This window comes from Diadema antillarum, unplaced genomic scaffold (genome assembly GCF_040938485.1).
Source record: "Diadema antillarum isolate AM-2024a unplaced genomic scaffold, OU_Dant_1.0 seq00000130_RagTag, whole genome shotgun sequence".
Classification (NCBI taxonomy): domain Eukaryota; kingdom Metazoa; phylum Echinodermata; class Echinoidea; order Diadematoida; family Diadematidae; genus Diadema; species Diadema antillarum.
In genome coordinates, this window is record NW_027271208.1 from 284,396 (window position 1) to 354,119 (window position 69,724).

The 69,724-nt window shown below is 38.5% G+C and overlaps 1 protein-coding gene and 1 long non-coding RNA gene across 2 annotated transcripts; both read left to right on the top strand.

Annotated features, from left to right (window-relative positions):
• The first annotated feature begins 9,539 nt into the window (after window positions 1–9,539).
• On the top strand, window positions 9,540–14,691 carry LOC139727409 (uncharacterized). Its single transcript, XR_011710748.1, has 4 exons — window positions 9,540–9,759; window positions 12,250–12,318; window positions 13,388–13,472; window positions 14,327–14,691. It is a non-coding gene; the product is annotated as an uncharacterized lncRNA (long non-coding RNA).
• Window positions 14,692–49,533: 34,842 nt separating this feature from the next.
• On the top strand, window positions 49,534–57,806 carry LOC139727393 (monomeric sarcosine oxidase-like). Its single transcript, XM_071638349.1, has 5 exons — window positions 49,534–49,659; window positions 50,531–50,672; window positions 55,060–55,641; window positions 56,814–56,957; window positions 57,447–57,806. Exons 1-5 carry the CDS (start codon window positions 49,534–49,536, stop codon window positions 57,686–57,688), a joined length of 1,236 nt encoding a protein of 411 aa, XP_071494450.1. The 3' UTR covers window positions 57,689–57,806.
• Window positions 57,807–69,724: the final 11,918 nt, after the last annotated feature.

Below are 69,724 nucleotides of genomic sequence, written 5' to 3' on the forward strand. Positions count from 1 at the left end.
CATGACGAGTGTTTGAAAGCAGTACACAGGGTGGTTTACAATTCTCTGCCTAATTGTTACATTTATTTTTGGGCCTTCCTGAGTTGGCGGTCACTAATTTTGTATTGTGATTGTGGACAAGGTGTTGTATAAAACGAATAATTTATGATTTTGTTCGTGCATTGGGGCACGTAATACCGCACTCGGCGCGAGATTCGCCACTGGTCTATTCAACGCGGCGCTACGCGCCTTGTTGAATAGACCAGTGGCTCATCTCGCGCCTCGTGCGATATTCGTGCCCTATGCACTCACAACTCATAAATTATTCGTATATTATTGAACGGTTTGCTTTGATTTTCGTCCAATTGTAAATTGGTTAGCTTTATCTTTTAAATCCATCTGTAAACAAACGCATGCTTGTAACAAAGAATAAAATGAAATGATCACGATCAAATGTTGAATTTCTTCTGATAGAATTGTAGTCCTAAATAAATTGGGAGAGAAACGAATACTTTGCAGTGATTTGTGTGCTTTTGTGTTAGTTGTATAAAACTGAAATTATTTTTACATTTTACACTAAGTTAAAATCGTTATTCTAATCCCAGGAAAACTGATGTACTTATCTATTCATAATCATTATCTACAATTACAAGTCATATCTAGAATCATAACATCTTTTGACACACGCCCACTTTCTCCAAAATCTGCATAAGCAGGAGGGAATCATTGCAGAGCTGATTCTTATATTTTGGTATTGATCACTACAAAGCATACAAATTACGCCAGTGATCGATGATTCTTCAAGACTGCTTGCTAGACTCTAAATGTACGCTTTCGTTTTCTTTTCTTTCTTTTCAATGATCATGGAATGCCGTATCATGTTGATATGTACTTTACATTTTGCTCTGGGTAGAAAAAACAAATAAGCTTCATGTAAATCTGTTTATCAAATTTGATGTGAAAATTTGACATTTGTGAAAATAATTCGTCATTTTTGGCTTCCCATAAAAGGTCGGATTAATGACCCCGCAAGTCATGCGGGGTTATTTTTTAAATGACCCCGCAATCATGCGGGGTCATCCAGAAATGACCCCGCGACGGGGTTGAATTCTAACCCCGCCGGGGTTAGATTTTAACCCCGCTGCCGGGTCATTTTGGGTGACCCCGCAATGCGGGGTTATTTGTGACCCCGCACGGGGTTAGTGCATAGTTGACCAAGTATGCGGGGTCATTTTCAACCCCGTTCGGGGTCACTTTTAACCCCGCATTTTTTAGAGTGTAGGAATAATCTCATTGCTTAACTGACGTTGACATGGGGCACTGTTTACGCATGCATTGCAGAGCCCAGCATGTCGCAACTGAACAGACGTATCCCCTCATTGAGGTAAAATGTGCTGGTAGGGAATCCTGTTTCCTTAATCTCAGTGGTATACAGTCTATCTTTGTAATAATGTATCGATTTTGATAAGTGTATTTATTTTTTGTGATAGGTAGCTATTTCGAGTATTGGTAATGTAATGACATTTGAAGCAGGCAAGAGTTTCGCATTGTAGCGAAGTATGCAGTTGTGCTCTGTATAGGTAATTTAGGAGCCTAAAATGCTGTGAAGCAATCAAGTTTGTAAGAGCGCTATAAAAATGTAATTCTTGTATTATTGTACACTAAACAACCCCCTAAGCAGACGGTTTGTTCATATCATAATTTCATACGGTATAAACAATATTAAACAGTTATAGACGATCTGTGGGTGATAAACATCTGAAAGTCTACGGTAATGTTTGTATGTGAGTGTGTGTGTGTTGGGTGTGTGTGTGTGTGTGTGTGTGTGTGTGTGTGCCTGTGTCAGTGTGTATGTGTTATAAAGATATGAATTGTGAAACCTATCTTTACAGCCGACATACATACTGTTGGAGCTATAACGTTGTGGGGATTCCCAACATGCATTGTACGTGAAGTCCCTCTGATCGAACATTGTCATTATCATAATTACCCACGCCGATGAAAATCGGCAGGGGGTTATGTAAAGGGTTCCGTATGTTTGTTTGTTTGTTTGTTTGTTTGTTTGTTTGTTTTTTGTTTGTTTGTTTGTTTGTTTGTTTGTTTGTGTACAAGATAACAAGAGAAAGGGTAAACGGATTTGCACGAAATGTTATGGGGATGTTTGGATAATGGCAGGAAAGAATCGATTAGATTTTGGTGATAATCGGTTGACCCTTGCAAATTCTGTGTGACCTTGAAGTTTTGACCCCATGGTATAGTGACCACTCCGAAAATTTCCCGTTTCTCACTTTGCGATTTTCCGCTACCATACGAAAACATAAACTCCCAAACGATCCGACTTCGCTGCTCAAATGTTCGTAAGAATTCCGAAATTTACGTTTAGGCCTATTTGAGGGACTATGTCCTTCTAGATTTATGAAAGTTCGTTCTCCGTCATCACAAACTGGCCCGTATTTTGATGATTTTTCAAATTAACATTGATTGTTTTTTTCGTTGGAAGAGCATTTGCTCGGTCGCAGTCACACTGCACGATATGCGTGCTCAATGTCAATGCGTGTGCAAGGTCGCTGAAAATGCATCGCGCTCTACACTGTTGGTGCAAAATTGCATCGGTGACGTTGCGGCGCTCGTTGGTGGCCGAATACTGGTGCAGTAGACATTTGCATTCAACCCTTGCATGGAATAATTCCCGTAGACACTAATCATAGGGGTAATTGCCTAGGGGGTACGTAAATTTTGTTTTTCTTTTGCGCTTTTGTGGATACCATCAAAGATCGTACACTCATACGACCTTTGATATCATCACACTCTCGGCTTGCTATAATCAAAATATCCCGCAAGAAAACGGCGTATTTCTCGATTTTTAGCGCTTTTTCCGCGACCCGTCGCGTAGACAATACTCTTAAAACTGGACTTAATTCGCGCGCGCTTGGAAAAGTTCCGATTCTGCACTTTTGACTGTGGAATTTGGGATTTTCGATGGATTTTTGGAGGAGACTTAAGGACTTTCCTGTACGTGAATGAGTGTTAATACTGTATGTGTAATGATGTGATTTGCGTGTGATGTGACTGTAGAACCAAAGATCGTACACCTCAGTGTACGATCTTTGGTAGAACTCACTGGCTGGTGATAAAGCACACTGGCAATTAAGTGGCCGAATTCTGGTAGATGACCGAATGCACATTATGTTTACCCCCGACTTTGTACTTAGGCGTGGGTCTGCCGCCTTTGACGGCCCCTCTCTAGTTATGTTATAAGGTTATTTGTTTACTTTTAGGGTGGCACGAAAAAATCAAGACAATGAAAAAGCAATGAATAAAGCACTATAATAAGAATGGTTAATAGACTCAGAAAGATCGTGATACGGGAGGGGGGGGGGTGAGATTATGACGAAGAAGACAAAGAATTGAAACAAAAACAAAGAGCATCCCTATAAAGTTTGTGTATAAGGCGTTTGTATATGAGGGAAGCAATGTAATTTCTCATTTTTCTCAACGTAGTCAGGCGGTTGGGTAGTTAAAAAATCGACTCTTGCAGGCATGTTTTATCTGCCAAAATTGCGAATATACCTAATGGGAGTTACATGACACACACACTTGCACACATGAACACACAGAGACGATATATCTACGTATGTCTTTAAAGGGGTGGTATAGGTTTGGTTGAGACCTGGCCTCAGGTGTCTAACTTTTTTCGGGTGAGATAATGAGAAACCTCATATGAAATTTGAAAGAGCATGTAATTCCAAGAAGAATTCTACGTTTATTTCATGAAAATTGGTTATGAAATGGCAGATATATATAAAAAAAAAACCGATCCTAATAAAAAGGTGGGATCCACCGTTACTGCACGCTTGTTTCACTTTGTTTTCTCTGAATAACTCAGCCATTTTAAAACCGATTTTCATCTAATAAACTTTGAATTCCTCTGAAAATGGTATGGTCTGTAACATGTCATAAGTGGTTTCTTGATTATCTCACAAAAAGCTGAAAGCTAAATCCTCATCTTCACCAATACTATGAAGAGCTAACTTGCCCTCTGTGTGATACGGGTGTTTCCGTCTTTGGGTATTGATATGCCTCGCACGACATCAGCAAAACCTTGTGTAAGCCATTTGATATCAAGAAATAGCGAAAAAATACAATATTTAGACATTTTTAGGAAATTTTGATTCCCTAAGCCTTCTCTGAGAGTCAGCTGCATGAGTGTTTTTTTTTCCCAGGTTTTTAAAAAAGATTAATTTGAAAATCCCTTTACTAATATGTTATGATACTTGAAAGCACGAATGTTTGTAGAGTAAATGCATTAGGAGAGGATGGCAGAATATAGGACCTATGCAAAATGTAAATACAGTTTGACTTCTGTTGATTCATTAACAGTCAACATAATTTCGGTAGCGAAATGAATATACGTTCCATGTAACGTTACCACAGTAAGTGCCTACGATTTTTTTTTTTTCAGATCGGTATGCTGGATACGCCTACAAAATCACCTTCCAAACCAAGACTCTATACCTTTGACGTCATCTGTCAATCAGCGCTGTGGAGGGGTGCTGATTTATGCGACTAACAAAAGACGTTGGAATGACATTCCCCTTGACTGAGCATGACTTGCATGTTTCCGAGACACTTTTTATAACTACACTGAACTAACAAAATACATTGCAGGGAAACATGCACCTAAATATTTTCAAGATGTTAAAAGGAAAGAAGTTGCTTTTGTATATAACTTTTTCTTTGTTTGTATGTCTGGTTTTAGTCTTAATCGTTACAACAACGTGTCATATTCCATGTTTTGAAATAAGCCTTTAACATAGTAAGAAAACCAATGAGTTATTGTTGAATGCAAGAATTAAAGATGGCATTGAATTTAAAAAAAAAAAACTTTTATATTTTTCATTCTTAAAGTGGTTACGTAACTCACCAAAGTTTAATGTCATGGCCATTCATCGCAATGGAAACTGGTTCTGATAAGCAACCTCGCCTGGCCTGATGTTAACCATGCTCTCACATGGTTCCAACTTAAGATTATGAGCGAAGACTGTGAAATCACCACTTCGGTACTCTACTTTGTTCACTCTTTACTCCATTATCTTTCCTTTTGATCAACAAAGTCACGTAACGTGATGTCTTTACATTGAGTGAAATATGATGCCCTACATACTAAATGAAAATCTCTGTGTTTGGTGAAGTAAATGTATATGTTGTCATTATGCATGGACAAAAGCCAATCTCACTTTATTTATTATGTTTTAGGAGAAAAAAATATTTTGACGAATATTTTAGTATGTAGAGTAGTTATAAAATATTTCCCGTAAAATATTTTTACATTATAAACATTCTGAATGTCAACAATACAGATCATCTCACTGAACCATAAAAGAAGAAATACATTTCTCTTTTTCCACGGACACCATGTGTAACGTTTGTAAGCTATGAGTTTGGAGCTGTTTTCAACTGGCTTCATTTGTGACCGTGCACCTCAAAACGAACATAAAGTCGCACACACTGATTTTGCGTGAGGACTGAAAATAAGTGAAATGGGTCAACCTACCCGAACTTGACTTTTTCATATTTTCTGAAAGAGCGGGTCTTCTTTTACAATATGCTAAAATTTGGTATCATAAAACGGGCAGAAAAGTGTGTTTTTTAGCAGTTTATCTCGAACATTTTTGGTAGAATAGTGTGATTAGGTGTGTCTTTAGAATCCCTTTTTCATTTCTGAAAAACCTTGTCCACACTCTTCACTTTCAACTCTAATAACTTTTGAAAGGATAGTGCTACTGCTTTGAAAGTGGGTATTAATTATGGACAGAATGTGTTAGTGAGGCATGCTTAAGTTCACTTTAATTTGATAATCCCGTCATTGTTGTTACTCTGGTGGTTTACTTCCTGTTTTTTGTCCCATTCATCACACAGCCAGCACAGTTTGGTAAAGATTAAGCGCTTGAATAGACACTGTACTTCAGAGCCTCTTTTCTCAGTTCACACTTCTCCTGAGTTTGTGATTTCTTTCCAATATTTAGATAGGTTAGGAGAGTCCATTTGATTTGAGTTATACATCATTTTAAAGCTTAAAGTCTCCTCTTTCAGAATATGGTATCAACTAAAAATTCATGTCTGGCGACTTTTTGTTTGTTTTGAGGTGCAGGGTCACATTTATACATAACTACTCAACTAATCATGGTTTTGTCTTTGCCCATCATTATACAGAATCTAATTTTGTCAAAGTCCGATAATGTTACTGTTTATAAATCATTGTCAGAATATCCTTAGGTCGTCATGTTGATCGCCAGGGGTCGTAAGCCAATGTTTAATGACACAAAAGTAAATTGTTTAAAAGTATATGTTGGGGAAATGATTTTGAGAATACCGAAGAAAATCATATTACTAAGTGTCACTCGACATGATTGATGTCCTACTGGATTATTTGCTTTAACTTGTATTTTTCATGCATTATCAAGTATGAATTTGAAGTGAGACCCCCCTCTAAGAATATGGAAATCCTGCACGAAGCACCTGAATGTGCTCTATCTCATATCATTATTCAAGATATTCATATAAGCAACATCAGATGCTCTCTTTTCACACATGGAATTCTGATACTAACCTTTGTTATTCTCAATCTAATAGTGGCCCTGGATAACTATGCTGCACAGCGGTTGGATATTCCTTTTGTCATTATTGTTACTAGGGCATTGTACTTTCTTTAAATCATTACAAATTAAAAAAATTGTCATTATTTCTGACGGACATACTTGAAGTGGATTTTGCATCGTATTGTGGTTACCCAAATGGTTTTATAAAGACGGTAAATAATATGGCTTTTATATAGTTACATGTCAAACACTTTTCATGCCACTAAGTACAAATGAAAACGAACAAAATACTCTATTTCTTGGACTTGCTTATATTGCTTGAATGTATTTTTTCAAGCAATATTGTACGTAAATTTGTATGTTATACACTATAATCGTGTTTATATCATGCGACAGTTGAAGTATCTCATAATCTTCCCGGCAGGCAGACGGTTGTTTAATGTCAGCAACACACGATTACCACTGCAGACACCGTGAGTGATAAACATAGGATTGATTGTTTAGAGAAATGTGTGATGGTGTGTGTGTGTGTGTGCAAGGGCGGATACAGAAACTCCGTAAAGGGGGCGCCTTCACAAAATTAAAGAGGGGGTGGGGGGGGGGAGACGGACGCCCCCACCATTTTTTTCTTTTCATTTCTTTTGTTTTAACCAAAACAAGAACAAAAACAAGGGGGGCGTCCCCGCCTGGATCCGCCACCGGAGTGTGTGTGTGTGTGTGTGTGTGTGTGTGTGTGTATGTGTATGTGTATGTGTGTGTGTGTGTGTGTGTGTGTGTGTGTGTGTTTGTGAGTGTAGAGGCGTGTATTGTGAAATTTATTTTTTCAGACATCCCATACAAAACAATAAAAAAACAGTGGGATTCCCCGTAAATGTCTGAGACAGCAGTCTTCCTGACATCTGTATTATGATAATTTTGATCAAGGCCAGCAAGGAGCCGTGTGCAAAGACAAAATATCATCTTGTGGGGAATTTCCACTCTCCCTCCACAGTATAATAATAGGGAATTGAAAATAGACATGGCAAACGCATATTTCATGTTATCAACTTTATCAATGTGCTCAATGAAGACTCTCAGAAATCAAAAGGATCAAACAATCATGTAGAGACTGTATTGGGATTCCTTAATTTTCTTTGTTTTTTGAAATTTTGCATGTTTCACGTTCATAAACACATAATTCACAGTTACATGATACTTGTGAATTAAACCCTGGAAAGAGTAATTCTAGCAACACGATAGCTACAAGATAGGAAGGTATGATTACGAAAGTTAAGTTGATCATGGCTGTCGTATTAATAAGCATGTAATCATTATCCATAAATGCAGTATATAGCCTGTATGTTTTCGTTGAACATTGTTGAAACTAACGCTATTTTGATTTAGAGAACATGTCCTTTTTTTTTCTTGTGTCTATAGATTATATTATGAGGCTGTTTGTTTACTTTGGGGGCAGGTTCAAACACGGAAAAGAAAGACATAGCAATGAATAGAACGATATTTTAGGGAGAAAGATGAGAGGGCTGAAATTACTCGGCCACCAATCCTAATGCTACATGTTGCCAATGTGCCCATAATATCTATACCTGATCGATTTATGCTTATGTATAGCGATGTCCGTGACGTGGTTTGGATAGAGCCTATCAACCTACAGTTCGTCCTTCAGACATGCATGCTGTAGGCGTATGAAAATGCTTATCATCTCTCCTTGTATCAAAGAAGAGCCGTCATAAAAGAGGCATTTTTTAATCTCTGCAGTTGCAGCATAATAGTCTTTCCAACAAGATGGTTTGTCATGACTTTTATACTTCATACTATTTCAGAGAAATACAGAGAGCTGAATGTCTGGAGATATCATATGTCATTTACGTTCATACACTTATTATGTGTATGTAGGTGCATGTGTGTGTGTGTGTGTGTGTGTGTGTGTGACTGCCTGTGCGTGCGTGAGTGCAGCCCTGTGTTTGTTTGTCTGTGAAGGGCGTATTGTGAAATGTATTTTCTATAGATATCTAATACAATAAAGTAAACAAATATTGGGATTCCCCGTATTGCCACTTGGTAAGGCCAACACGGGCCGTGTGCAAAGGCAATTTCCACCCTCCTCCCACAGTAGAGTTTGTGAAAATAAAACGAACGTATGTATAATTCAAGTTATCAACTTCATGTGTTCAATAAGGACTTTAAGAAATGGAAGGGACCAAAATCATGTTGAGAGTGAATTCAATGTCTTCATCTTTTGTTTTAAGTATGAAAAATGATATACTTGTAACATTTATGCCTAAGTAATGATTCACAATAACACGACACGTATTAACTGATCATAAAAGCAGTTAAGAACATATCAAACATTGACAAATAAAGAATAATTCAAGCAACATGGATTCAATAGGGAATGGAATGAATTATCGTTGTGTATGGCGTGCTCTCAGATGTTTTACAGATGGATAGCATGTTAAAAATGATAGGAATTGATTATAATGATAACAAAAATAATAATAGTAATGAAGTAAAAAAAAAATGAGGAAAGTGAGAAGACCATGTTGTGAATTTCGGTTTATATTGGGGGGGAAAAAAGAGCACCGTAAATATGATACAAACATTGGATAAAACATCTATGCAATAAAAATGACCGGACTATGATAGGTTCATTTAGGATTAGGAAACAACCCGCCCCCCCCCCCCCACAATTATATTACAATATAGTTTGGAGACATATCACATCGTTTCGCTCAACCGCGTCTTAACTTTAACTTTTACTCTTATGATGCTATGATTATGATAGAGTGGGTATAGACTTTAAGTCGTGCCCCTTTTGTGACAATTTTTTGCCGCGCCCATGCAGACTATTTTGCAATCGTCTGCTTTGCACACGAGCCCAATGAAAATAACGTCGTCATGTCTTCGCAGGTAGTGGTGAGCCGTGTGCAATTCTCAAAACACTATAAATACAGCAGCCCAACAACCAGCTTACAGTAATCAACATTAACTCTGAGTCAGGTACAAGTCAGGCAAAGGCAGCCTTATAGTTTGCGAAGACAACGAAGCTACGAAGAAGAAGAAATAAGAAGACGACGAAATAAGAAGACGATGAAGCTGTAACAAACGAAAAACTATCTACAAATCGACCACTGAAGTGAAACGCCAAAATTCTTCAAAATGCCTGACTCAGAGTGCTACAAGGGTAAGTTTCTGTTTCTGTGGCAAAATCATTTATTCATTCCAGTGCCCAGGAATCAAATCATTTTCTCTGCATGTTTCTTGCATCTTCTATTATACAGATTTAATTTGATTTGATTTGATTTGATTTGATTTATTTTATTTCTGCATTTTCACAAAGTATATAGTATAACGTAACAAACACAAAATGAATAGGGCCTACATATCATATACAATGTTCCAATAATAAAATATTGTACACGTGAGTTATAATCACACACAAACAGTTGGAAAATTATTGATTATTCAATCGAATTATTATATACGAAATGCAGGAGACCGTCACATTAAGCTGAAGCTTGAATTTATGACGGCCTCTGAAAATGCACATGGCTTATATTTTATTACAAATCATTTAATGCATTATTGTATAACATAGTGGGGTACGTAAAAATGCATCAGTGCAAAGGTGAGTTATAGGGAGAAAGTGTGGACGTGCAGTTTTGTTGAATTGTTAATCATGTTTAGAAAAAAAAATATGTGTAGATTAGTGTGCATATATGAAAAATTAATATATATGATGTTTATGTGTACATAATGTATGAACGCCAGTCATGCAATATAACATTGTGGTTAAAAGAAAGATAATGAACTTTCGAGACATTGATATACTTTGCCTCAATTACATGCTATTTACCACCCAAGAAGCATTCTCCGAGCAAGAAACAGAGATACCAAGGAACAATAATAAATCATTAACAATTCCCCGAATAATGTAAATCTATAATTATGTCTGTTTTGTATACCGAACAAAATTAAATGAAATTTTATTTGGTTCATCACTACCTATACATAATATCAGGCGCTGCTATGGACGTTTGTATTAAGCGGCCTATATGCTAAATTGTCATGAAATTATTGTTATGCCACATCAAGTCAACCAATTTATTATGGTGCCACATCAGCTGACAAGCAAAAATTTAAAAAAAAGAAGGTCCTAACATTTCTTTTTGCTACAAATTATGGTGCCCGATCGGCAGACAAGCAAAAAAAGAAAACAAAACAAAACAAAAGAAAAAAACACAATAGAAATACAATTAAATTGTGGTGCCCAATCGCATCATGGTGCCCGTTCGCATTGTGGTGCCCAATCGTCCTCCCGTTTTTTGTTTTTTTTTTGTTGTTTGTTGTTGTTGTTGGTTTTTTTTTTGCTACAATTTGTAGTGCCCGATAAGCTGACAAGGCCTCGTTTTTTACGAATTATGGTGCCGAATCAGCTGACAAGCAGAAAAAACAGAACAGAACAAAAACAAAAACAAAACATATCTTCACAACTTTTTAGTGTTAATTTCGTCCAAAAATCGGCACACAAACTAACAAACCAATCAAAAAAAGTACCACAGTACAAAAACCACCCGGAGATTTCCTTTCTGTATACAGTTTGGATATATGCTAAAAAAGCCAAATTATGTCCAGCATAATGCCAGATGATGAAACGTCTAAAATTATGCCTCAAAGCATAATTATGCCAACTCTTACTCTGCCAGCGTCGAATGGCCACCTGTTGTGCTATGTGGAAGTCACATGTTTGGGCAGTGTTTGGTCCGTCTGTATCAATTTGTCTTGTATATCGAATTAGATTAAATGAAATTGTACGTGGACCGATTGTAAAATGCATTGTTGCAAATCAATAATTTCAGTTGCTACGCTTTATGTATTGCTGCGACCGAATTCACACACTTGTGGATTGCTGTCTGCAACGGCCGGGCAGCGTTACGTTGCTTACGATTATCTCTCTATGAAAACCAAACGTGTTCAGTACATGACTGTATGCCTACACACGCTGACACGTACGCCTACTCATACCAACGTACATTGTACGTAAGTACCAGAAAGAGAGCGATTTGGGTGGTATAAGGACCGTTTGGCACTTAGGTACTATTGTAAGGGAGGGGGGCAACTGTTAAATTTTTGCAAGCGATTTTAGTCAATCAGAATCGAAGATTAGAATGCACAAACATAATGATAAATAGGCATTCTTCTTTTAATTTCGAGTCTGCCATGACTCTATAGTGATCCAATAGATGCGCGTGGACCACTCATACATGGCTTTTTCTCAGATTCGTATACCCGCAGGAAGGCAATTCAAGGTTAAGGGGAACATGCACAGTTATGATATCAACAGAGATCATCATTATTATTATTTTGGCCGCAAGAACCCGTTTGGTTTATAAAGAGAACGGCATGGATTGAAATAAGCGTGGTAGGTGCCTAAAATATATTTTCATATTGCAACCATGGACGACACTGAATGGTTATCAAATCAATCACTCTTTGAACTGTCCTCGTAGTCGGACCATGGGGGAATAAAAATTATGACATGGGAAAATGACATCACACCATCAATAACATCAAACTGTGTAGTTACGAAATTGTATCGTGTTTGAAACTTACGCGCAATTTTAGTGATTGTTTTTAATATTTTGCTTGTACTTTTTTTTTTTAAAACAAACAGATGGGAAGGAGTGCTGCGAGGGTGGAGGGTGCTGTACCAGTGGCAAGTGTTCGGGCGGAGCATGCTCGAGTAAGTTCGCACAAACTCCTCCACTTGGCCAACAATGTGAATTATAATATAAACTATATATATTTTTTTTTATTACTTGAGTACGTAATGTGTATACCTACAAACTATGCAGCTCACCTCGTACTGATCGATATAGCTAACTTTTCATGCTTGATCTGTTGTAGTTGTTACAGATGCACACTGTTTGTAAGACATGTTCGTATAAGATTTTTATAAATTCAAATATTGGAACAATACATAAGACATTTTGTTGTTGTTTATTAGGACCTACAGAGAATCCTACTGCGACTTTATGTGGGTTTTCTGCTGGATGGTTAAGTAGAATTTTGTATCATTTTCCACCGTCTCACAACTGTACTAAACTGCACTAATGTACTCTTTAAAAAGGTCGAGTGAAAATATTCACTCTTAAAGGAGTGAATACAGATAAACAGTGCATTTAGATTGAAATTAGAGAGAATTTAGAGTGAAAATGTTCATTTTCACTCGTTTTAGAGTGACCTCAGGGATCACTCCAAAGTCTTCTAGTGATCCTTGAGGTCACTCCAAAATGAGTGAAAATGAACATTTTCACTCTAAATTCACTCTTTTTTTGTATTCACTCCTTTAAGAGTGAATATTTACACTCGATTTTTTTAGAAAGTATAGTTTCATTTATGAGTCTACATAGCAGTCTCTTTGTTACCCGATCACTGGGAGCGCATTTATGTGGAAATAAACGTAATGTAGACCAAAGAAACGGCTGCTCTTGAATTTTTTCTGCTCAATTTTAATTGTTATGAATCTTGTTATTGATTTGGACACTGACATAATGTGGAGGTGCGGATTTCCTTTCCGAATCACCAGGTTAGACTTTACATAGAAGTGAAGACAGAATTTAGCAAAATCACATTTAAGACTTTGGTGAGTATGTGGAGTGAATATTAGCCTTGTCTGTAATTGAGTATGAAAGTTTAGAAAGTGTTCAGGCTAAGAAGAAGAAAAAACTCTGTGCTGATGTGGGCAATGATGAATTCTAACATGTAAAGACAGTGACACTGTCTCCCCCCCCCCCCCCTCCCTCCCCCAGACTCTGCCGACTTCAACTGCACTGATGGAGGCTGCAACGGTTAGATCCTACCGTCAGTAACATGGCGGAGGAGGACGGACCGCAGGTATGAGACTGTCGAAAATGAATTAATCAGAGAATGAAACCATTTCTTTCTATTATTTGTGTCATTTTCAAAATTTTTATCGTCTGCTTAGAATGATGATTTATTTATTTATTTATTTATTTTATTATCTATTTACTGTTTATTTATTTATAACCTATTTATTATTTATTCATTTGTTTTTATTTATTTATTCATTTTATTATCTGTTTATTTATTTATAACCTATTCATTATTTATTTATTTATTTATTCATTTATTTATTTATCTATTTATTTTTGTAGGATTGGGCGAAGGGTAAGGGGCAAAGAATTTGCGCTTCCCCTGATTTGTCTATGGTACTAGCCATCTATATCCACAAAGATTGGTTATAGAAGTACGTGTGCTTGGTTAGGACCCTGGTTTCTCTTTACAGTGGGATAAACTTAATCACTCATTATTTAAGCATAAATGAATTCAAAATTCAAAGTTTGTTACCTTAACATTTGACAACCCACGAGTGGATGTGAATATTTGAAATACTTTGTGTTTGTACGATCACGTTGTGGTTATGATTGTGTACATTTTTTTCGGGGGGGGGGGGTAGGAGGTAAATTAAAGGAAATGAAAATCTATAGAGCTTCCATAAGCTGGTCAAACACAATGATCACTCTGCTGACTAATGTATTGTTTGTTCAACAATGTTACGTCACAAAGAATTAAAAAGATACTTACATTCAATCAGCATCCTTTCCTGTTATGCAGTTGAAACTGATACTTGTTAATAGTGCATATCATATAGCTTTGACAAAAAAGAAAATGCACTGATGTCCAATTTCTAAATAATGATGCATTTCTTTATGATTAATTTTGTGCAGATATCCATCAACGGACCTCCTGAGCAGTCTGGTCAAGTTCATCTTCAATGAAAATGGCTGCCGACATTGGAGATAACCTGACCGCCAGTTATCTAAGACTTGTATAGGATTTCTCTTACGTAATCATAGTCTATGTAGTGTAGAACATTGTAGAATTTTTTTTTCTCTAAATTTATCGCAAGAGTCTGAATAGAAAAAAAAACAAAAAACATAAGTAAAAGACTAAAAAGCACTTTAATGTTTGGGATTTTAGAGATTACAAGACAAATGGCATGGAAAATTCTTCAGAGCTAAGTAAACTACTCTTTATAAGAAAAGTGAAAACCAAAATGTGATTGGAAATTATACACACACACACACACACACACACACACAAAAACGTTCACTTTTCGAGGTTTCGAGACAACTATACATCCAAACTGTATTTGTCGGGAAAAAAAATCACGGAGCAAGCGGTACACTGTGCTGCTAAGGGATTCTCGTGGGATCATTGCATATAAGGATAAAGCACACTCACTTTTTGTAATAAATTTGTTCTCCATTCTTGGTAATGATTTCTGCAAACTATTGTGAATATTTAAAAGAAATAAATTAAGCAAGAAAGTGCAAAAAATCGTCTGAATAGTTGGTATTTTTCGCATTTGCGTCCTTAAGGGTTTTGCTTGATATAACTGTAATGAAACAATACTAGTTGCATTTTTGTGTGTGTGTGTGCATGTGTGTGTGTGCGTGTGTGTGTGTGTGTGTGTGTGTGGTTGTGTGTGTATCTACTTGTGTATGTCTGTCTATGAATCAGTAAAAGACAGAGAAAGAAAGCAGAAATAACATGGTGAGGTGAAAGCAGGTGAGGATATGATTATACATAAGCAATGATGTCGGTTTATCAACAAGATACAAGTCCTTGTCAAGGGATTTTACTCGACCGTCCGTGAGGGTTCGAGTTCGTGTTGGTGCGTGTGTGTGTGTGTGTGTGTGTGTACACGTTCGACATGTGTGTATACCCCTTTAGTCTTATTATCAATACAAGTGTATGTGTACATCTTGTGGCCTTTGTAGCTGCAAGCATACGTGTACATATCAATGCAGCGTCCCTGTTTTCACTGCATTTTGATAATGCAATGTTTTCAAACCATCTAACACTCCCGCCGATCAACTCTTCTTCTCACGGAACACAACAAAGGACACGTGACACGTATATGTATTTTGGTATAAATATAATGTACATGGCTCAGTGTGCTCGTTTTATTCATTGTTTCTCTGAACTAGAAAACGGTTGGTAACATATCGATCGCGGTTAGCCGAAAACAAGCAGATATCGGAATCATTGTGTACAAAAGTTAGAATCAATTCACACAACGCAAAGAGATCATCACCGTATACGAGTAGTTTATCCCAGTTTAATATTGGTGACACATTTGCTCCTGCGACAATTGCGCTGGTCTTATTTTTCCATGGACTCAGGGTTAGGGTTAGGGTGATGATAGGGTTTTAGGTTTAGTTTGATGTGAGGATTAGGATTATGGTTTAATAGGGTTATGCTTGCGGGTACAATGTTTGAATTGGCGTGCAAAAAAAAAAAAAAATAATCATTTCATCGGAGCAATTGTCGCAGGAGCAATAATGTCAAGGAACCCATTAATTTCCAGTATAGCTTCTTGGAGCTGCGATAGATATTACCTCATCAAGTATCAAGTATCAAATCTGCCATGAAAAGGCTGATTACGTCAATGCACACTTTTTGATTGCACTTTACGCTTGTGAATAATGCCATCAATCCACCATTTTCATTAATTCGTATAGTATTAAGATCTCATTTTTGTGCATTAGCTGTGTTTATGAGGCCTCCATCAAGACCTAGCAATAGATGAAGAAGGTTTCTTGTAGTTTTATCAACTCCTGTAGTTTCTTTTCCTCCAGATTCTGAATTTAACGTGTTTAACAAATTAATTGATCTTTACTGTGGGATTATCATACCTTGTAACATCCATTTTCCATTATGAGCCAAAATTGTTTTCATGTTTGTTCGTATGAAAACAAAATAACGCAGGTATATTATTCAAAAACAAAGAATTGATTCAAATCAATGGTTTTGTGGTGAGGATCCCATAGTAAAGATTTCGGCACTGCACGTCTCGTTTCCTGTGAAAAGGGAGAAAATATCTTTACAACATGTTTATGAGCAAAGCGTATATTTGGAATGGAGAAAAAATATACAGTAAAAAAAAAACAGATAAAACTTCAGGATAAAGTTTGGAAGATGATGAATGGCGACTGCAAAAATGACTGGGAGGACGAAGATGAGAAACAAGAAATAAACAGGTTGCAATGAATTTGAAATCTTTTGTTGCATTCAAAATTTCCAGGTAATTTTAACGCTGTCTGATCTTCATCTCTTCTTATATATCCATATAGACAGTCAACAAGATAGAATGCATTCGAAAAAAGGGGGTTCAACGTAGATTTTGCGGCCAGGTTTGTAAGTTTCTGGCAGTTTTAGTCGGTGCGAATCATGTAAGTCAAGGAGATAGATATTACTGTTTGAGAAGCAAATTAAAAGGAAAGTTGCGTTTATTGTTCCCCAAAATAATCGTGTCCGTTGTTTAAAAGTGTGCAAATGTGCATGGGTTACCAGTCAATGAACACAGTGAGAGAATGAAATGAGAGAAACATTTCAGAGAACAATGTTCGAGCATTCAAAGCTCCTCACCAACACCACCCCCCCCCCCCCCCCCCCCACCCTATCCCAACCAACCCTATTCCCTTCGTCGTGTGTTAGTGGCATGCAAACGTGTTAATAAAGAACGTATTTACAAGAATAAAAGTAAGGAAAGATACCACCTGTGAGGTGAGATTCTCACTCGGGACAGGCGCAGTCCTGAGAGACCCAGTAGCGGAGAGTCTCCGGGCCGCCAGCCCGCTGTCTGAATCTCATCTGATGGACCACGTGGTGCTCCTGGAAGAAGTTACCATTCTCGTCCTTCAGGGAAAGAATATTGTATTCCATTAGTACATGAAACATTTTAGATGGCACGCTCAGTGAATTCCCGTGTTATCCTTTCATTCATTTTGATCACTGTGAAATATTTCTCGGAACCATGGACAAGATTGAAGTTAAAGAACCCAAACATAATGCATTTCGACAAAACGAAAAAAAAAAAAGTTAGAATGTCTGTAATTTACGTGAGTAAGTGAAAAATGTGAAATGACGAGTGAATTTACTCACGACGACACAAAGAGTGCCCTCTGGTGTCCACCACACCCAACCCTTTGGCTTCTTGCGTTCCTTCTTCTCCTTGCGGCGACGAAGAAATTTGCGAACGCTTTTCACTGTGATGGGAGTTAACCAAAGAGAAATTGAAATTCATCAGCATAATGTTGTACGTAGGAAAACGGAGATTATTTTATGTTAAAAACAAAAGTATAGGAAAGCCATTAAATGAACTAAAGATGGTTTAGTGCTAACTGCTAAGTGCTAACTCAATCTATTGTTCAGTTTGATGGCAAGTTTGTTTGGTTGGGTTTTATTTTTAGTTTTTAAATGGTAGCAATATGTCGAGATATCTCACCCAAAGATGGACGTTTCTTCTTTTGCTTAGAAGTAACTGCTGCTGTCTTCTCTGCCTCGATCTCCTTTTCAACGGCCGTCTCGACTTCGTCAGCCTTGTCGGTCGTCTCCGTTGGGGTGTTGACACGGTCCTCGATATCGAGTCGGCTGTGAAAGGAGTCCGCCCAAGACAATGAGATCATGTCCTCATCGAAGTCGCTTACAGCGATGGACGCGTCGTCAAAGTCATCGGAATCAAGTTCTGCAAAATAATTTATTGTCGACAGAAATCGCTGATGATCTGCTCTCACGAACAAGCGAGATGCTTTTGTGTACTAAAGGACATTACCTAGGTCATTTTTTTATTTATTTTATCCGACATTGCTATTAATCTTGCAGTTAATCAGAAGTGTCACTGTGGGTATTAAAACATTACTGCATATCTAGGGCTGTATTGTTACTTATAGGTATAATGGCTGGAAAGAGAAATAGGTAAAGAGACTATAAAAAGTAAGGATATTGAATTCAAGAGTAAGAAAGAGAGAGGAGGGGTGAGAAAAAGAGGACATCAACTTATAGCACAAGTCAAAAAATTTGAGAAGTTGAAGGCCATGGATATCAGCATGTGTTAATTATATTGCTTTATTCGGGGTTCATGTTCACATTAATGAATAATATTCAAATATAAACACAGAGACCTGATCTGGAGATTCTCCCGCCTGAAACCCCTAGCAAACGGGAGACTCCAAGTTGATGTGTGTGAAGCGCGAAGTTCCTAGGGTTCTAATTTAGATGCTCTCTGGTGCTATCTAAGGCTTATTTTTTTTCAACATACAATACCAATAAGTAAGAAATCCTTTCCAACGGGAGACACAGAGCCAGGGCGGGAGAAATTAAATCTCAAACGGGAGAACGGGAGAGTTTGCAAAAATGGGTTTTCGGCGGGAGATCTCCCGTCAAAAACGGGAGAGTTGGAGTCTCTGTAAACATGTGTTCATTATATTATTCTAGTCGAAATTCACGTACGTCGAAGCAGCTTTGGATCCATCTTTGGAGAGGTTGACTGTATTTTCTATCATGAATGAGGACGGCATTGATTTTAGCTTATACCTGATTCAATGGTTGAAGCACACTGGTTGACCGAAGTCATGGATTTGATGACGTCATCGACTGGAGGCATGGAGAACAGCGTCGGGCTGGTTGTCATGGTGACACTCTTCTGGGTGTGGTCTTCTTCGTCGTCGAGAAAGTCTTCTTCCATGGAAGCTATCGGAGCAAGTTGAGGGCTGGCGACTTCATCCACTTTGAGATAATGAGAACGCAATGCGGAGTAAGATTCAGATATTATTATTGTGTGGTCACAGATTTCAATTGTTACATCATTTTTTTTTTATCATTGACATTTCTTTGAAAATGGAACCTGATTATACTCAGAACTGAAATAAATGTCCACATGTATTGGACAGTTGGCGTCTGGCAACCATGCACTTTTATCAGCTGTTCATAAACATTTGTAGTGGTTCTTCTTATCATACATTTTGTGGAAAGTTGACATATTATGATTTTTCAAATACATCTAGGACGGAATTATGAATAGGCCTGAAGACAGTGTGATGTACCATTTTGGACACAGCCATGACGAGCGATTGCGAAACTGACATTGATTCCATAATGATATCAGTTGTAGCCATAGTGTGTGATCCTTTTTTATATCCGTAGTTTTCTTACAATAATGTTTCCATGGAATAAGTACATTTCGTATGGCAAAATGTGGTACGTATCATGCAAAATGTATATGTAATGTGTATACCATGGATATTGTCACCGCTACCACGAATGTGAATGCTGGACACCGACTGGGAGTCGGGAGGGATGCACTCTGGTGTTGGTGAGCGCTTGGTAGGATGAGTGAGTGGGCACTAGGGGATAGAGATTTTGATTTTCGTGAGGAAAGTAAAGTTTAACTTTATCAACATTTGATAGCAATATTCGATTTTTCTTTGTATCGCTATATTTGATTAATGTTGACTGGGCGATCGATTCCATTGTGTGAAACTAAAAGTCCCATGGTCATTTTCCCAATAGTGTACTTTTATGTGGGTCCTGTTTCATCATAGGAATGGATATTCGTCTCCCTTTAATTTTTTATCTGTTTTCCAGAAAAAAGAAAAAATATTGGCATGAATGTGACTAATTTATGTTGCACAAGACGTTATAATGATTGATTTACCGTCTCATTTTCTTATATGCATTCATTCGTGAATTTGGGTGCGTATGGTGCTGGTATATTGCTTTGGTTGAAGTATAGAACATTCAGCGCATACTTATAATACAGTGTACAGTATCATGCGTGCAATACATAGCTCAAGGTCATCTGAAGGTGACTGACATCTGCCCCCTCGTCGGGACTTTGGTCGCAGATTTTCGGAGACTTACCTCATCTTTAGCATTCGACAGACGTTTGTATCGTCCCTGGAACTTGCTCTGTGCGGTACCCATAGTGATTGTGATCGAAAAAGCAACAAAATTCGCCAAGAATGACTGAAAATTCTCAGAGAGATAGAGAAGAACTACGTTATCTGACAAGTCAGAAAATATAGTGTTGAGAAATCGCGTTGACAACATGGACCCTAGTTACGCGCGATGGAAGTATCGCGCATCAGGCGTAAAAACTTATGTTTACGCGCGCATTGGCGTTAGGCGCAGCAAGGTATTATTAACGAACAAAGGGAAGTGCGTCAGAAAATATAGTGTTGAGGAATCGCGTTGACAACATGGACCTTAGTTACGCGCGATGGAAGTATCGCGCATCAGGCGTAAAAACTTATGTTTACGCGCGCATTGGCGTTAGGCGCAGCAAGGTATTATTAACGAACAAAGGGAAGTGCGTACGTCATGCAGATTTATAGACGGCACTGGCAGATAGCAGTAAAGGATGCCCCACATAATTTTCAGTCTACAAGAGAGGTTTTACGGGGAAATTCAGGAACAAACAAACAAACAAATAAACAGGATAATTCACGTAGACCATGTAATATACCAGAAACAAAGGTAACTTGAAATGTGCTTGGCTACACGGTACTCACCAGTAACCAAGATAGATTGCCTGGAGAAAAAAAAAAGAATATTTTCAAGAATCTGTTATTATCATTCAGTTCATTCTTTTTCCCCCGTATACCTATACGTAACTCTGTTCAAAAATACAATCCGACACGAAGTCTACGTTCATCATCAGATGCATTGTTACTCCAAACACTCAGAGTAAAACATGGATGGGGTGATAGTGATTTCTCCGTTATGGGACCAAAATTGTGGAATCAGTTATACCTATACAGTTAAGGCAACTGTCATAATTATACAGACATTCAAATGCAAACCTAAAACGTATCTATTCCTCTCACATTGAAGACTATAATTGCTGTCATTAATGTTCGGAACAATTGTACTCTTAATTTGGTACATGTTTGTTTGTTGTTTGCCATTTTCTTCTTTGTTGTAATGTTTGAACATGTACAAATTGTATATGCATGTATAATATTATATTATCTATCTTTTCATTTTGAGGCGCCACGAGCACTGAAAAGCGGACCTCTGCGCTATTCAAGTAGCCACTTTTATTGTTTTCATTCTTCTTCTTCTCCTTCTTCTTATAATTATTGTTGTTATTATTATTATCATTATTATTGTTATTATTTTTATTATCATTATTATTATTATCATCATCATCATCATCATCATCAATATCGGCAATTGAAGGAGTTTGCTATAACTCACCAATATTCGAGTAGCTCGGGATCGAAGGTAAAGCAGTACGCCGAAGGAAAACGTGAAATCTTGAATTGTACCAATGATAATGATAATGAATAACATTTATATAGCGCTTAATACTGATGTTTCTAAGCGCATCAAATCGGGGGAAAATGATATATATAACGTAAAAACAAAATACAGCATTATGTACATATTATGATAACGACAGCAACAACAACAACAGCAAAATACCAATGAGTCTCCTTTCTCGAATCTGACAGAGACTTTTTATTCTTGAAATAAAAAAGCCTATCAGACTTTTGATTATAAGTCCATAAATTATCATGAAAGTGTTAAAAAAATACAAATTGACATGCAGTGGAATTTATAAGGATAGCATAAATTGAAAACGGATTCAAATCTCCTGAGCTCTGCGTGTCAGGTCTTACCATTTGAAAGGGCTGTAATATACTACTCTTTGATGTTTCGTATCATAAACCTGTAATTGGAATTTGTAATTTGGTTGAGATGATGTCGGAGAAGAATGAAGGTGGAGATGAAATAAAAAAAAGAAACTCTGTGATGGAGAACTCTCTAAAAAAAATCGAGTGAAAATTTTCACTCTAAAAAGAGTGAATACAAAAAAGAGTGAATTTCGAGTGAAATTGGAGTGAAATTGGAGTGAATTTTGAGTGAAAATGCTCATTTTCACTCATTTTGGAGTGACGTCAGGGATCACTCGAAGATTTTGGAGTGATCCCTGACGTCACTCCAAAATGAGTGAAAATGGACATTTTCACTCAAAATTCACTCCAATTTCACTCGAAATTCACTCTTTTTTGTATTTACTCTTCTAAGGGTGAATATTTTCACTCGATTTTTTTTAGAGAGAAAGTGGTTACTACGTCTAAAAGCTGAAATCGAAGGGGGGAGCATTAGGTTACTTACATATTTTTCAAGCTCTGTGAGATTTAGTCTGAAGAAAAATGATAGTACGTTCTCTTACTGTACACCATTCTAGGTATATTACTTTGGTGACAAGGATTATGTACATACATGATTTGATACTTTCTCTCTTAGAATGTATAAATCTAGATCTTACAAGCCCCCACCCCATGGTCTCGATTTGTGACACAACGAACATCATTTCAGGTTGCAAGGGTTTCTGACTGAATAGGTGTCTTTGTGAACAATACGTCACGATTAGTTTGGAAAGTTTGGTTTGGAGAGTTATAAGGTATACTTATTATCAATATCGTTTTGGTAAAAAAAGACAACTATCGTCGGATTTCATTATTATCATCGTTGTCCAAAAATTTAGCGAAACTCATTTATAAGAGAACTATTAATTTTTTGAAGTTGCACAATATTTTGACCAATTCTCAATTTGGTTTTCGAGAGAAGCATAGTACAACTCATGCGCTTCTATATTTTATTGATAAAGTAGCTCACGCAATTGATAGTCACTCATTTAATTCTTGGACTTCTCCAAGGCCTTCGACACAGTCGATCATGATATTCTACTCCACAAGTTATCACATTACGGAATACGTGGGAAGGCCTTGGAGTGGTTCAAGAGTTATTTAGGAAATAGAAGACAATTTGTTGCAATTAAAGACAATTGTTCGGTAATAAGAGAAGTGAATTTGGCGTTCGACAAGGAAGTTTATTAGGGCCACTATCATTTATTGTTTGTATTAATGATTTTTGTCAGGCATCCGAAGTACTGTCCATTATCCATTTTGCTGACGATACCAGTGGTTTTTTTTTTGCCCACAATGATGTTAATTTTCTTGTTCAAAAAGTCAATACTGAATTACAAAAAGTGAATAATTGGGTAAGAGCCAATAAAATTAATTATCGTTGAATGCCCCAAAAACGAGATATATGATTTTTAGTAACACTGTAAACACTTTGAGTACAGCTATAGTTTTGTATGATTTTCATTTAGAAAGAGTTTCACATTTTATATTCCTTGGAATTTAATATATTGTTGACGACAAACTTTCCTGGAAGTTACATATATATCCAACACAATCTCTCGTAATATAGGTGTTATAAATAGAATGAAATTGTATATCCCACAAAAATCATTACTTATGTTATATTCGTCATTGATATTGCCTTATCTTTATTATGGTGTTTTAGTTTGGGGCAACACTCACCAGAACCTACTGGATAGAGTGTTCTTTCTACAAAAGAAAGCTCTCCGTGTCATCTGCTATTATTTCATACCCTCCCACTCAAATTTGTTATTTGCCGCTAATAAGCTGCTAAAAATTAAATATTTGTATTTATTCAATTTGGGGCAATTTATGTATACGTACAGCAACAACTCAATTCCGTCCGTTTTCGATTCTATGTTTCAAAGAAATCAATCATTCCGTGACTATCCCACTCGACGTTCCAATGAATTTCATTTACCTCTTTTACGAACAATTCTTGCTAAGAACACACTTATTTATACTGGCCTAACGTATTGGAATTTTCTGAATAATGACATAAAAAATGCACCCTGTATGTGTTCATTTAAAAGGAGATTAAAGTCTTTTTTATCGCAATTTTAGGTTCCAACAGAATTGATGAATCAGCCTGTTGGCTCATTTTAATTTCTTTTCGAAGAATTTTAATTATAAATAATATACTGTCTCGTATTTTCTCGTCCCTGTTGTCCTGAGACACTTACATAGTAGATTCGATTTTATTTGTATTACTTCCGCATCTATTTCTCTCTATTTTTCCATACTCCCGTATCCTTTTCACGCATCCCATTATTTTTTCGATATAATTCTGTCGAGGATCACTGGATCTGTTTTGCCTTTCTGTCCTTTGTATTGCCTTCCTATTATGTCAGTCTTGTCTCGTTCTGTCTTGTATTTTAGTCCTCCTATATAAGTTTTGTCGTCGCAGTCTCGTTTAATGTTCATTCGCCTGTGTATGTGTGTCTGTCTGTTACTCTGTCTTCTTAGTGGGCTTCCAGACTTTTTTTCCTGACTTTATTCCCAACCTTTTTGCATCAGTTCATTTTCTATTGACATTCTGTACCTGAAGGGCCCACATTCTACAAGCATTGCATTTTTATTAGGTTCCCTTCATTTTTCGATATTTTGTGTAATGTTATGATATCGTCTATATCACTTCAGTCAATCAATTTTCATTACAACATATTTGTTACCCCAAGGTTCCACAATTATGTTTTCTCTATCTACTTTGTTTTTATTATATGTAACCTTATTCTCTGTTTCCAAAGAAAGTGAAATGTTTATGTTCTTTTCGAAAAATGAAATAAAGTTTGAATTGAATTGAATTGAAAGTCAAATTAATAATTTGATAAATGGTTCAGTTCCTCCGCTCAGAAAGAGGGGTCTAAAATTTGCCCACTTGAATATTCGTAGTTTAATTTCTAAAATTGATGAACTTTGATTACTTCTTAGACATACGTCATTTGATGTTATTGGTTTGAATGAGACATATTTTGATTCCATGATTGATGACTCTGAATTGCATATCGATGATTATGTTTTATTACGTAGAAACCGTACAAGACATGGTGGTGCTTTGGCTGTATATATTTCCAAAAGATTCAACCATAAAATAAGAGATGATATGAATTCATCTACTTCAGAATGCCTTTGGTTTGAATTGCATTATCCAAATAAGCCTTCCATCCTTGTTGGGGAATTTTACAGACCTCCAATTTCTCACGTTGATTTCTTTGACGAATTAGACAAGAATTTGGACTCTGCTCTCATGAGTTGCATTGTATTAGGTGATTTATATGTCACACCGACATGATGTGAATGCCGAAAAGTTATGTTTTATAAAAATATTGTGTACGGACTAAGTCAGATAATTGATACAAGAGTTATAGTTATACAAATACTGCTTCTACTTTAATTGACTTGATATTTGTATCAGACAAAGAACTTTACAGTGAATGGGGAATATTTGAGACTAGCATTAGTGATCATTATTTGGTATATGCTATTCGAGACTTCAGTGCAAAGATCCATCAAAAATCTGAAAATGCAGAATTTCGCTCATTCAAAAATCTTAATGAGGAGGAATTTCACAGTGATTTGAGAAGTGCTCCGTGGCAGGTCATAAAAGATATAGACGACGTTGATGATAAAAGATTAGAAATAAATAAATAAATAAATGCGTGAGATATGTGGTTGACTCTTTTCAATAATGTTATCGACAAGCACATACCTTTGCGCAAAAAGCGGAGAAGAAAACATACATGTCCATGGATATCTGATGAGGTTGTTAAGCTCATGACGGAACGTGATAAAGTTCTCAAAGCTGTTAAAGCTCACAATAGTGATGATCTTTGGAATACCTATGAATATCTAATGAATAAAGTTACTCATCTCATGAGAATAAGAAAAAAAAACAGTATAGTGTATAACACTGACCAAATTTCACAAAATCGTATAACAACAGTAAGAAAATGTGGAAGAGCTTGAGAAAACTTACGCCTAAATCATCACCCATTTCTCCCAATACCATAAAGGTTTATGATACAGAAGTATGAGACAACGCAAATATTGCAGAAGCATTCAAAAATTTTTTCATATCTAATGCTACTAAAATTACAAAAGATCTGCAGAGGAATAATTCTTAAAAATGATATTAGATGAGGACAAAGGTTTTGTTCCATCTCATTCTCAAGTTAACCTAAGTATATGATAACGAGAGATTTTGTATTGAGACAGATCGAACTCCTTGGCATAGATAAAGCAACCGGAGAAGATCACATCAGCTGCAAACTTTTAAAGATGACAAAGAATGTAATTGCAGAATCTCTGGCGATATCATTAACAAATCCCTGTCTACGGGAGTTGTTCCACGTGAATGTAAAAAGGCTCGGGTAGTACCATTATTTAAAGCAGGAGATATTTCTTCGTTGAATAACTACCGCCCCACCTCAATCTTACCAATCGTGAGTAAAATTGTCGAAAGGGCCGTACATCAACAACTGAGCGAATTCATGAATGCGAATGATTTACAACACCCTAATCAATCTGGTTTTAGACCATTTCATTCCACATCAACTGCTCTTGCAAAACTTGTGAATCAGTGGTCATTGAATATAGATAATAATCAAATTTCTGGAGTTGCCTTCATAGATCTTTGGAAGGCATTTGACACTGTAGATCATGACCTACTTTTACATAAATTAAAGTGTATAGGGTGTAGCAAGACGACTGTAGATTGGTTCAAATCCTATTTGAGTGACAGACAGCAAGTGACGCAATTCAAAGGAGCCAAGTCCCACCCTTCAACTATTAAATTAGATGTACCTCAAGGGTCAATTGTTGGTCTCCTTTTATTTTCAATTTATGTCAACAGTCTACTCGAGTGTACTTCAGAAGGTGTTATAGATATGTACCCTGATGATACGACCCTCACTGTCAGTGCTAATGACGCAGCAGTTTTAGAAGAAAAGATAACTGTTGCACTAAACAAAGTAATGGGGTGGATTAAGGAAAATCGTCTCGTCCTTGACACTGACAAAACTTCTGTCGTGATTATCGGTTCACGTGCTAATCTCGGGAAAATTGAAAAATTCAGTATTTCATTAGATGGTAGTCTGATTAAAAGAGTTCAGTTCACCAAATGTTTTGGTGTTTTAAGAGATGAAGAATTAAAATGGTCTAAACAAATCGAAAATGTATGTAAACGTACCCAGAAAAGTGTCTGCATGATAAAGAGAGCGAAGGCCTTTTTGCCCCAACAATCCTTAAAATTACTTTAAAACAGTCTAGTGTTACCACAATTTGATTACTTTTCTGATGTCTGGTCAAACAAATTTCAATCCCATACAACTAAGCTAGAAAAAATTCATAAGAGGGCAGCACGAATAATATTGGACAAAACATATGACACACCGTCGGTTGATTTACTCAAAAGTCTTAAATGGATGACACTAGACAAACGTTTTGAGTTCAGTCGCGTTATGATGATATATGAATGCGTCAATAGCTTAGCACCTTCATACCTTCAGGCATTGTCAGGTGCACTTAGTTAAGCCTAGTGATGTATATGAACATCACACAAGGCTAATAGACAGTGGAAGTCTACGTGTGCCAAGATTTTGCTCTGATTGTCAAAAGTGCAGCCCAATCGTATCTTCTCTACTTGAATGGAACAAGCTGGATTGTTCAATTAGATCAGCTTCTTCCATACATTCATTAAAGAGATTGTTTAAGTAAAGTTGTTATTCATATTCTAGTAACACACCAAATTTATTCTGGTCTAGCTAATCATTCCTGTATAATAGCGTTTTAATTGTTATTTCGGCAATCCGGTGAACTCTTGCTGTGGCATTATGTATTTCTTATGTTACTTTGCAATGTATGCTGGTATGTATCTATATGTTATCTTCTGTATACGTTTTGCTGCTTAATGTACATAATGTTCATCAGTATTATTCAGGGCTCCATGGAAGACCACTATTTATGGGTGAATGGGTTACCCTGACAAAAGATTAGAAATAATAATAATAAACTATATATTATTATCGCTATCGGGGAACACCCTCGAAACACCAGAAAACCATGTATGAATACCATACTTCTCACCGCACAGATCAAAGAAAACACACTAAACAAACTCAATCGTCGACAGCCGAATCACGGACCGTGTCGCAGATCGGATTGATATTTTAAAGGGATAGACAGTATTTTTGGAGATGAGAATTGGGCTTTTAACGTTTTGCGAGATACCAAGATAACATTTATGATATAGTAGGTATCCTACAGAGCATACCATTGAAAGAGGAATTCAAAGTTTATTTGATGAAAATCGGGTTTGTAATGACTGAAACATCCAAAAACAAAGAAAAGCAAAGCGATCGTAATAAAGTGTGGGTCCCATACTTTATTAGAATCGCTCTTTTTTGGATATCTCAGCCATTTCAAAACCAATTTTCATCAAACAAACGTTGAATTCTTCATAGAATTACATATGCTCTTTCATATTTTATAAGAGGTTTTTCATAATCACACTTAAATATGTTAGAAATCTGAAATTAGGTCTCAGCCAAAACTATACGATCCCTTTAATGGTTGCAAGCGTATATTACGCTCTTTTTAGAGCGATTTACGCTCTGTTTGGCTGCCGGTATTCTGTTATTTACCCCCAAAAAAATATGTAGGATCTTTGCTGGGAATCTCTTCGCCCACAACGCCACAACGGGCTATACACAGTGCTAGTGCTGCACAAGCTGTACGAGTTCACTCCTATTCACAAACAAAGTGCCAACGGAACTGACCCCTGGTAGACTCAATTTCCTACGTGCCATTGCTGTCAACAATACCGTTGAGACTATCAACGGTGCGTGCGTGACAAGGTAAAACTGAAAATGCCCCTAGAAAGATTGTAAATGTGTTCAGGTTTGTGAGTGTGTTCAAACTTTTAAAAGCGTTATTTCATGTTCTTGCCATAGGCTGTCTAACGTCAATTACCGTATAGTCGCCACTTGTGTGTATTTCCTATGCATATCCGGGTTGGCGAACTTATACGATAGGCACTGAATTAGTTTGCCACCCATAGCGTGCCACATATCATTTGCGTGTGTGTTACAGTGTATACACACACTTCAATGTACAGTTGTAGGATGCATTGTGCATCATCATGCTTGAAAAAACTGTATTAATCTGCCACCTGAAATCCATTCTAGATTAAAAACATCCTCGCATTAAAGATGGTTTTGTCACCTGTTACATATGGTAAAATACATTTGGATTACAATTATTTGTGTTTTTATGGAGGAAAAAGGTGAATTACGAATGCATTTTGAAAGCGATGAAAAGCCTTCGCCCAATGCTGATCTCCGATCGCGGCGCGTGTTACATGCGATGTGAATGTCTGGCGACTTTACGGTGTCAATCAGCAGGCTAATTTACATGTAGACAACTCTGAGCCCGAGTATGGTGTGCATACTTTATCTATAGATGGCTAACCGATCTGGTGATACATTGTCTACGATGTTGTAGTGCATGTTCTCCCAGCCGAGAGAAGAGAGCATAGAGGTAACACTGGATTCCCTTGAGTAATCGTGGAACACGAATCTGGCTGCTTGACGCTGGATGTTTTCTAGGATCTGGCTTTCTTTCTGGGTATGTACCAATGTGGGTTCCAGGTGCAGGTTGCGTACTCAAGCTGAGGTCTGACGAGTTGCTTGTATGCAGGTACCTTCACCTTCTTGTCACATTTGCCTAGAGTTCTCCGAATGATGCCAAGGGTTCTGGAGCCCTTAGCCTGGGTTTTCTGTGTATGTACACCCCAACTCAGGTCATTGGTAATTGTGACACCTAGGTACATGTACTTGTAGGATTTTGTCTGTGGTACCTCTTGTCCACGCATGATGTAGGAACATGTCATTGGTTTACGCTTGAGGGTGATGGTCATGTGGGAACACTTCTTGATGTTGAAGGCCATGTCCCATGTCTCTTTGTCTTTTTGGAGGAGGTCCTGGTCACATCTTGATCTGATGCATCTGTATGTACCACACAGTCATCAGCGAAGAGCCGGATTGGTGATGAGATCTCGTCACAGATGTTATTTCCATGTACACCAGGAAAAGGGTAGGTCCTAGGACCGACCGGCCCTTGTACCCAGGGGGCAAGACAGGTTTACCAGACATGGGCTGTTGTAAAAGGTTGTTTGGTATCAATGTGTTCAGAAGATCCTCCTGAACAACTTCTAGGTGGACTACCTTGACATTATGCTGCTGGAAAAAAATGGCGGCCATTTTTTCAAAATGGCCGCCATGTTTAACTGATATTTATATTTTTTACAAATAACTTTTGAGTCTTACCTTTAACCACCATGTGCGAGGTATCATATTAAAGAGAATTAAATTTGCTACAGGATGATACCTCACTTGATTGGTTTGGTAATATTTTGCATAAAAATTTCCAGCCAAAATATAATTTTTATTACAATTTTTACCAAAAATTTAAATTCTGCAAAATTGCAAATTGTCATACTTCAAAAATCATCTGTCCTAGAGAATTCAAACTTTCTGGAAAACAGTCCATACATATGGGCAGTATTCTGTGAAACTTACAGGTTCATTGCATATCTCATTAAAAAATTATAATGCTCTGAAGTTAGCACTTTCATATCAGCCACAAGGGCATTTTCTACCTTTATACAGGTTATACCTTTAAACTATGGATGACAGGCATTGCACAACACTGTGAAGTTCCAGGTGCCATAAATACCAAATCATAGATCTGCAAATACGCATCCTGAGTTGTCCTCACCCATAGTTTAGGTAGATCTTTCACATGTGTTGCACCAGAATGTAGGCATACATATACTATTAGAAATTACAGTGTATGATGTCTGTATCATTCACATGGATAACAACTCTTTTAACTCTATCATTCGGGGCACTGTACAAATTGTGCAGTATTACCCTTGTATCAGCATCCTTTTGTGTTGATTTCAGGGCAGGGACATTCATAACAGACTCTTTTGCGATTAACATGCTTCTCGCTTCTTTTGTAAAGCCACCACCTAGGTAGATATGAGGCGAGCTAACAGCAGAGTGAAGACCATTTCTCACAGAGGAAGTTTAGGAGTTTAGCCTCATTTGCTGCCACTACAAAGAAATCTTGTGTGTCAGGGACCATGTAATGATCATTGATTTCCTATGTCTCAGCAGGTTTTGACCTGTGTTCTTGCTCAGCAGACTTAAAGGTGGTAATGGCCCACTGCATTTGTCACAGCAGAAGTGTATGAATTCGGTACCAGCAGGTACATCATTCAGCAGCAGGAATTTGTATCGTTCTACCCGCAATGGTTCTGAAAATGTCATCTTTGTGAAAAGACCAACGTCAAATGGCATACATGGCATCAAAGACTACTGCTGTCTTTCTGTCGAGTTGGGGCACTGCTGGTCACTTCAGTGTCTTTTATCAGAACTTTGACACGGCTTGACTTGGTGCTTGTTCTCATGCTGCTATCATCCTTGAAGAGAGATAGTGGGTATTCACTGCATTCGTGATTCCCAATGAAGTCAACAAAGTCTTAATTCTAAGCCACTGACAATAATGCAGAATCATATATGTATTAAAGCAAATGGTCACTTATTTCGTTACTCTGACCTGATGCTGCTGTTTTATCCACAGACTTCTTTGGAGTCTTGTTATATGTGTTGAATGTGCTCAGCTACTTGTTTTCTTCTAATCACTAGTCAGTGATTGAGAAAATGCCTCTAGACCAATTTGTTTCACTCTAACCAGATTGTCCTTTACGTTGGAATCGGTGCATTGTCCAGTTGTTACACTTTATTATACAGGGAAGTTGTAATTGCACTGAACAGATTTGTCTCAACTGCTGCCATTCTTGATCGCCAGGTCTTCATCCATTAAACTCGATTTACACTTGATTCATGGTGGGGGCTGTAATAATGAAGATGTTTAGCATAGATTTCAGCTCTTCAGAGACAGCAATTAATGAACGGTTTTGTGTAAACCCACTCATCTGTGCTGCATGGCTTAGTGTATATGCCATTCAGACACTTCCTTCCTTGGCATGTGCACTAGTAGGGCTGTTCCAGAAGCATGACATGAGATACACTATTGTGACTGCCATCCATTCTCCTCCCTACAAATGATGCACCTACCATAATGCTTTATTAACATCTGAGGCTGTTACAGGTAGTTTCTTCCTCTCAGTCAGATATATTGGGACAGAGAGGCAAAGACCATGTTCATATTTGTAGTGCCTTGCTACTTGGTGGTAAGGTAGCATTTGTGATGATTCACAGAGATGTCCTACCCAGTCAGTCTCTCGCTGGTAGCAGATAGGGCTTAAACCTGTGAAGAATGTCTAACATCTCCGAGAAGGTGGTCCAGAAGATTGCAGTTGGTCGTTCAATCACGGATTCTTGGAAAAACATCTGTTCCTGCGGGGCTTATTACTGCTCTTTGGATTTCTAAATCATGCCTAACTTCTTGGAGGTTGCAATGTCTTTGTCAAACAGCATCTTCAGGATAAATTCTACCTGTGGCTGGTTTCCTTCAAATCAGGCATCCATGCTTCGAATGCTTCCCAGTACAAACCCCACATAGCTTCGCTCAGGATTCTCAGGGCATGTATGGCCTGGTAATAGTCAGCTTTTTCACCAAACATCTTCTGACTGGTCTCCTCCTGGCATAGACCAGCAGCAACGAGAAGATCTTCTACATCTGCTTCCCTAATTATCTTGCAAACTGCTTTCATGTAGTTGTGAGCTAGATGAAAGCAGCCCAGTAGCAAGAACTATCCACGATGCTTGATTGTGATGGCGACTGCAAGTTCATAGCCTGATATCCTGTGATTATTAAATGTTGATGGCCGATTGTGATACCTGACAAGTCGCATCATTTTCTCCTTTAGACCAGCCGGATCCATTCGGGAAGATGGGGTCAAAGATAGATAGCCAATGGTACTTGATGTTCTTTGTGGATAGAGATCAGCGCAGAAGGCAGAAAAACCAGGAAGTTTTGCTTATCCATTCGTCTGTACCAGTTCACAATCGCAAAGATGTGATCATTCCTCCGAGGCGCCACACAAGCAAAACTCCTATCGACCTGCATATCTGAAGATGTCATCAAACTCTCGAGTTTCTCTATATGTTGAAGTGACCTAAATGTCTTTAACTGAGATATGGCATTTGTAAAAGGGTTGGTCTTCATCATCAAAGAGCGTCTTTCTTTTGTGTGAATGTGGATTGGACAGTTTAGTACCTTCCCGGACATTCTCTGAGTGTTTGTCCTGGTTTTCAGTGACAATGGCAGTAGTGGCATTAAAACTCCCACCCTCTAATGTCTTTTTCTTCCAGTCAAGATTGTCCTGGTGCTCGTCTCAAGACCGACACTCACGAGTCATACAATCTAGAGTTATACAGCCCACAGAGTCATACAGTCTACAAGTTATACAGCCCACAAGTCATACAGTCCATGAATTCGACACCAGCAAACAAGGCCCACGAGACTGACCCATTAAACTTTGTGTTGTGTCTGTCGAACTCGTGAGCTGTTTTTACCTAGTGTCGCTCTCATGAGCTTTATTTGCCTAGTGTAGGACTCGTGGGCTGTGTGACTCATGAATGTCGGTCTTGTTGGATAACCCTGATTGTCCAATCCAAATACATCTACATGGGGAAATGTGCAGTATTTGTTCATGGTCTCTGAAATGTAGGCCTACACACCATCAGTTTGAACTTGCTGCATGGCTTGTACACTGTCCATGCCATATACGTGTACACCATCTTATGAGATAACAACTACTTTTACTTCATCGGATACCATCTTGGCTGTATGAACTAGGGTCAAAGGTCAAAAATGTTTTATCCTGTATCTTGGTAAATACATGCCTTATTACTCCCATATTTTTGCACGAGCAAAGACCATGGTTGCAAGAATCATTTCACAAAATAAAAACTTTTTTCTTAGATGCCATCCTGGCAGTGCAAAGAATGGTCAAAGGTCAATTAATACCTCATTCTTTGTCTAATTCGTCACTATATGATACGTATCACCCCATATTTTACACACATATAGACCATGATACATGGATCGTCAGCAGAAATAACAACAATTTGCTAGGACATCATATGGGCAGTCCAAATTTGGGTCAAAGGTCACAGATATTATATCTCTTATCTTGGTAAATATGATCGCCTTCATATTTTACACACATACATGTATACAGACCCATAATAATTTTTTTAGATAACTAGTTATTGCTCAGAAGCCATCTTGGCTGTGCAAATATGGGTCAAAGGTCAGAAATACATCACTAAGATATCTTTGAGAATACATTACCCCATATATTGCACACATATGGACCACGATACATAGACCATTTTGTGAAATAACGACCCTTTGCTCAGATAACATCTGAACTGGGCAAATTACCGGTATAGGTTCCGGTTTCAGCTGAACATTATGTATATTGTACATGCCTGATCACCCTCATATTGTGCACACTTACATAGACCATGTTGCACTAATGGTTTCGTGAAATACCGACCTCTTGACATGTACTATCTTGGCCATGTGAATTACAGTCAGAGCTCAAAATATTTATATCTTAATGGAGCGGATCACTGCAGGCACATTTTATTCAATATCCAAAGGCCAACGAAAGTTGTACATACACTGTATGCATATGCAACAGAAAAGCTAGAAAACTGCCGTTTTATGTTATATAAAGTGTCCACTTTGGAACATCATAACTTTTCATTTAGGAAAACAATTCAATTGTAATTTCCACACATTGTTAACCATATATAAAGACAGTTTTCTACCAACTTTGAGGTCTGTAGTTGCTATAATTTTTGGAATATGAACAAAATAGTAATTTTGCAAAATTTACATAATGTGGAAAAATTAGTAAAAAATTGATTTTGGCCAAGAATTTTTTATGCAAACTGCCTTTAAACCACTCAAATGTGGTATATTCTTGTAGATAATTTAATTCTCTTCAATTTGATACCACACACATGTTGATTAAAGGTAATTTTCAAAAGTTATTTGCCAAAAATATCATTATTACTTACACATGGCGGCCATTTTGAAAAAATGGCCGCCATTTCTAACCAGCAGCATAATTTTCAGGTAGTCCACCTAGAAGTTGTCAAGAATGATCCCCTGAACATTTTGACACCCAACAACCTTTTACAACAGCCCATGTCTGATTTCCCCCCAAAATGGGGTTTTGCCCCCTAGGTACCCAGGGGGCAAGACAGGTTTACCAGACATGGGCTGTTGTAAAAGGTTGTTTGGTATCAATGTGTTCAGAAGATCCTCCTGAACAACTTCTAGGTGGACTACCTTGACATTATGCTGCTGGAAAAAAATGGCGGCCATTTTTTCAAAATGGCCGCCATGTTTAACTGATATTTATATTTTTTACAAATAACTTTTGAGTCTTACCTTTAACCACCATGTGCGAGGTATCATATTAAAGAGAATTAAATTTGCTACAGGATGATACCTCACTTGATTGGTTTGGTAATATTTTGCATAAAAATTTCCAGCCAAAATATAATTTTTATTACAATTTTTACCAAAAATTTAAATTCTGCAAAATTGCAAATTGTCATACTTCAAAAATCATCTGTCCTAGAGAATTCAAACTTTCTGGAAAACAGTCCATACATATGGGCAGTATTCTGTGAAACTTACAGGTTCATTGCATATCTCATTAAAAAATTATAATGCTCTGAAGTTAGCACTTTCATATCAGCCACAAGGGCATTTTCTACCTTTATACAGGTTATACCTTTAAACTATGGATGACAGGCATTGCACAACACTGTGAAGTTCCAGGTGCCATAAATACCAAATCATAGATCTGCAAATACGCATCCTGAGTTGTCCTCACCCATAGTTTAGGTAGATCTTTCACATGTGTTGCACCAGAATGTAGGCATACATATACTATTAGAAATTACAGTGTATGATGTCTGTATCATTCACATGGATAACAACTCTTTTAACTCTATCATTCGGGGCACTGTACAAATTGTGCAGTATTACCCTTGTATCAGCATCCTTTTGTGTTGATTTCAGGGCAGGGACATTCATAACAGACTCTTTTGCGATTAACATGCTTCTCGCTTCTTTTGTAAAGCCACCACCTAGGTAGATATGAGGCGAGCTAACAGCAGAGTGAAGACCATTTCTCACAGAGGAAGTTTAGGAGTTTAGCCTCATTTGCTGCCACTACAAAGAAATCTTGTGTGTCAGGGACCATGTAATGATCATTGATTTCCTATGTCTCAGCAGGTTTTGACCTGTGTTCTTGCTCAGCAGACTTAAAGGTGGTAATGGCCCACTGCATTTGTCACAGCAGAAGTGTATGAATTCGGTACCAGCAGGTACATCATTCAGCAGCAGGAATTTGTATCGTTCTACCCGCAATGGTTCTGAAAATGTCATCTTTGTGAAAAGACCAACGTCAAATGGCATACATGGCATCAAAGACTACTGCTGTCTTTCTGTCGAGTTGGGGCACTGCTGGTCACTTCAGTGTCTTTTATCAGAACTTTGACACGGCTTGACTTGGTGCCTGTTCTCATGCTGCTATCATCCTTGAAGAGAGATAGTGGGTATTCACTGCATTCGTGATTCCCAATGAAGTCAACAAAGTCTTAATTCTAAGCCACTGACAATAATGCAGAATCATATATGTATTAAAGCAAATGGTCACTTATTTCGTTACTCTGACCTGATGCTGCTGTTTTATCCACAGACTTCTTTGGAGTCTTGTTATATGTGTTGAATGTGCTCAGCTACTTGTTTTCTTCTAATCACTAGTCAGTGATTGAGAAAATGCCTCTAGACCAATTTGTTTCACTCTAACCAGATTGTCCTTTACGTTGGAATCGGTGCATTGTCCAGTTGTTACACTTTATTATACAGGGAAGTTGTAATTGCACTGAACAGATTTGTCTCAACTGCTGCCATTCTTGATCGCCAGGTCTTCATCCATTAAACTCGATTTACACTTGATTCATGGTGGGGGCTGTAATAATGAAGATGTTTAGCATAGATTTCAGCTCTTCAGAGACAGCAATTAATGAACGGTTTTGTGTAAACCCACTCATCTGTGCTGCATGGCTTAGTGTATATGCCATTCAGACACTTCCTTCCTTGGCATGTGCACTAGTAGGGCTGTTCCAGAAGCATGACATGAGATACACTATTGTGACTGCCATCCATTCTCCTCCCTACAAATGATGCACCTACCATAATGCTTTATTAACATCTGAGGCTGTTACAGGTAGTTTCTTCCTCTCAGTCAGATATATTGGGACAGAGAGGCAAAGACCATGTTCATATTTGTAGTGCCTTGCTACTTGGTGGTAAGGTAGCATTTGTGATGATTCACAGAGATGTCCTACCCAGTCAGTCTCTCGCTGGTAGCAGATAGGGCTTAAACCTGTGAAGAATGTCTAACATCTCCGAGAAGGTGGTCCAGAAGATTGCAGTTGGTCGTTCAATCACGGATTCTTGGAAAAACATCTGTTCCTGCGGGGCTTATTACTGCTCTTTGGATTTCTAAATCATGCCTAACTTCTTGGAGGTTGCAATGTCTTTGTCAAACAGCATCTTCAGGATAAATTCTACCTGTGGCTGGTTTCCTTCAAATCAGGCATCCATGCTTCGAATGCTTCCCAGTACAAACCCCACATAGCTTCGCTCAGGATTCTCAGGGCATGTATGGCCTGGTAATAGTCAGCTTTTTCACCAAACATCTTCTGACTGGTCTCCTCCTGGCATAGACCAGCAGCAACGAGAAGATCTTCTACATCTGCTTCCCTAATTATCTTGCAAACTGCTTTCATGTAGTTGTGAGCTAGATGAAAGCAGCCCAGTAGCAAGAACTATCCACGATGCTTGATTGTGATGGCGACTGCAAGTTCATAGCCTGATATCCTGTGATTATTAAATGTTGATGGCCGATTGTGATACCTGACAAGTCGCATCATTTTCTCCTTTAGACCAGCCGGATCCATTCGGGAAGATGGGGTCAAAGATAGATAGCCAATGGTACTTGATGTTCTTTGTGGATAGAGATCAGCGCAGAAGGCAGAAAAACCAGGAAGTTTTGCTTATCCATTCGTCTGTACCAGTTCACAATCGCAAAGATGTGATCATTCCTCCGAGGCGCCACACAAGCAAAACTCCTATCGACCTGCATATCTGAAGATGTCATCAAACTCTCGAGTTTCTCTATATGTTGAAGTGACCTAAATGTCTTTAACTGAGATATGGCATTTGTAAAAGGGTTGGTCTTCATCATCAAAGAGCGTCTTTCTTTTGTGTGAATGTGGATTGGACAGTTTAGTACCTTCCCGGACATTCTCTGAGTGTTTGTCCTGGTTTTCAGTGACAATGGCAGTAGTGGCATTAAAACTCCCACCCTCTAATGTCTTTTTCTTCCAGTCAAGATTGTCCTGGTGCTCGTCTCAAGACCGACACTCACGAGTCATACAATCTAGAGTTATACAGCCCACAGAGTCATACAGTCTACAAGTTATACAGCCCACAAGTCATACAGTCCATGAATTCGACACCAGCAAACAAGGCCCACGAGACTGACCCATTAAACTTTGTGTTGTGTCTGTCGAACTCGTGAGCTGTTTTTACCTAGTGTCGCTCTCATGAGCTTTATTTGCCTAGTGTAGGACTCGTGGGCTGTGTGACTCATGAATGTCGGTCTTGTTGGATAACCCTGATTGTCCAATCCAAATACATCTACATGGGGAAATGTGCAGTATTTGTTCATGGTCTCTGAAATGTAGGCCTACACACCATCAGTTTGAACTTGCTGCATGGCTTGTACACTGTCCATGCCATATACGTGTACACCATCTTATGAGATAACAACTACTTTTACTTCATCGGATACCATCTTGGCTGTATGAACTAGGGTCAAAGGTCAAAAATGTTTTATCCTGTATCTTGGTAAATACATGCCTTATTACTCCCATATTTTTGCACGAGCAAAGACCATGGTTGCAAGAATCATTTCACAAAATAAAAACTTTTTTCTTAGATGCCATCCTGGCAGTGCAAAGAATGGTCAAAGGTCAATTAATACCTCATTCTTTGTCTAATTCGTCACTATATGATACGTATCACCCCATATTTTACACACATATAGACCATGATACATGGATCGTCAGCAGAAATAACAACAATTTGCTAGGACATCATATGGGCAGTCCAAATTTGGGTCAAAGGTCACAGATATTATATCTCTTATCTTGGTAAATATGATCGCCTTCATATTTTACACACATACATGTATACAGACCCATAATAATTTTTTTAGATAACTAGTTATTGCTCAGAAGCCATCTTGGCTGTGCAAATATGGGTCAAAGGTCAGAAATACATCACTAAGATATCTTTGAGAATACATTACCCCATATATTGCACACATATGGACCACGATACATAGACCATTTTGTGAAATAACGACCCTTTGCTCAGATAACATCTGAACTGGGCAAATTACCGGTATAGGTTCCGGTTTCAGCTGAACATTATGTATATTGTACATGCCTGATCACCCTCATATTGTGCACACTTACATAGACCATGTTGCACTAATGGTTTCGTGAAATACCGACCTCTTGACATGTACTATCTTGGCCATGTGAATTACAGTCAGAGCTCAAAATATTTATATCTTAATGGAGCGGATCACTGCAGGCACATTTTATTCAATATCCAAAGGCCAACGAAAGTTGTACATACACTGTATGCATATGCAACAGAAAAGCTAGAAAACTGCCGTTTTATGTTATATAAAGTGTCCACTTTGGAACATCATAACTTTTCATTTAGGAAAACAATTCAATTGTAATTTCCACACATTGTTAACCATATATAAAGACAGTTTTCTACCAACTTTGAGGTCTGTAGTTGCTATAATTTTTGGAATATGAACAAAATAGTAATTTTGCAAAATTTACATAATGTGGAAAAATTAGTAAAAAATTGATTTTGGCCAAGAATTTTTTATGCAAACTGCCTTTAAACCACTCAAATGTGGTATATTCTTGTAGATAATTTAATTCTCTTCAATTTGATACCACACACATGTTGATTAAAGGTAATTTTCAAAAGTTATTTGCCAAAAATATCATTATTACTTACACATGGCGGCCATTTTGAAAAAATGGCCGCCATTTCTAACCAGCAGCATAATTTTCAGGTAGTCCACCTAGAAGTTGTCAAGAATGATCCCCTGAACATTTTGACACCCAACAACCTTTTACAACAGCCCATGTCTGATTTCCCCCCAAAATGGGGTTTTGCCCCCTAGGTATTGCGGCACTCCAGATAAGACGTCAACAGCTGGTGATGAAGAACCATTGATGGTCACTGTCTGAGACCTTCCCGACAGAAAACTCTTAATCCAGAGCAGAGTGTGGCCACATATACCATAGAAGTCCAGTTTGGAGATAAACTTGCGATGGGCAACCTTATCAAACGCCTTGCTGAAATCAAGGCATCAGGCATCAGTCTGGTGTTGCTGATTGATTGTTGAGGCCCAGTCATGAATAGCTTCAGTCAGTTCGGTTTCGCAGGACAGGTATGTTGCCTGAATCCATGTTGGTTCTTCACAAGGATGTCATTGATGCCAAGATGTTTGGAAACGTGACTGAGGATAAGATGCTCCATTATCTTGCAGCACAAGCATGTCAATGATATTGGTCGGTAGTTAGCTGGATAACTTTTATCCCCAGATTTGTAGATACTGATAACCCTGGCTTGTTTCCAGTCTCGGGGTGGATCCCCAGTTTCATAGGATTGTTGGAAGAGGTGTGTGATGAAGGGCGACAGCTCTTCAGCGTAGTCATGTAACATTCTGGCTGGTATTCTATCTGGTCAACTTGCTTTTGTGGTGTTAAGTTGCTTCAGCTGGGGGGGGGGGGGGAGGAAGTGATGGAGAGAAGGGGGGTATCCACTACTGCATCTTCTTGATAAATCTCAAGGATTTTCACCAAACTGTGCAGATAGCATTCTTTTTTTTTTTACTATCAAATGAGCCCCACCCCCTCCCAACGCGAAGGGGGGGGGGGAGGAGTTGAAGCTTCAGGTCCCTAAACTCTGGAATTTGTAATCTGTCGAACCGAAGAATAGAAGTATTTTATATGAAGACCCTGGTTACTGAAATTTAAGGTTTGATTATGACGGGTCCAGTAGTGCCCTGATAGGGGGTGCGGGGGGGGGGGGGGGGGAGGAGGGGGATTTTCTACATTTTCTGCGGATTTTCACCAGACTTGGCAGATAGTACATTTATGGTGATTTGATCTTAATTTGTTAAAATGATCCCCCCCCCCCCCGGCCGAAGATGAGGGGGGTTGGACCCTTTAAAGTCCCTATGCTCTTGATTTTTTTAAACTTCTGCGAACCGAAAAAGTTAGTGCCATGAGGAGATTTTTGACAGAAATCTCATGTTTGATTATGGCGGGTCAAGAGGTGCTCTGATCGGGGGTAGGTGGGGGTGAGGGGGAGGAGGGAGATTTTCAAAATTTTCTCCATCTTCTTGAAAAATCTATGACAAATTTTCACTAAACTTGGCAGATAGCATCTTTATGATGAAACGATCTTAATTTGTTAAAATGAGCCCCCGCCGAAGATTGAGGCCCGGGGGGGGGGGGGGGGGGGGGGAGGTTGAAGTCTCCCATTCGCAAAACTCTGGATATTTCTTTTTAATCTTCTTAGATCTGTCGAACAAAAAAAAAAGATAAGAAGATAGAGCTAAGTTAGTGTTGTGAAGACTTTAATGACTGAAATTTCATGTTTAATTATATATCGGATCGAGGGGTGCCCTGATAGGGGGAGGGGGAAGGGGAGGTGGGGGATGAGAAAGAATTTGTACATTTTCAGCATCTTCTTAAACAAATCTACGACAGATTTTCACCAAACGTGGGAGGTAGCATCCCTAGTGTAATAGAATCTCACTAAGGGGCAACAAACCGCGGGGGGGGGGGGGCGTGGTTTGGGCGAGACGAAGGTTCAACCTAAGGGATTTAGAGTGAGTATACAATACGTGAGAGAGATATAAAGATGTGCTTTATTAGTAAGGACAGTTAATGCATGATGTATAGGTTCAAGTTTACTATGGCAGATGAAGGGATGCCCAAAAATGGGAGGGGGCATAGGAAGGAGGCTTAATTTTCACATTTTCGTCTTTTTCTTGAAAACTCAAAGCGCATGCCTCGGGTAACGAAATTCCATTTCAGCTTAAAAAAAACCTTCTTTACAAAAGTGATGGAGCTAATAGAGAGCTAAAGTAAGTCAATTCATGAATTAATTCTAAGGGCGGGGGAGGCGGATATTTCACATATTCAGCTTCTTCCCCTAACAAAAAAGTCCTGTGGTACTCCCTGTGGTACTTGTCGGTACCACACAATGTACCACACACTTGCAATGTTACCACAGGAACTGCGTGGTACCGTACCACAGGAACTGCGTGGTACCGTACCACAGGCTTGTAGGGTACTCCCTGTAGTACTTGTCAGTACCACACAATGTACCACATAAATATATGTTAACACAGGAACTGTGTGGTACTGTATTACAGGCTCATGTGGTACTCCCTGTGGTACTGGTCGGTACCACACAATGTACCACACAAATATATGTTAACACAGGAACTGTGTGGTACTGTGTCACAGGCTCGTGTGGTACTCTCTGTGGCACTTCTCTGTGGTACTTGTCAGTACCACACATATACAACACAAGCATAGGTCAGCACAGGCACTGATGTGTGGTACAGGATAGTGCCGCAGGGCAGTACCAAAGGACAGCACAACAGATCTAATGTCCTGTGGTATTTCGGGACGTACCACAAGGCAGTACCACAGGACATTACCACACGAAGTGCCCTGTGGTATTTTGGGATGTACCACAGGAATCCCTGTGGTAATTTGGGACGTATACCTCTGGACAGTACCACAGGACAGTACCACATTAATTGTCCTGTGGTATTTTGGGTCGTACCACAGGACAGTACCTTAGGACAGTACCACAGGACAGTACCACACGAATTGTCCTGTGGTAATTTGGGACGTACCACAGGACAGTACCACAGGAATTGTCCTGTGGTAATTTGGGATGTACCACAGGGCAGTACCACAGGACAGTACCACAGGAAAGTATCACAGGACAGTACCACATGAATTGTCCTGTGGTAATTTGGGACGTAGCACAGGACAGTACCACAGGAATTGTCCTGCGGTAATTTGGGATGTACCACAGGGCAATACCACAGGGCAGTACCACAGGACATTACCACAGGAAAGTACCACAGGACAGTACCACAGGACAGCTAGTACCACACAAATTGTCCTGTGGTATTTTGGGACGTACCACAGGACAGTATCACAGGAATTCCTGTGATAATTTTGGACGTATACCACTGGAGAGTACCACAGGAACTGTCCTGTGGTATTTTGGGACGTACCACAGGACAGTAACACAGGAAGTACCACAGGAAAGTACCACAGGACAGTACCACACGAACGTCCTGTGGTAATTTGGTATGTACCACAAGACAGTACCACAGGAATTGTCCTGTGGTAATTTGGGACGTACCACAGGGCAGTACCACAGGACATTATCACAGGAAAGTACCACAGGACAGTACCACACGAATTGTCCTGTGGTATTTTGGGACGTACCACAGGACAGTACCACAGAAATTCCTGTGGTAATTTAGGACATATACCACAGGACAGTACCACATGAATTGTCCAGTGGTATTTTGGGACGTACCACAGGGCAGTTCCACAAGACAGTACCACAGGAAAGTACCTCAGGATAGTACCACAGGACAGTACCACACGAATTGTCCTGTGGTACTTTGGGACGTACCACAGGACAGTACCACAGGACAGTACCACAGGAATTGTTCTGTGGTATTTTAGGACGTACCACAGGGCAGTACCACAGGACAATACTATAGGAAAGTACCACAGGACAGTACCACAGGACAGTACCACACGAACTGTCCTGTGGTATTCTGGGGCATACCAAAGGACAGTACCACAGGAATTGTCCTGTGGTATTTTGGGACGTACCACAGGGCAGTACCACAGGACAGTACCAAAGGACAGTACCACACGAATTACGTGTGGTACGTCCCAAAATACCACAGGACAGGAGCACAGGAGAGTACCACATGACATTACCACAGGAACTGCCCTGTGGTATTTTGGGACATTACCACAGGACAGTACCACAGGAACTATATCCTGTGATATTCCTGTGCTATGTGTCCCAAAATGCCACAGGAAGATCCTTTGGTACTGTTCAATCTTGAAACCCTTATATAATAGATATTCGCCAAGCTTGGCACGTAGCGTATTTATCTGGTGATATGACCTCAATTTGTTTAAATGGGCACTGCCCCAACCCATAAGGTGGGAGGAGATGGAGCTCCCCTCCCCCCATCTCTGCCCCTTGAAAGCGGCCAAGACGATCGAGGGGGTGGGGTCGTTCGGGTGGAATGAAGAATTTTCTTGAAAACCCTACTTATAAAAAAAGGAATACATATTTGAAGAAATTTTCTTTTCAACCAAGAGGAATAGAACACAATTTTATCACATTTTTAGAAGGTAGACCTATACTTTGATGAAATTTCACGTCCGCTTATGACGTGGGGGCTACTCTGGTCTTATCCCCCGCTTTGGGGAAGGGGAACAAAATTGGACTTGTTGCCCCTTCGAACAAAGTGGGATTCTATTACCCTAGAGATGCTACATCCCACTTTTGGTGAAAATCCGTCAAAGATTTCTCAAGAAGGTGCAGAATGTGAAAATTGAAAGAGGGAAAAATGTCTTTCCTAAAGTGCATTACAGTGCATGTCTATTGCGGAAAAAGGCAAAACCCTACTTTCCAATAAAAAACATTGTACATGTATACACCTTTTTTAGCCCTCGGAGATACTGCATTATTTTCAAGGATATTTCTAAAGATCGCAGTGTACCTGGTTTCCACTGTACATAGTTTGCTGCCTTGTTGACAGGGTTTATTGTAACTGTATTTCTTGCCTTGTTCTATGTATCAAGATTGTCAAAAGTTAACTGAATGTCTTGAATTTTCTTCAGTACAGGTGTTTCCATAGAGATGGATGCAATGTTATCAGTGAGGTGATTGGAAATGAAATGCCCTTACGAGGTGACATTTGGAGTACAATGTCTAGCCTGTAAATGACACACATAGGCACATATTCGACAACACATAGTTTCCTGGTATGTTTTTGTTTGGGGGTTTATTATGTGAATGTGGACGATATGCAAGGCTCATATATAATGTATATACTCCTACATGTAAACATGTTAGTATTTTCATTCATTTGCTTATTTTTGCTGAATAGTACTGATTTTAGGTATTCATATTTTTTCTTCATTTACTGATATACATATTATGTTCCAGGTATGATTACACAATGCCTGAATTGTATGCACTACTACAATATGGCTGAGAGTGCGCACTCTGGTTGTAGCTTCACTTAATTTCAGGAAAGATCGATATACAGATCACATTTTACCATAGTATGGTTAAAAATCCACTGTGTGGCAGAGGTTACTGTGATACCACAGAGTGCATGAAATGTTAGTTTGAAATTGACCACTTTGTGGCAGATTTCATGGTGTGGAAGATACCACTGTGTGAAGAATACACGGTGTGGTTGATTATCAATTGCGACAAGATATGTACCTCGGTGTGGCGGAGAGTTCACTGTGTGATAGATTTCAGAGAGATCACTGTGTGAAAGGAACAACAGGGTGGCAGAATTCACTGTGTGAAAAACACAGTGTGGCAGATATCACTGAGTGAAACATAATGGTGTGGCTGGAGAGTTCATTGTGTGGAAATCACCACTGTGTGACAGAGTCCATTGTGAAAATTACCACTGTGTGGCTGAATTTACTGTGTGAATATACACTGTGTGGGATGAGGACAGGTCACTGTGTGAAGGATGCCACTGTGTGATAAAATTCACTGTATGAAATTATACCACAGTGTGGTGACTATGTGTTTTTCCCATTGTTCCCACAGAGTGAAGTAAAAACTTACCACATATTGACAGACAAAGAATCACACCGTGATTCCAACAGGCAAACACAGTGTGTTCACTGTGTGGTTCATAGTGTAGACCCACTGTGTTCCACTTTGTGGTTCACTGTATTAAAAAGTGTTCGAATTGAACGCAGTGAAATGACTGTGTGAACACAGTGTGTTTCACACTGTGGCGACTATGTGTTGCACTATGTGTTTTTTCCGGCAGGATCCCCTCCTCCCACTCACCCTCCCCCCCCCCCCCCCATAAGGACACCCCTCGATCCGCCACAATCAAACGTGAAATAAAAGTTAAGGCATTAATATCTTCATGGCACTAACTAAGCTCTATCTCTTCCGGTTTGACAGAAGAAGATAAAAATCCAGAGTCCGGTTTGACAGAAGAAGAGTTTAGGGTCTCTGAGGCTTCGACCCCCCTTCGGCGGTGTGTGTGTGTGTGTGTGTGTGTGTGTGTGTGTTTATGGGAGGGGGCTCATTTTAACAAATTACGAGCATATCACTATAAAGATGCAATCTGCCAAGTTTGGTGAAAACCCGACGTAGATTTTTCTAGAAGATGCTGAACATGTGGAAAATTCCTCTCCTTGTCCTAATCCCCTCGATATGGAGACCCCTTGATCCACCATAACCAAACATGAACTTTCATTCATTAACGCTGTGTCTTCATAGCACTAACTTAGCTCTATCTTTTTTCCTTTTGACAGAAGAAGTTCAAAGAAATTCCAGAGTTTAGGGACGCTGAAGCTTCAACCCCCCCCCCCCCTTCGGCGGTGGTGGGGGGGGGGGCTCATTTGAACAAATTAAGATCATATTACCATAAACATGCTATCTGTCAAGTTTGGTGAAAATTCCTCGTAGATATTTCAAGAAGATGCTAAAAATGTGGAATATCCACGTCCATCCCCACCACTCCCCCATCCCCTTGATCCGCCATAATCAAACATGAAATTTCATTCATTAATGTCTTCATAGCACTAACTTAGCTCTATCTTCTTCGATTTGACAGGAGCAGATTTTTTTAAAAATCCAGATTTTAGGGACGTTGAGGCTTTAACATCCCCACCCCTCCTTTGGCGATGGGTGGGGGGGGGGGGGGGCAACATAGGGTTTTCCACTTTTTGGAAAGTCTATTGTAGCCCAACACATTTCTGCTTGGCAATCAGACTCTGGTCTTCCAAGTGATGCAATATCCCGTTTGATAGCTTTTGCCAAGCGTCGTGTGTGTGAGCGCGATCGAGATTCGGAAATCGGTATTTTTAATCCCATTGTTCGTAGCGCGTGAACGTCAACATTATTGGGACCGCGGGGTCAGTCTTCGGGCATGCAAGTTTCGCGCATGCGCAATTTGGCCACTGATCGTTCTTTCCTTGCTGCGAAGGGCGATTTTTCCTTGTGTATGAACGGTCGAAAAAAAAATCGAAATTTGGATCGCGATTGTAATTTCGATTTTCGTTGTGTGTGCACGGGCCTATTTGTATAGCAGTCACACCAGAATGCATAGCTAATTGCTATGCGATACCAGGAAAATTATTCCCTGATGTCATTTACCCAGATATATCCCCACTCAAACTGACTATTAATAATTATCAATTTGGCTCGAGTTCCAACTCCAATCCTACACGTACACCCTACACCTGTACGTTATGTATGCCGTGTAGGACCAACTCGGTTATAATGCAGTTGAAAAGGTGTAAAAATGTGATTCAACATTATGCCAATTGCTGTGAACTGTGAGCACACACACGCACACACACACACATACACACACACACACACACACACACACACACATACACCTGCACGACATATCTTATTTAGTTTTCTGTGGGATTGGCATTTCTTAATTACTAGTAATTGTTACAACTTTCTATACATCCTATTGCCCAGCCTGGCCAGTACTTGCCAGATTGATAGCTTCCCAACTGGCTGTTATATGTTTTGTTTTGTTTTGTTTTGTTTTGTTTTTTTGCTGTATCTCCTTTCATATGCTTTTCATAATATTAGAATAGCGCATGTTTTTTTTTTCTTCCTATATGTGGGGGTGGGGGGGGGGGGGGGGAAGGGGAGGGGGATGAAAACCTGATTCTGTAAAGATTCTGCTCACCAGAACATTACAGTCCCAATTCAACGCAGGAGGAATGGTTATGGTGGGAGCAACCATAAGTCAAAGTTTGGCAAATATACTCTACCAATCCTGGAATAGTATTAATACGATTGTACTACCGTACTATTTTTTTTTAATCAGACAAGATAAAAGGAGACTCTTGATTTTGGCAGGCATAGCTCTATTTGCAAAATTGTTGGGTTCAAATCATCAACGGATCGAATATATTTTATGTGAAAACTGATGTGTTTTTTATGTATCATCTTTACTGTTTGGTTCCAAATGTCGAGTCCTATATAATGTTTTGTGCTCTTTGTATTTTCATTTTACTCTTACTCATCTTTTAAAAATGGAAGGCATACATAGTATACGATGTAGTCGTCTTTCTTTCTATCGTTTTTTGGTCCTAAAATGTTGAACAACTGCCTGATATTTACTCAGAAAATACTATCTCAAATGGTATTAGCTTGGACTTTATTGTGGAGAGCTCTGTGTTATTCTATGCTGAATTATTTATGCAAACTATAATGTTGCCATGAAAATTAAGGACAGCTCTGGTGTGTTAATTAATGAAAATGAATGATAACAATCATGAACACCAGGGCTATAGTAACTATTCAAGATACTATGCCTGTAGAGTTGTGCTTTCCAAGAGATAATGAATCTACAGCTGCCATCAAAATTTTATCTTCAAATGCAAAGCACTGAAATTCCAAAGCAGCTTAAAGGTACTGTTTACCAATTGGTACGATGATTTTAAAGATGTTCAAGTTATTACATTTGATGCAAATATATGTATTTGACCTGAATTGAATCTCAAACATCCTACCAATACCATATCAAAATTTTGCAATGAGGCCTAAAATACACTTATAAGGAGATACGTACTATTTTTATGAACAAACCAAAACTGCAGTAGATGGTTTATGCCAGAAATAATTTTATTATAACTATTGCTCCAATTTTGTATTTTATGATATTTATCAGTACATCACATTGATTATACTGATTGACATTTTTCATAGGTTGTTTCCATCCATAACTCACGTTTTAGAATTATTTTTGAAACACTTTTTTTTTTTCATCTGCAAATGGGAGACACAAGTGTCCTTATTTATTTTCTTCTTCATTTTCAGCCTTCTGGATGTAACCACCAGCCATTCAGTACCAGCCATTCAGTTGAATCATGAGTACCCTGTACGACATCTGCATTGTGGGAGCTGGGATGGTTGGCTCGGCTGCAGCCAAGTGGTTGTCTCGGGAACCGGGCATCAAAGTTTGTCTACTGGGGCCTCAAGAACCAACTCCAGAGGTTTGTATATCATGTATAATAGGAGGATCTTGGTGTGATTATGTAATGGACATGCAGAGACTATATTATAGAGACCTCTACCAACTGATATTGGCAGACCCAACATTTTGAACCAACTGTAAAGTTGTGTTCATATAATATGTGGGAATGGGTGTGGTTATGTAAGGGAAATAAGACCCAAGTAGACCTCTACCAATTGGTATTGGCAGACGGCAGCATTTTGAACCAACTCCAGGGGCAGGTTCATAGAGGTGAATGGGTGTGGCCCTTTAATGTGGAAACTGGAGATTTCTACTAATTGGTATTGGCAGACTGCAAAATTGTTTATTCTTTCTGTCTTGTATTCTTAATGATATCTGACCTGTCCAAGGCACATTCATTATACATTATTCTAATCTCATGTTTCTTTTATCTCCACTTACTGCTCTCTCTCTCTCTCTCTCTCTCTCCCTCCCTCCGTCCCTCTCTCTCTCTCTCTATCTATGTGCCTATCTATCTATCTATTTATATATCTATATGATCTATCTTTCTTTCTATATCTTCAGAGGAATTATGTAGAATGAAATAAGGTCTTCAGAACAACAGATATCTCAGTTGATCTAAACCAGTTCAAGTAACCTTACAGTCACTACAGCATATCTTACTTTTGATGTTACCTCTAATTAATGTGAGCAAGAAAGATTTGCATTCTTTTTTGATAAGTTGTGACAATCTTAGTTCATACTTATTGCCAACGATCCATGGGAATGGAGAGATTGTTCATTGCTAATTTCTTTTGACGATTCCGATGAATTTGAGCAAGAAAGATGAGTAGTCTTGTGTACTGCTTTGTGACAATTTTGTTTCCTGCTTGCCATGGATGGACATTCAGGAGTGGAGATCTGAGAAGCGGAATGTGTTCTCCTCGTACTATGACGAAGGTCGCATTACACGAGAGCTGGACCCAAACATCACGTGGGCGACATTGGCACAAAGATCTATTCAGGAGTATGACAACATCGAGCGAGAGAGTGGTCAGTTGAGTAAAACTTTCACCAGTTTGCCATGCTTTTGTTATTTATGTGGCTTTCTTTTCTTATTCTAAGTATCAGTCTAGATCAACACATGTTGAGTGGTGACATTCCCATGGTTAGCAGGGCCGGCGGAGCGTTTTCAAAAGTGTGGGGGCCCACTTCCGGGTTTCATGAGCTAACAAGCAAAAAAAAAAAAAGAGGTCCTCAGCTCATCTCTTCCCTTCCATTTCCGGGTTTCTTCAGCTGACAAGCAAAAAAAAAAGTCTTCAGTGGAAAACATGTAACCTTACCACGCTGACACTTCGAAATCTCTATCTATTTCTATTTAGTGCCACTTACGTACTTCCGGGTTAAAAAAAGTGTGGGGGCCCAAAGTGATGGCACCTTATGTATTCCTTTGTATGGTGCTCAAAAAGTGTGGGGGCCTGAGCCCCCATGGCCCCCATGGTTCCGCCGGCCATGGTAAGGGGTAGGATGAATTGTGAGAAATTTAAAAAAAAATCTCTGGAGGATTCAGATTCAAACTGTTAATATGAATGGGAAAAGACCATGCCCTGGAAAGGTTCATACACATTTAAGTTTTTAGTTAACAGTTGCTTAACAATCATAACAAGGTTAGATTTTGGATGAAACCTTGCTGTGCATTACTCTAATCAAATTCATTTATCTGTACATAAAAAAACACACATACTATTGTATCACACAGGTCTTTAAGCTTAATATAATAGGTGTATTATTTAGGAGGGTGGTGAGATGGTATAACAAATTGTACCTGTAGAGTAGATCAGGGAATGAAAAACATCAAAACTTCTATAACATGATGAAAAGGAGTGCACCTGTCAACTGTGGGATTATGAACATCTTAAGATTTCACACTGATAGGACCTGTTTGCAAAATTATCCCTATATATCTGAAAACACCACTCCAAATGCTGTAAAAGTACTCATATGTGCGCTAGCTGATCATGCAAGAAAGAGTAGCAAAGGTGGTTTAATTAATAGAGATGAGCACCTGTAGCCAGTGACTTAATATACTCTTCATACTGTTGTGCTGTTTTCATGTTTATAGCATGTTGATAAAGCAGCGAATACAAAGGGTGATTAATCTCTGATGGTACAGTGGAGTTGTACAGCCATGCTGCTCCACTGAACTTCGAATGATGTTCAAAGGTCAGCGCACCATGCCTAGAGTAATCCATCATGTCTATGTTTTGACAGCTTACTTATTATTCCATAATCAATTTTGACCCTGCACCTCAAAACAAGCAAAAAGTCGCCAGACATGAATTTTTAGTTAAGACCATATTCTGAAAGAGCAGACTTTAAGCTTTAAAATGATGTATAACTCAAATCAAATGGACTCTCCTAACCTATCTTAATATTGGAAAGAAAGCACAAACTCAGGAACTGAGCAAAGAGGCTCTGAAGTACAGTGTTTATTCAAGCGCTTAATCTTTACCAAACCGTGCTGGCTGTGCGATGAATGGGACAAAAAACAGGAAGTAAACCACAAGAGTAACAACAATGAAGGGATTATTAGATTAAAATGAAATTAAGCATGCCTCATTAACACATTCTGTCCATAATTAATGCCAACTTTCAAAGCAGTAGCACTATCCTTTCAAAAGTTATTAGAGTTGAAAGTGAAGAGTGTGGACAAGGTTTTTCAGAAATGAAAAAGGGATTCTAAAGACACACCTAATCACACTATTCTACCAAAAATGTTCGAGATAAACTGCTAAAAAACACACTTTCCTGCCCGTTTTATGATACCAAATTTTAGCATAATGTAAAAGAAGACCCGCTCTTTCAGAAAATATGAAAAAGTCAAGTTCGGCTAGGTTGAACCATTTCACTTATTTTCAGTCCTCACGCAAAATCAGTGTGTGCGACTTTATGTTCGTTTTGAGGTGCACGGTCACAATTATTGTGTACTGCCAATGAGCAACATTTCGTAGACTGTTAGTCACAGACAGTTTAAGTTGGCAATGCACTGAAAGTCCTTCTCATGATCTGATGCAAAAAAAAAGAAAAGATATAACAAAAAATAAACAAGCAAACTCAGTAAACAAATGGCCCTGATTATTGTTACAGGTGCATGAGAATTTAAGAATTTTCCCTCATTTTTTGCATTTTCATATATTGGTACCGGTACACATGGGACACATGTCCCACTTGGGGGCCTCAATGGGGTTCAGAATTACCAGATTAGAGAATATTTAACAACCCTTCTTCTATAAGCCCAGAAATGACAGCTACTTGCTGAAATTTTTATAAATATGTTCATTTGTAAGTGCATATTATTTTAAAGTTTGTTCCTGTCAGATCCAGATGAGCCCATCACCCCTGGGCCTGCAGGCCCAGGGGTGATCACAGTGGGGGCCAATTATCATATTTTGATCTTCTTTTGAAAATGTAGTGTCAAATTATAGCCAGTGTGGTAGAATACTATACACATCGACATCATGCCTTCCTAATCATGCCCTATAAGCCCCCCCCCCCCAAAAAAAAAAAGTTTGCTTTGTTTCTTCTTATACAAGGTGAACTTATTATACCCCCGCCACACTTAGTGTGGAGGGGGTATATAGGAATCACCGTGATGTTGGTCGGGCGGGCGGTCGGTCGGTCGGTCTGTTGCGAAATCTTGCGTCGCGAACTCCTCCTAAAGTTGTAAAGCATTTTAAATGAAACTTAGGGAAAATGATGATATTGAAGTATAGATGTGCAAGATGTGCTTTTTGTGTTTGTCGGACAATGCGTTGCCATGGTAACCATAATTTTACCAAAAACTTGTGGATTGAATAACTTCCATAGTATTTAGGCAATCAATTTCAAAATTGGTATCTATGATGATCTATAGGTGTAGTTATGCGAGACACTCTTTGTGTTTGTACTTGACAAAGCGTTGCCATGGTAACCGCATGTTTTCTTCGAAATCTTGTGAGTGAACAACTTCCACAGTTTTGAAGCAATCGAAATCAAATTTGGTAGGCAGTATGGCCTTGAGGCATAGATGTGGAACATATGACTTTTGCGCTTGTCGGAAAAAGCGTTGCCATGGTTACCATAATTTTACCAAAACCTTGTGGATTGAATAACTTCCACATCATTAAAGCAATTAAGGTCAAATTTAGTATAATGTATGATGATCGGGAGGTGTAGTTATGGAAGACACCTATGTGTTAATTTAAGAAAAATGTGTTGTCATGGTAACCACGCATTTTTGTATCAAATTGAACCATTTAAAGGGACTGTACAGGACCGGTTGAGGTAAAGATTCATGTTTTGAACATTCCTAAGTGAGATAATGAAAAGCCTCTTATGAAATATGAAAGAGCATGTAATTTTAAGAAGGATTCAACGTTTATTTGATAAGAATTGGTTTTCAAATGGCTGAGATATCCAAAAAAAAAAGTGTTCATAATAAAAGGCGACATGCCCCAACTTTATTAGTATCTCTTTGTTTCACCTTGTTTTTGGATTTCTCAGCCGGTTCAAAACCGATTTTCATCGAATAAACTTTTGATACCCCTTAGAACTGCATGCTCTTTCACATCTCATGGAGTGGTTTCTGAATCTCACAAAACGTTAAAAGCTGAATCTTCACCTCGACCAGAACTGTACACACCCTTTAATATATGAAAGTGAAATTTGGTGTGTATGTTGTATGATGCTCTTTAAGTGTAGTTTTGCAAAATGTCCTTTGTACTTGTATCAGACAATACGTTGCCATGGTAACCACATGTTTGTTTTTTTAAATCCTGTGGAGTGAACTTCTTCCACAGTTTCCAAGCAATTGAAACCAAATTTGGTAGGCATTATGGCCGGAGGTATAGATGTGGAACACATAATCTTTGCGTTTGTCACACAAACCGTAGCCATGGTAACCACAATTTTACCTAAACCTTGCAGATCGAATAACTTTTCCATCATTCAAGCAATTAAAGTCAAATTTAATATGTATCATGATCTAGAAGTGTAGTTTTGCAAGACACCAATGTGTTAGTTTAAGGAAAATGTGCTGCCATGGTAACCACTCATTTTTGTATCAAAACAAACCATTCAAGCTATGAAGGTAAAATTTGGTGTGTACGATGGTCTTTAAGTGTAGTGATGCTGGGGGAAAGCATGTTTCCATTTGCTGTAAGTTTTATACTCAGTGTCAACCCTGTAATTGTACAGCAAACTAAAATTATTCTGTTTCCAATTCGACAAGTGCACAAACTTGGTATTAACGTCATTGCCCTCATGACATCACATACTATAAAGCAACACAAGGGGCGGGGGTATTAATCACCTTCAGTGATATTTCTAGTTATACTTTGGTGAGTGCTAGATCCCTGGGTCTCTTTTTTAATGTTTTTCTCCAATATCTATGTTCTTGCAGGCATTCAGTTCTATGAGGAGGTGGGATGCCTTTTCATCGACGAAGAGGCACGCGAAAATATTAAGTCAACAATAGAGAACGCAGAGGAGATGAACCTTGACACATACGAGCACCTCAGCACCGATGAACTCCGGAAGAAATACCCTTACATGAGGATCGGGGATGGTTGGCAGGGGCTGTTGAATTTCAAAAATGCCGGTCACATCAGTCCGAGGAGGCTGGTCGCCGCCCAGCAGAAGGTGGCCGAGGCTGGAGGATGCGATGTCGTTGTCGACATCGCCGTCACGGTGACGGACGGGGAGTCTGAGGGTGATGGGCGGGGTGGGGACGTCGTTATGATTCAGTGCGAGAGTGGCCGCAAGATCCAGGCAAAGAAGGCGCTGTTGTGTACAGGGGCGTTCACAAACTGCCACAGACTCTTGCCAGGGGACAAGCAGGTTGATTTCTATCCCTGCCAGTCATTGGTTCTCAAACTGGAGTTAACGGAGGAAGATGTAAAGAATTTGTCGGCCATGCCGTGCATACTCTGCACAGCCCCTGGCCTGGAATCCTACATTCTGCCACCAATACAGTATCCCGATGGTAAGAGATGAATCTGTCATAGAATTTGGATGCTGTGGAAACTTAGTATAACAAGATCATTGGAATCAAGACAATGTGTTCTGTATTTCAGATATTTTGTTACATCAGTAATCAATGAACAGCACAACGCAAAGGAAACAACTTCATTAAGACCGAAGAAACTAGTTTGTTAAATCAGGTATTTTCTTTTATCAGATCTCATTATATCAAGTTGTGCACTGTATCTTGCATTTGGATGTTTTCTGTCAATTCATACTGATTCTTTTTGTCAATGTCAACAAGCTAGATCTAATCCGTGCCCTGTGATGTCAAACTTTGAAGGGCTTGTCTTCTCAAAAGCCAAGTAATAACTCATCCAAATCAACCAGAGAGTTTTTCAGTGAATCATGACTGATTGATTTGAAAAGCACAAATGTTTTCCTGGTAGACCTTTCGTTCAGGGACACAGTTCTTTGAGTACAATCATGGTGCATGCCAGAAGTGATAATGTTGAGAGCAAGCTTGCATTGTGATTAGCTGAGCGATGTCATGAAATAAGTTTCACAGCTATTATTGCTGTCATTTGTTTCAAGTATCTTCCAACTTTATCGTGTGCTGCTCTGACCATAAATAGAGCTGCATGCACTGTGATTGCTATCTAGTTGAAAGCTTTCGTTTGTTTGGCTTTTAAAATTTTGTTAACTGTATCTCCATATTTGAAAGCCTTTACGCACTGCCATCAACACACCTAAAGTATAAACATATGTCTACACTTATGAATATACATAGATGATGTATTATATATAAATATATATATAACACATGAGATCATGGTCAATGTTGATTGGTTGTTTTCCAGAAGTTTCTGTTCCTACCTCCAAAATGCTGAGCTAAGCACACAGCTGTGACTTCACCTGCATTGTACTGCTAATTCTGTGTGCCCATTTAGGAAATATGATTAGATTTCTTCATTAATCTTTCATATTATATCTGGACCCTAGGTTTACTCCACTAAATCAGTTATTTCAGTGGAGGTCTTTTTGTTCTCTTTAGTTTGGTATGGTTTCTGTTTTTCTGTTTTTCTGTTCTGTGACTATATAAAAGAAGTGAAAACTTCTTGACCCAGAGTGACTAAATGGAAGCATTTTTTGTAGTTTTTGTTATTTTCTCCTCTGCCTCTCTTTTATTGGTAGGGAAATATTACCTTAAACTTGGTGGTTGGAGCAGAGGTGTTCAGATTAATGACCTAGCCGAGATTGGGGCGTGGTTCCGCAGCCAGGGGGAGAATCACGAGGGTGTGGAGTCCCTTCACCAAAAAATAATGTCTCTTATTCCAGGTAAGTTGTGTACGCTGCTGTCACAATAGCAAAATATATGTCTGAAGTGTGGTATAAGAAATAATGGGAAACATATATATCTATATTTTATATTTGTATGTTTATGTATGTATCCATCTATCTGTATAAAGAGTTTCAACACAAAATAGTCTAATTCCATATTAGATTCCTTGAGATATTGCAGTTAAAGCTGCTCAAAAACAAGAAGAATGACAAGAATATGGGATACGTACTTTTTACCATAACTTCAAGAATAATCCCATGTTATGTTACATTTTGAAATCAAACTCTACTGGTATATGAACTGTGGTGTGATGTTACCACTTTTAATGTTCAGTTTTTGTTTGCTCTGATGTGATATAGGCTGCTTTTGAACAGTGAGTAAAAGGTCCTTGTATGCGTTATCAATGTTGCTACATCTGCTCATGCGGTTCTTGGGATCCATATAAAGTGCACTATAAACTAATTTCTCTTATCGCATCTTATCAGGTCTCAACCCAGTATCCATGGCGACGGCGTGCTGTGTGAGTTCCCCCACACCAACGGACCACCTCTTTTGTGACATGATCACGCCCCGTCTTGGTGCTGCAGTGTGTATGGTGGGCCGGGGGGCCAAGTCGAGCGATGAGATCGGGAGAATGGCTGCACGCATGATAGCCAAGGGCTCGTGGGACTACGACTTGCCAGCGGAATACTTCAAGCTGCGCTATCGGCCAAGCAAGTCCGAGTGAGATTTCTTGTCAGTCGATGTCATTATGGGCATCAGTGCGGGAGCATCTGTAGGCATGCAAAGTGATTTCAAATTCATGTTTGTTTCTGTATTTATTGCGTGAATAGCCCATCTGGTAAAAGCACTTTAGTATTTGATTTGATTTGATTTGATTTTATTGTTCCACATTTCAAAACATCAAACATGATACGATCGATTGAACATAAGATTGAACATAGCGTCGTAAATTACAAAAAATACAAGAGAAGACAATTTAACAAACATGAAATGTGGGGACCTACTAAAAAGCAAAGCTTGTAATGTATAGGTCCCTGTATATATGAAAGTGTTGGTCTTCTTAAACAACCTAGAAACGAAAACTATGAAAGGAAGGAAAGGGACGTAAAAGAAAAGAGAGCAAAAAGAGCAAAGGAAAGGAATAGAATATACGAAAGCATAGCGAAATACAAAGTAGCCACCTGTAACGCGTTAACAAGACTCCTTGTCACCCGAGCAACACAGTTACGTAACTGTAAGAATGCGCAAAAACGCACATGATACATAATGATTCATTAATTCAGGAATAGCCTTGACATAAATGACTCAGTAAAAAAACAAAAACAAAAGGCAACCATGGAATACCATGGAATACATATGATAAACAACGAATCTGATAAAGAAGAGGGAGTTCAAATAAAATTGCATGTTGTATTATTAGATATAAGCCTGCACAAGGGATTTTTTTAGTTTACGTTTAAAACAGTTCAATGACAACGATTCAATAATGTCGGAGTCAAGGCTATTCCAGAATGTTGGACCTGTATGTACTATTGTTTTAAGAGCAAATGCAGTTCTCACGGGAGAAAAGTGAAATGAATTTTCCTGTCTTGTAGGGTAGGAATGTATAACTTTATTTTTTACAAACATGGGAGTGAAAGCATAAGGTAATTCGTCTTTAGTTAACTGGTACATAAATATCCCAAGGGAGTAAGAATATATATCAAAAATCTTTAAGAGGTTATTACTTTTGAACAGAGGGCTTGTCGGTGCTAAATAATTGGTACAATTGATAATTCTTACAGCTCGCTTTTGTATTCTAAAGATAGACTCCAGGCGTATTTTGGAACAATTCCCCCAGGCCAGTATGCTATAATGAAGATACGGCAATAACAAAGTCGAATATAAGGTACGTAATATATATGTGGGGAAAACATGCTTAAGCTTCTGTATAACACCCAAATTTCTTGATGATAACTTACATAAATGATTTGTTTGTTCCTGCCAAGATAATTTACAATCAATTAAAAGACCAAGAAATTTAACTGAATTTGTCTGTTGTAAGTTTACTCCTGTGATTGAAATTGAGCCAGGTAAACAAGTGATTGTATTACTAAACACCATAAAATTAGTTTTGTTTAGATTTAGAGATAGTTTGTTACTTTGAATCCAATCATTGACGTGATTCAACTCAGAGTTAAGCATATCAAGTAACTCAGTAGGATTTTTGTGCGTCAAAAAAAGACTTGAATCGTCCGCAAACAAGAGGAAAGAAAGGAGTGCTGACGACCTGGGCAAATCATTTATGTACACAATAAAAAGAAGTGGTCCCAAAAGGGAGCCTTGTGGAACACCACACGTTATATTTGCTGTGCTTGAATCAGAATCATTAATGTGTACAAATTGTGATCGATTTGTGAGGTAATCTCTGAACCACTCCAAGGCGCTGCCACGAATCCCGTAATGAGACAGTTTGTACAGTAATATTTCATGATCAATTGTGTCGAACGCCTTGGAGTGGTCCAGAAAAACTCCAACAGTGTGAGATTTAGCTTCGATAGCTTGAACAACTTTATCTATTAACAACAAAACAGCGTGAGTAGTCGAATGTTTTTTGCGAAAACCAAATTGAGTGTCTACTAGGATATCATGGTCATTTAAAAACTTGATAGTTCGGGAGTAGACAACTTTTTCAAGTACTTTGGAGAATGATGATAAAAGAGATATAGGTCTATAATTGCCCAGGTCGTCCTGTCTGCCTTTCTTAAAAACAGGAATAATCTTGGCAACTTTCATTTTACTAGGAAAAACACCAGTCATTAAAGACAAATTGAATACATGGGTCAAAGGTGCGGCTACTTCATAAATGATTTGTTTAAGAAGAAACATTGAAATACCATCATAGCCTGAGCTTTGTTTAGCTTTAAAATTATTTACAATATCAATGACATCCAATGCATCTACGGGCGTGAAAAATATAGAACTAGGATTGGGATTCACAAGAAATGAATGAAATGTTTTTTCCGTTAAAGGAATATTGAGAAGGAAGAAACATCCAGGTTTTACAGGTGGTGTACTGGACTCTACTTTGGTAACGGAACGATGGCCTGGTGGCCCAAGGCCACCAGCCTACTGGTGTAGGACCACCAATCTTTCCGGAAGTGTATCTTATGGTGGTCTGAGTGGGCAATATTACTATGTTTCCTTTTATTACAGTATTTGTAGCGATATTACATTTGAAGAGTTTTATTGCAAAATGAGCTATAGGCACCATTTTTAAACATTTCAAAGTAAGTCCATCATCAGATAGAGCAAAATTAAACCTTTCCAGTAATGTTTCACTTGTGACATAACAACTAATATTCTAGAAGTTGTGATTGAAAATATCCTGTAGTATTGTTATGCCTCCGCAACGAAGTGGCCGGAGGCATTATGTTTTCGGGTCGTCCGTCCGTCCGTCCCGTTTTGTTTTTGTCGATATCTCAAGAACCCTGTGGTGGTTTTACTTCAAACTTGGTATGAGGGTATATCCTTGGGGGATAATACTTTGTGTGGATTTTAGGGTCACAGGGTCAAAGGTCAAAGGTCACAGATTATTTTGTGGAAAAAAATTGAAATTTCATGTTTTTCTCCATATCTCCCAAATGGTTCAAGGTATCTTCATGGAACTTAGTATATATGCTTGTACCGATGGGCACTGATTATCTAGGGAAGTTGGGGGTCATGGGTCAAAGGTCAGGGGTCAAAGGTCAAGGTCAACTCCTCAAAATATCACTACTTTCCTTAAAATGCAATATGCCTGAAGGTTTTTTTGTTTTTTTTTAACTTGATGTATGGCATGTATTACCCAATATATATTTTTGGGGAAGTTTCTTGCCAAAAGGTCGAAGGTCAAAAGGTAAAAGGTCAAGTGAAAGTGCTAAATTGCACTTTTTCCTCCATATCTCGAAAGTAACTCAAGGTATCATCATGAAACTTACATATTTATGCATGTTCAACCTAACAGTGATTCTCTTTGGAACTGTGAGGTCAAAGGTCAAAGGCCAGGTTTAGATAATGCTGTTTTCCCATTTGATACTGAAATTATACTTTTTCTCAATACCTTGAAAATTACTCAATGCATAAACTTATAAAAGGGTCAAAAGTCAAGTAAAAATCATCAGTTCCCCAAATACCTGCACTCTGACATTTTAATCATTCATCCAATTGAACCTAGTTCTAGGAAAGTGAACATTCAGCACATTTGTGTCAAACCTGTCATTTTAATATTTTGCCAATTGTGTGAAACTGTCATCACACATTGTCAAGACATTGTACTATAGACCTATTAGGAGAACCATGCATTATGGCGGAGGCATATCAGTAGCCGTAGCGATATATCTAGTTTTATATGATTTTTAGCAGCTTTAATCACAAATATCTCAACTTAACAAGAATGGAGTTAGCTTGTTTTGCGATAAAACTCTTCATTTCTTTTTTAGGGGCCAATCAAGATCTAAAATCAAATGATCTTTCTGTAGCTTGAAAAGGGTCAAGAGAGAAAAAAAAAGTTACTATAGTGTTAAGCCTTTTTATCTGCTGTATAATGTTTCCTGGAAGTATGCAATCTCATTGCCCAAGTCAACAATGAGGTAAGGATATTCATTTTGTGGGATACCTAGCAATCATTTGCTGTACACTGAGGAAGACTCGTGTGTGATGAGAGTGGGTTTGTGCCTGTGTTTAAAGTATATGGTATAGTCTACGAAAAGCTGCGATATATTCTAAGATCATGGGCCCATTTCATAAACTTGTTATCAGTGACAACTGCCACATTTCCATGACAAATTTGCTCTCAGCCAATCAGATGCAAGGATTTCAGTAGTTTGTCACATCTATGACAACTTGTCGCTGATGACAAGTTTTATGAAAGGAGCCCCAGATTGCTTTGTTTTATCTATTAGTTGATCAGAATGACAAAGCTATTTCTATTTTATATTGCTATCATACAGCCAGTTGTGACAGTACTATAAGTCTTTATGTATAAGCAGCAATTTATACTTAATGTAAAGGTCGTCAATGAACAAAGTACACTGTATTTCTCATTTATCAGGCCCTGGGATCGATTTGTGTAGGTGCATTAAATGCTCTTTAATAATAATAAATGTGCAAATTTTCATCCTCATAAAAGCCCATAGGCCTATAGGCCGATTCGGGTTCGTTGAGGGCAGCAGACAATTTGTGGCAGAGCGGGTTGGTGGCAGAGCAGGTTGATCAACCCGCTCTGATTTGTGGCATTGACGGTGGTGGCACAGGGCGCAGCCATTAGCTCAAATTGCGGTGTCCCAGCCTACCTCCTCTTCCCCACCCTCCGGCGTGTTTTTTTTAGACGGCGCAGATTGGGGACCCTAAAAATCTATTGGGGACCCTATCCCTAAACCTAACCCTAATCCTAATCCTAACCCTAACCATCAAACCCTAACCCTAACCCTAACCCTAACCCTAACCCTAACCCCAACCCTAACCCTAACCCTAACCCTAACCAAAAACCCTAACCCTAACCAAAAACCCTAACCCAACGTTTTTCCCATAGGTTTAACACGCGCCATGCCCCAATCTGTGCCGTCTTAAAAAAACGCCCCCGGGCAACATGTTTATCGCGCATTTGTAGCAAAGTTGAAAGTTGAAAGTTGAAAGTTTATTTACTCACAACCCAAACTCTGGGTATCGGAGTCCAATGAAAAACATATAGCACATTATAATATCAATAAATAATAATTGCAAATAACTCTGAAAAGTGTACAAAACAACTATAACAAACAAAATAAGAATGAAATGCGATTGATGAAAAGAAAAAAAAAATGTACAGAAATATACAATATATACACGATATATAGTGAAAAAAACAAAGAAAGGGAAATATGACGAGAGAGAGAGAGAGAGAGGAGAGAGAAAGAAGGGATATATGGAGGTGAAGAGGGAGAGTGAGAAGGACACAAGACTGGTGAATTAACAAAAGATATACGAGTGACTTTTGGTTCAGAAAAAAAAGAAAAAAAAAAGAAACAGAAAAAAAAGAAAACACACAAAGACATATGGAAATGAATTCATACGCTAAGTGAACAAGAAGGAAGGAAATATGGACGAGAAGAAGAAGTAGAGAGGGGAAGAAAAAAGGAGGAGAGAATGAAAAGACAAATAAGTTACAAGTCAATTGTAAAGAAGGCACAGCCTGTAAAAAAGGCATGTAGTATTTGCAAAAAGGATAAAAAATACTAATAATCTAAACATGTGTCATTATATAATTACAAAACTTGGATAAATTGGAAAGGACTGTTTTCTTTTGACAATTAAATAATTGATCCATCTTCATAGCAGGAGTACGCGCACTTGTTACAAAGGTTCGCGCACTAAGCAAGCGTTCGTGCACTCAGTACGAGACGCCTATTGGCTAAAACAACCATGCATCAGTTTTTTATTCCGTGCGCGTGCTAATGTAGGGAATGGGGTGGATGGGGGGAGGGGGGGAGGGGGGATCGGCCGGGACATCGCAGTAATGGCGCTGCCCATGCCGATAATACACAAACCGCCTCACAGAATCGGTTTTAGGCATATTTGTTTGCCTCTGCCACATAAGGGCTTTTTACACTTGTGTTTCTTAACCCCGGACTTTCTCTAACCCAGGACTATCGTTAGTCCCGTACCAATTTTTTCAGCTTTTTACACTCGCCAATTAGTCCCGTACTATCTCTTGTCCGGGGCTAAGGAGAAACTTACCTTTTTACACTCGTATTTCTTAGCCCCGGACTTTCCAAACCACATGAATATTCATAATTACGCTGTGTACTGTTACACGTACACGCACGCACCGGCAGCACTTGGTTACCTCGTTTCTGATTGGTCAGTGAGGGTCGGACTTCGTCTCCGTCGCTTAGCCCAGGATTATTTTTTCGTTCTGTTTACACTCACTTGCTTGGCACCGCAATTGCGGTGCTAACCCCTGCTATTTTGCAGGGCCAGATAGTACCGTACTATCGGTGGGGCTAGCCCACTTTGGCAAAAACGAGTGTAAACAGAAAGTGGGCTAAGGATAGTCCCGTACCAACGGTGGGGCTAAGGCCCTCCTTAGCCCCACCGTTGGTCCGGGGCTAAGCAAAAATTTACAAGTGTAAAAAGCCCTATAGTGTTGCCAGAGGCATCATGTGTTTTGGTTGTCTGTCTGTCCATCCGCAATCAATTTTGTGGACAGCAAAACTAAAAAAACATTTGAGGTATCCTAATGAAACTTGGCATGTGATGAGGGGTTGAAGTTATGCCTATCAACTTTTGAGTGCCTGTGATCAAGGTCAAAGATGAAGGTCAAATGCTCAAAATTTAATCATTTCCCCCGTATCTATTTAATGCATGAAGGTATTTTCTTGAAACTTAATGTATACATATACTGTCGAATAAAGATTCTCCAGAGAATTTTCAGGTCATGAGGTCAAAGGTCAAGTGAAAATGTTAAAATTTCACTTTTTTCTCCATATCTCGCAAATGGCTCAAGGTATCTTCATAGTACTTAGTACATATGCATCTTCTGACTGGCAGTAATTATCTAAGAAATTTAGGGTCATGGGGTCAAAGGTCAAGGTCAACTCCTCAAAATTTCACTTTTTACCTCATGTTTTTTTACCTCATGTTTTTTTTACCTCATGTTTTTGCATGTTTTTTTTACCTCACTTTTTACCTCATGTTTTTGCAATGACTGCAGGAATTTTCTTGAAATTTAGTGTATACTGTATATCTATTGCACAATAGAGATTCTCTGGCATTTTTTTTTTTTTTTGGCCAAAAGGTCGGAGATCAAAATGTCAAAGGTCAAGTGAAAGTGCTAAATTTCACTTCTTCCATACATGTATCTCCTAAGTGGTTCAAGGTATCATCATGAAACGTAGTACATATTTATGCATGTTATAGGGTCAACGGTCAAGGATCATAGGCTAGGTTAGAATGCTAATAATTTACTTTTCAGTGCTGAAATTACACCTTTTCTTCATACCTTGAACAATTACTCAATGCAGAAACTTATGAAATGGTCAAAAGTCAAGTAAAAATCCTCAATTCCCCAAGTACATTAAATTTTCATCTGCAATGCTGATTGAAGACACTGTAGTGTTTTGCAATGTTTGGAAAACAAGTACCACAGCAATGCATTTAAAAGATATTGGACTAGCATGATTTTCCAATCATTTACATTAATACTCCGTGTTACATTCATATCTCTCCAACCACCATATTTTTATAAAAGTTATCAACATGGTCAACTTTTTGACTCTGCAGTTACCAATAATTGAGTATATGAATATAAGAACGACCCAAGTCCATGGAAGACCATTTCGAGTAAACTAAAAAAAACTTCATATCTTTTTTATTTGTCCATTAGCTGTGATGGGAAGGCAACATTGTATATACAAATTAGAAAATATATTGTTATGACAATTAACATGAATATTAATTGTGGAGAGGCCATTTGTGTGGTGGACTTGGGTCGTTCTTTATTTCATATGGACTTGGGTCGTTCTTTGATTCATATACATGATATTCTGCTATAGAGATGAGAGAAGGATGAGAGAGGGCGCTATTATATGAATGCAAGAATGGCCCAAGTCCTTCATTCTTACATTGATATATGATTTAACTCATTCATTTCAGGCACTTCCGGGGGTAATTAGGATTTATCATTTATACACAAGATGAGTCCATGCATAAGCTACAATTTCCCATGTCAAACTGAATTTGGCCAAAAATTGGACTTGGGTCGTTCTTATATTCATGTCTTCAATTATATGCATTGTCTGTCAGCAATAATTTTGAGACAATAATGTGCAGACAAAGACAAAAAAAAAAACTATAATAGTTCATTGATTTTATAATTGAGATTTTAAGTGTGAGAGATGCACGGTCGGTAATTTAGATACATTGATAGAGATTAATATGTTGTTTACCAAGATTCTGAAATCATCATAGAGCTTGCATGTGTTGTGGTAGGCAGTGTGTTTATCATTTCATGCCGTGCAGTAGCCAGGCACATGACATATAGAAGGCAATCACTAAATTAATGGTATCACCACCTTGTGTTTCACCCCGGATAAAGGCTGAAAGGGACGGTACGGTTTCAGTTGAGATGGGGCCTCATGTTTCCAACATATTTTGATGATGATTTATTTGAGATAATGAGAAACCTCTTATAAAATGTGAAAGTTCATATATCATAAGAGTAATCCAAAGTTTATTTGATGAAAATTGGCCTTGAAATGGCTGAGATAATCAAAACAAAGTGATTCTAATAAAAGTGGAACCCATCTTTTAATACGATCACTTTTACTTGGTTTGTGGATATCTCACTCATTCCAAAATAATTTTCATCAAATAATATACAAATAGTGAATGGTCACGAGTACAATGGTACGAGATTTCGCACGAGGTGAAAGATAGAGGTGCTCTATTCAACGAGGCGACTGTTCCATTGCACGAGTAAAGACCATACACTATTTGTTTTATACAACGTCCAAGTAGATCTTTTTGGTTGGAGGATTGTTGGGTAGGTCTAAGTAGGCCTAGAAGTCTATATATGTATGAAAAATATAGCCATACTTACATGTGGATCCACTACGATTCTCTTTCTGACTGGCTTATGCAATCAGTGTAGATACAGGTCGCTGAATACACATACACTATATAGCACTACGTAGGCCTACATACGCGCATGCATGTACCGCACACGTACACTGCGCTAGCTGCATGCGATCCTCAATATGCAACACACAGTACTGCAGTACCGTACAATTTCTCGAACCGTGGAATAGAACGAAAAAATCGAACCAAGTTGCACGCAAAAATAGAACCAAAATTGCACGGCGCGTTGAATGGAGTACTTATTGAATATCACGTCACCAACAATCCTCCAATCAAATTACAAGGATCTACTTGGACGTTGTATAATATCTGAATTCCTCTTAGAATCCTATGTTCTTTAACATTAATTCATAGAGTGGCTTCTAAGTATTTTTTTGCAAAAAGTTTAAAGCCGAATCCTCCCCCAAACCAAAAATATATCATCCCTTTAACCTTTAACACTTATTTGCCTGTTGTTCTCATCATGATGATAATGCAGAACTGACTCTGTTATGGAAACATATAAATGAACAGTATTCTTGCCACACAACTTTCATCACTGTAATCTATACCATTGCATACATACTGTGTGATTATGTAATGCTTTCATCTGCCTCATTTTCAGCCAAAGCTAAATTCTTTAGGAACTACACTGCACTGAAAAAAAAAAAAATCAGAGAAAATGCACTCTACTTATGCAGAATACTTCTACATTTATTCAAGCTGCAGTATTGTCAAAGTATTGCATAGCAAGACATTTAATGTTTGTAACCAGTAAAAATTTGTGGATGGTATTTTTGAACAAGTTTTCAATTCCTTTCAATTCCTTACAATGCCAGCAAAAACAAAATAGGGCAACCATAGTCTGGTTTCCAGACCCTTTGCCGAAAGGACAAATTCACCTAAACCTACACCACTTTTCGACGTTGAGGGCGTCAATAACTTGTATAGCAAAATAGTACGAGCAGAGGATCTGGAAGCCAGACTAGGGCAACCACCGTCTTTGTTTCCTAGGTCTTGAACAGTTCATTTTAAAGCAGCATTTTCGATTGTCCTTTGTGCTTTCAGTTGAGGTCTATGCTACATCTGTGCATTTTAAATGTCAGTAGTAATTGTGGTTAATGCTGTAATCATGTAGTCCTATTATGTTGTGGGTACAGTATGTTGGAATGTATATCTTGTTATACCATTAAATGGCCTGAAATAGATTTATATTTTAAAGGTACAGACCCAACAGAAGTAATGTATGCAGTGTATTATTACGTGTTTGTGTGGACATATGTGTTGTGTGTGTGTTTCTGTGTGTGTGTGTGTGTGTGTGTGTGTGTGTGTATTTATTTATAAGGTCCTTGTATGAATTACAAACAAGACTGACAATAGGCAAAGTCAAATTTGTATACTGGATAGCTTGAATGTGTATACAATGTACTATTTGTGTTTGTTTGTCTTCAGTTGACAGAGTATCAGCAGGCAGCTAGTGCATGCCTCCATATTTTAAAGGTGCATGGTCCCGGTAGTGTAGAGGGTGCTGTTGATGATACTGCCGATCACCGTTAGCAGTGATACGAAGATTAAGCCCTGGTCACAACTTGCCGTGCGTGCTTTTAGTCCGTACGTTTTTGGCGGTAGGAAGACGCACGGTGTCAGTGGATCGGACTTCTTCGGACTCGGGGAAAGTGGGCCAAAGCGTAAGCGCCAAAGAGGAGTCGATAGCATAGGTCTCTATAGACCGATTCGGGTTCGTTGAGGGCAGCAGACATTTCATGGCACTGGGCGCAGCCATAGTGGGTGTCTCAGCCGACACAGTCGTTTGACTTGCATTAACAACGATATGATAGGAAATTAATGATATAATATACAGTACGCATGTCTATGCTGCAGGGATTACAATAACAATTGTAATTAAGAAGCGATTATAACAACTGTAATTAAGAAGCGATTTATTAACAAATTAATGAAACTGCGGAGCTACTTCAGCACATTTAGCCTTCTGCTGTTTAGTTCACTCTTGCATGCTGTTCTAATACGTTGCAAAATATCATGAGGGAGGTTATATCCTTTGCTACTATCTTTAAGGGGGCATTCCGGACGATTTTCATAATTTCACATCATGTAGTACATAAATCAACAGCTCCATGTATAGATCCGTGGAATTTATTGTGGTCCTTGAGCAGAGAAACCAATAAATTGAAAATCTTAAAGGGGAAGGCTAGTAACTAATTAGTGGGAATCAGTGGAAATGCTGGGAGTCGATTGTTCCAATCCTTATGGGATTCATTCAAGAGTTCATTGTATATCTAGATTGTGTGAAAATGATTTGCTTCAGAATGGTCTCATATTCAAGTAATGTGCAGTTTAATGCTTCCAGGTTAGCGTCCCTGGTCAGTGACGGAGCATTAATCTGCACATTACTTGAATATGAGACCGTTCTGAAGCAAATCATTTTCACACAACAATAGATATACAATGAACTCTTGAATGAATCCCATAAGAATTGGAACAATCCTCTCCCAGCATTTCCACTGATTCCCACTGATCAGTTACTAGCCTTTCCCTTTAAACAAATTACACTGAACAGTGATGATGATATCAGAGCCTCATATATTTCAGAAATGTAGCAGTGTAATTCCATTACAATACCGTTTGCTCAACAAGTTCACCTGTAAAAAATCCATGCATACCCTTTTCTTTTGTTCTGCTTCCTTGAGCCCGAACTCATGCATTCTTATGGTGAGGCTGTCATGTCATAATCCTTGTTCATTGCAATTCATTATAAATTTTGAAAACATTCTCATTACTTATCCCAATCACTATAAATTCTGAAACTCTGTACTCAGTTTGACTAATTTATAGTTGTTCAAATGTAAAAGTCTGAAAATCATCCGGAGGTCCCCTTAATTCCTCAGCATTTTGGACGCCCTATACAGATTCGCATCGCAGAATGCGAACGTTTTCAAGAACGGAAAAAAGAGAAGAAAACGAGCTGTTGCAACAATTAAGAGGAGAGTATGGATCAAACCTTGGATCCGGCGTTGATCCATTCATCGGCAATATGAACAACTGTTGAAAGAACTGCATGCCGAAGATTTTTCTTCATTAAGATAATCAATTTTATGCGGATGGCGCCACAGGTATTCAATTAACT

Excerpts from the sequence above, each read along its gene's own strand:
- LOC139727393 (XM_071638349.1), top strand. The coding sequence starts at position 49,534 with ATGAGTACCCTGTACGACATCTGCATTGTGGGAGCTGGGATGGTTGGC. Across the intron at positions 50,673-55,059 it reads CAACATCGAGCGAGAGAGTG|GCATTCAGTTCTATGAGGAG; the intron begins GTCAGTTGAGTA and ends ATGTTCTTGCAG. Across the intron at positions 56,958-57,446 it reads AATAATGTCTCTTATTCCAG|GTCTCAACCCAGTATCCATG; the intron begins GTAAGTTGTGTA and ends GCATCTTATCAG.